General features: G+C 42.3%; 1 protein-coding gene across 5 annotated transcripts; it reads left to right on the top strand.

The window, feature by feature from the left end:
* Positions 1-6925: 6925 nt before the first annotated feature.
* On the top strand, positions 6926-39764 carry LOC129146354 (zinc finger protein 271-like). Of its 5 annotated transcripts, none has more exons than XR_008552925.1 (7): positions 6926-7316; positions 15839-16001; positions 16259-16351; positions 18696-18800; positions 36600-36680; positions 36843-37132; positions 38073-39764. XR_008552925.1 is itself a non-coding variant. In XM_054698217.1 (6 exons), exons 1-5 carry the CDS (start codon positions 7302-7304, stop codon positions 36671-36673), a joined length of 450 nt encoding a protein of 149 aa, XP_054554192.1. In that variant the 5' UTR covers positions 6926-7301; the 3' UTR covers positions 36674-36680; positions 36843-38066. The 5 variants fall into 5 exon arrangements, 3 of the variants coding, with proteins under 3 accessions (XP_054554192.1, XP_054554193.1, XP_054554191.1); XR_008552924.1 differs by having other exon boundaries at positions 36843-36909; XM_054698217.1 differs by lacking the exon at positions 38073-39764 and having other exon boundaries at positions 36843-38066.
* The last annotated feature ends 32325 nt before the right edge of the window (positions 39765-72089 follow it).

Raw genomic sequence — 72089 nt, forward strand, 5'->3', positions numbered from 1 at the left:
TGAGAATCTCCAGGACATCTCATATCATCTGTCCTAATAAACAGGTCTTGGTGTGTCTACGCCCGAGCTGGTCATCTTGCTGGAGCAAAAAAACGGAGCCCTGGGATGTGAAGAGAAGAGCAAATCCCGTCCTCCTCCCAGGTAGGTGGAATGAATCCGGCAGAGGATACAGCTGGTCCACAGGAGAGCATCCTAAATGTCTGGGAAGCTCTGTTTCCGGGGTTGCAGACATGCTCCTGTTTTGTCTTGGAGTCTTAGTCTTGCTCTCCCTGGGAGCGTCTCCTCTCTGACACTTGAGTCCTCTGCCTTTCCTTCTTACTGAATTGAACTTAGGTTTTATCCATTTTGTTCATCTTTCAAACTCCAGACTTTCTTTCATAGAGAAGCACCTGCTTTTTGGCCATAATGTTCTATTTATTTTTTTCTTATTTTTTTTAAAATATCTTCCTTTCTGCCAATACGGAGCTAAAATTGTTCTTTTACTAATTCCTAGAGGTATGAAGTTATGTTGCTCAACTGAGAACTCTCTTACTGCTAGTGTAATTGTTTAATGCTTTAAATTTACCTCTTAGTATTGTTTTCTGAATCACATGTTTTGGGGAGTTTGCTTTGTTGCAATGTTTTCTCAGTATTGCTTAGTTTTTTGGAATCAAGGAACCATGGGTTTACCTCACTCTTCGTGATTCAGGGAATAGATTCTCATATCCTCAGATGTCTGTCACCACCACACCCACCACCAGTGCATTGTGGGCTTCTCCATAAATCTTTGAATCCCCTGTCACTTTTGTACCCATACCCACTGTCCTTCCCTCTTTGTACCCTCATTCTGCAGTCCTGTTTCTAGAGTTTATTTTGGTTTGTATTGTCAGTTTCTTTGCCTTGTTTTTCCAAAGTCCAAATAGGAGTGTATTCAACCAGTAAGTCTTTCTCCTTCTGATTCTTTTCACTGAGCATATTCCTCCCCCAGCATTCCATTGTTGTTGTTGTACATGGCCAGGTGTATCCTTTTTCATAGCTCAGTAGTATTTCATCCTGTCTATATACCACATCTTTCTTTTTGAATTCTTTTTCACCCCTGCTTGTCAACTCTGATTCCTGAGTTTATAACATTATTTTCCTTCCAATTGCAATTGGGCCTTGAACCTCTTCTTGATTTTATTGTTTTCATCTTCTGCATTGAGTTCTGTCTTTGTTTGCCGCACACATTCAGGACCTCATCTTAGTGTATAGGTAACAGTACAATGAATTCTCAATACAGGTATTTTTCTGTTAATTTCTGGGGTCATTCTTTTCATTCTGTGATGCTTTAGACTCAGATCATATCATTAGGATGATCAACACGGCTCCATTTTCTTTTTTTGTATTTTTTTTTAATAGAGGCATGTTTTATTTATTTATTTATTTATTTATTTATTTTTTAATAGAGGCATGCTTTATTTATTTGTTTGTTTGTTTGTTTGTTTGCTTGTTTTGTTTATACATGCACTGGGTACAGTCAGAAGTGCGGGAGGGTGAGAGAATCCACCAGAGCCAGAGCGGGGAGCAGAGCAGGCAGAAGGACAGAAGTACACTGCTGAGGGGAGCAGCGGGCGGCAGGAGAGGTCTGCGCGCCATGTGGGACCCTCCTCCGGTGGCCGGGGAGCAGCCGGGGATCGAACCGGCGCTGCAGAGGCTGCGGGCAGCTTCGCAACCCAGTGCTCAACCGCTGCGCCACCAGGGAGGCCCCATGTTTTATTTATTTATTTGTTTGTTTGTGTTTTGTTTATACAAGCACTGGGTACAGTCAGAAGCGCAGGAGGGTGAGAGAATTCACCAAAGCCAGAGCAGGGAGCAGAGGAGGTAGAAGGACCGAAGTACACTGCTGAGGGGAGCAGCGGTCGGCAGGAGAGGTCTGCGCACCATGTGGGACCCTCCTTCGGTGGCCGGGGAGCAGCCGGGGATTGAACCGGGGAGCAACTGGGGATCGAACAGGTGCCGCAGAGGCCGCGGGCAGCTTCGCAACCCAGCGCTCAACTGCTGCACCACCGGGGACGCCCCTACACGGCTCCATTTTCATGATTAGTCTTCACAGAATGTAGTTCCATCCTTACATTCCACATGGTGCGCTGAAGGCTATGTTGAAGGTCATATAGGTAAGATTGAATTGGTGTTATTTTTAATTCATTCAGACACATTTGTCATTGTATTGTGGACTTTATTTACACCAAAGCATTACTGAAAGGGAGGCGTTAACCTTATTAAAGAGTGATTCCTCTATTTTCAGTCATTTTATTTTTTAAATTTTTTTAAGATTTATTTATTATTTATTCAAGCACGGGGTGCAGTCAGAAGCACGGGAGGGTGAGAGAATTCACCAGAACCGGAGCAGAGAACAGAAAAGCAGACTGACAAAGTACACTGCTGAGGGGAGCAGCGAGTGGCAGGAGAGGTCTGAGCGCCATGTGGGACCCTCGCTGGTGGCCTGAGATGTAACTGGCGCTGCAGAGGCTGCAGGCAGCTTTGCGACCCAGCGCTCAACCGCTGCGCCACTGCGGATGCAGTATTCTCAGCCATTTTATACCCCATCTCCAACCTACTGCATCACTGTATATTTTTTGACCTTTTTTATATGCTTTAATTCCTCGCTCTTGTTGGTGATTTCCCTCCACTTTCACACATTTTGATGGTAATGGAGGTATATTGGTTTGTAATATTATTTACAAACATTGTAAAGCATTGTCATCCAACCTATGTACACATCACATCAGTCTCTGTTTTCATTTCTTTTCATTGTATTTTACAATATCTTTTTTCTCATGGGGATTCCATAGCATGTTGAAAAGTTATGACAGTCTTTTCTAAAGTGAAAACCATGTAACTTCAGCTGCATACCAAAACTCCACTCTTTAACATTTCTACCCCTACTGACATCACAAATTATATCTCATGATATTTGTATTCTCTAACATGAATCTATGATTTTTTTTTTGGTGCCATATTTCCAAATTCTGAAGCAGAAACAATATTTTGACTATCGGGTTATATCTGTATTTGCTGTGTACTTACCTTTCCCTAAGGATGTTACCTCCGCATAAGCCTGTGTGTTGCTGTCTCGTGCTGATTTACCTATCCAAACATCATGTCGGGGGTCTTTATATGGTGTTTATTTTATGTCTTAAATATTTAAGTATTTTGTCTTGAGTGCTGTGCGTGGGGTAGTTATTCCTCGTTGTCTTCCTGACCTGTCTTCTCAAGACAACCAGGTCTCCATGCCACAGTCAGGCACAGAAGATTTGTTGCTAAATGTGGGACCGGGAGGAGATGGAATCGGCACCTGTGAGAATTTACAATTATTGATAGACCAGACATGTCAAGAGGCATGTGAAGGGCACAAGGGTTGTTGCAATGAAGATTCCCAATAAGGGACAATTATCCATAACACAGTTCCTCCTGTACAAAGTGATGCTGCGTGTAAACCATGTTGGGTGAAACTCCATTTTACGTCTGTTGCAGGTAGAGATAAATATGTTTCTGTTAGCAAAGATCCATGTGACATTTTTAACAAGACACAATCTCTGAGAAGAATGTGGGAACATATGGGAAGTCCCCTAGTCCATCATGCAAATGACTATTCAAAACATTGGCAATGTGGGGATAGATTTAAACTTTCAGTCATGTCATTGTCGACATCAGAGAATTAGAAAGGAAGATGAAAAATCTACACAGGGTCCTATTGAGGAGTCCTCAATACTTTTCCAGCATCATATACTTCATGAGAAACTCTACAATTGTAAAGTGTATGGCAAAACTACCAAGTGGTTCCCAAGACTTACTGAACATCACAGAGAGAAACCTCACAAGTGTGAAGAGCATGGTAAAGCCTTGTATTGCCATCCACAGCTGACAAGCCATCTAAGGATTCATGCTGGAGAAAAGCCTACACGCGTCCTGACTGTGGTAACACCTTCCTGTGCTGTGTCACTTTTCCTGACATCGGAGAGTTCATACTGGGGAGAAACATTACAGATGTGAGGAATGTGGGAAAGCCTTTAACCAACTGTCAGCCTTTAACTATCTTAGTCAGCATCACAGAATTCATACTGAAGATAAACCTTACAATTGTGAAGATTGTGGCAAAGCCTTTAACAATAAGTCATGTCTTACTCGGCATCATAGAATTCATACAGGGGAGAAACCTTCGAGATGTGAAGAATGTAGGCAAAGCCTTCTACCATCCATCACTTTTAATCAGCATCACAGAATTCATACTGGGGAGAAACTTTACAAATGTGAAGAACGTGGCAAAGCCTTTCACCGCAAGTCAAGTGTTACTCTACATTAGAGAATTCACATCAGAGAGAAATGTTAAAATTGTGAAGTCAATTTTATTACTTTATTCTCTTTTTTTCAAGATTTATTTTATTATGCATGCAAGAACTGGGGTATCTGCCAGAGGTGGGGGTGTGTGAGAGGATTCATCAGAGACAGAGTGGGGAACAGAACAGGCGGATTGACTGAAATACACTGCTGAGGGGAGCAGCAGGCGAGACAGGAGGGGTCTTCTGCACCATGTGGGTAGCTCCCTGACTGGGAATCCAACTCGTACTGCAGTGGATGCGTATAGCTACATAGGTTGTGTCTTATCCCCTTGTGCCACCAGTGAGGACCCAACTTTGGTGTCTTTAACCAGAAGTCCAGAAGTTTAACCAGAGTGTCAAAGTGATTAACCAGAAGTCAGATCATCGTAAACATCAGAGAGTGTAAACCAAGGGAAACTGTAAATGGAAAGTGATGAGTGGTTTGTCCAAATATGAATTTTGAAACCACCACATTTTCTTACTGGAAACTCGAAAGAAGTGAAAATATGATTAAGTAATTTATAATGCAATTTAGATTCATATTAAGATATTGCAATACAGTAGGAAGTGAGAAACACTTTACATTCCTTAAGTCAGAAAATTGTTATGGAGCATAAGCCAACATTAAAACACCAAATATTAGGATAATTGAAAAGTCTGAGGGCCTTATTGTTGGTGCAGAGGGTTAAGTCACAGCACTATGGAGCTGTCAGCAGCCGCTGCAGCATGATTTGGTCCCTGGCCAGGGAGCTGACACATGAAACAGCAGACCTCTCCTCACTTACCTGCTGCTCCCCTCAGCAGCATGTTTCAGTCAATCTGCTTGTTCTGCTCTGCACTCTGTCTTTGGGGAATCCTCTCACCCCCTACACTTGTGGCTTACCCCTCTGTTCTTGTATGCCTAAATGAATAAAATCAATCTTTAAAAAAAAAATAAGAGTTCAAGACGATGGTTTGGGGTCCTATATAGTTATTTTCTTTGTCCTTTTTTTATCAACCATACTTGAGATATTGTGAAGAGACCTGATGAATATAATTCAGCCCTAAATCACTTCATGCTATGGCTTTCTCCTGGTATGTACGTGGAGTCATGTATTTGACTTTCATGCATCAAACATCTAAGGGACCCTCTCCAGTTGATGAGTTTCTTTACATCTTAATTGCTTGGGTACATTTATGATGGTGTCATGTATCATGGATGAAGAAAATCTAAATGGATATGCTATTTGTGGCTGACTGAAAAGATTGATCTAAATCACCCAGAGGAGTCGTGGACTTCGTTGTGGGCATAAAAATTAGACACAGAAAAATGCTGAAGTTCAACTTATTTCATCATTTTCTCCTTTAGGGAATATACTAACAGTTTATTAATATCCTCATGTTTCTTCATGGTAGTAATGGAGACAATGAATATTATTGGACGTTGTTGCCAAAAGAAATCTTCACAAGCATGTGATGAAGGAGCAGGTGAGCTTTTCATAACAGCGTGGAATTCTTGTGCATTCACATTAGCTAAGCAAAGCATCTTTATGTTGAACACCGACTCTGTGATCCTGATATCAGAAGGTCAAGATGCTTCTTAAATACCTGAATCTTGATTTTGATGAAATGTGTCTTGGAATCTGAATGTCTTATTTAGACTATATGTGAACTTATGTATATTTTTTAAATTAATTCATACAAGAGCTGGGGTGCAGGCCAAAGGGGTATGTATGTGTGTGTGAGAGAGAGAGAGATGGGGCGGATTCACAAGAGAGAGAGAGGGGCGCAGAACAGGCAGACAGACAGAAATACACTGCTGAGGGGAGCAGCAGGCAGGACAGGAGAGGTCAGCCTTGCCCTGTGGGTAGCTCCCTGCTGTGGAGGGGCGGATAGCTTCTGAGTCAGCGCGGTGCTTAACCCCTTCAGGCCCAGGGCGGCCCTGTTGAGCTCTCTTCCCTCAGAGCCCTGAACCCGTTATGGGCCCCGCAGTATTCATGGGCCTCGCCCACCCGCCCGTTCTCCTCAACCTCCACTCCTCCCACTTGCAGGCCGAAACTCCACCCCAACGACGGCCAGACGGGCTGCGCAAGGGGTTGTGGGAAATGTAGTCTCCAGCCCCGTGGTTCCCGCGGAGGGTTGTGGGCGGGCCTTCCGCGATCTGCGCAGGCGCGGCCCCGCCCCCGCCCGTCCGGAAGTTCCGGCGCCTCCGCGAGCGCCGGGGCGCCCCGAGGTGAGTGCGGGTTTGTCCGGGGAGGCCGGGCTCGGGCGAGCGGAGGCGTTGGGGGGGTTGGGGGCGCGGGCGAGCGGGGGCCCCGGCCGCGTGGACTCGGGCGCTTTGGAGCCGATTCCCGCCGGCGCTCGCGGATGGGCGGAGGCCGTTGGGGAGAACGTCCCGGCCTTTCCGGGGTGTCCCCGGCGCGGCCGCCCGGCCCTGACCCCGGACGCTGCCGGGGTCTTCCCGAGGCGGGGGCCGGGGATGCGCGGGTCCGCATGTGCGCATGCGCGCTGACTCCTCTGGGCTCCCCAGAAGTCGGGCGGTGAGGGAGGGGAGAGCCAGGCTGCGTTTCTGAGGGGGCGGGTGGGGGGGTATTGCGCGGAGCCACGGCCGGGGTGTCCTGGCAGAACAGTGCGTTCGGGCGTCGTCTCGCTGGAAGTCGAGTCCACACTCTGCAGCGACTCCTCAGCTCTGAGACGGTTGCTCCTGCGTGACCGTGGCGCAGGCAGTGGGCAGTGTCACCTTTTACTAAGTTGTGGGGAACCGTCCGCCCAGGCTCTGCCGCGCGTGGACTCGGGGCCCTTCCTGCCCTGCTAGAAGTGCCACCCGCTGCCACACGCGGTGACTCTCTGGTGTCTCCAGGCAGCGTGTGGCGGGCTCTGGCCAGGAGACTCCGGACCCCGGCAGCCGCCTCCGTCCTCTGTGCTGGACCCCAGCGCCCCCCAGCGCCGCTCCCGAGCCCTCGCGCGTCTGTGAGAGCAGCGACCATGGACGAATCTCTGGTGAGTGGCGTGTTGGCTTCAGCTCGCGGTGCGTTGACTTTATGCGAGTTCATCCCCGGACATGCACATTAGAAACAGAGTTTTCTGCAGGGACACATTCCTCACCAGGGAAAGGTGTGGCGTAGGTCCAGGCCCTTCCCATGTCCAGCGTGCGTGGAGATGGGGCTCTGCCCTGGTGCTCCCGCAGCGCAGAGTCTGTACCTGGGTCTCCGTTGATGACGCTGAAGGTGTGGCCTGTGGCTCTTCACCCCGCTGGACAGAAACACTTCCCAGCTCTGCGCTGGTCAGGTGGGGGTGAGGGAGGAGGAGGAGGATGGGCCTGAGGACCCGAGTGCAGATGGGGGTGAAGGAGCCACGAGTCATTTGAAAAGGACAACTGAATTTTTAAGGCTTCTGTGCAGTTGCTGAAATCCTATCCTGTGTCCCAGGCCACTCTCAGAGACTTTCATGCAGGCGTCAGTCTTGGCACGTGTGACGTTGAGTCCAGTGGGGCGTCCTTACATCCCTGCCCCTGCTCTTCTCTCAGGGGGTCTGCAAACCCCAGGTGCACAGCAGGCTCTTCAGAGTCCTTTTTTCTGGCGGTTGTTTGCACTGCTCCTGCGCATTTCTCCTTGGTGTGGTCTGCATGCATTTGTAGTGACGCTTCCCAGCACCCTAAGTTGTTCCCCAGTCCAGTGACACTCTCCAGCCTTTGCCTTCCCCAAAGTTCCTGCCATGTTTGAGAACACTATGTATGACCTTGGGGAAATTCCATTTTTTATAATAGCTTCAAAGCTCCTTATGTTTTTTTCTCTTTCTTTTACTTATCTTCCCTCCTTGATCTGTCATTGATATGTGTAGCACTAAAACCTTCTGCTGAAAGAGTTGCCAGTTTTTTCCTAGACTCCTAATGGGTTTTGCCCTACCCCTTGTTTCACCCTCTACCAAACCACCCTGGCCCATCCCCCGTCTGCCTCCCTCCCTAACTTCTCCACCCGTTCCCCTGTTCTCTCTGGTGGTCATCTTTACCTTCACATGACCCTGTTTAAGTTTGATTCAAGTATTTTGGCTGTAAATATTTTGGGTATTTATTTTCCACAAATGAGTGAAGCCATCTCATATGTGTCTTTACTTTTTGGCTTATTTCACTCAAGAATAGCACCTCCCAGGGCCTCCCTGGTGGTGCAACCAATGGGGCTGTCTACAGTCTCTGCAGCACAAGTTCCATCCACCGGCCAGCCAGGGAGCTACCCACATGGCACAGCAGACCCGACTGTCTGCTACTCCCCTCAGCAATGTATATCGGTATATCTGCCTCCTCTGTTCCCTGCTCTGTCTCTGGTGAATCCTCTCACCTTCCTCCCCGCACCAATGGCCTGTACCCCAGCTCCAGTATGTATGAATAAATAAACCTTTTTAAAAAAAGGAAACAGACTGTCACCTTCTTGCCCACCCATTTTAGCCTCAGTGTGACCCTTTGCTCCTTCCTCACAGCCCTGCAATGCTCCCCTGCGTGTGCTCCACCCTTCCCGCCCCTGCTGAAGGGATGTAGATTGGGCCATGACTGGGCAGTTGGGAACAGAGCTGCTCTGCTCATGGGTGGGATAAATCTTTTTGTGTTTGAGTTTTCCTGTGAGGATAGTGTGTAGAAGTATTGCAGATGACATGGAATTTCCGTTTTTATTTCCTTAAGAAACCTCTGCACCCTCATCCACAGTGTCTGTTCTGACGGTCATGGCCACCAGCCGTGGGTGAGAGCTCCTCTTTCTCCGCGCCCTCTCCAGCGTTCTTCATTCCATATGTGGTTTTTTTTTTTCATCTCTTTCACTTTTTTTTTTTTTTTGAGACATGTATTTTTATTTATTTATTTGGTTTTTATTATTATTATTTTTTTTTTATACATGCACTGGGTATAGTCAGAAGCGCGGGAGGGTGAGAGAATTCCCCCTAGCCAGAGGCGAGAGCTGAACAGGCAGACTGACGCAGTACACTGCTGAGGGGAGCAGCGGGCGGCAGGAGAGGTCTGCGCGCCATGTGGGACCCTCCTCCGGTGGCCAGGGAGCAGCCGGGGATCGAACCGGCGCCGCAGAGGCCGCGGGCAGCTTCGCAACCCAGTGCTCAACCGCTGCGCCACCAGGGAGGCCCTCTTTCACTTTTTTTAATATTATTTTATGTATTTTTACGTCATTTTCATTTTTGTAGACAGGAATTATTTTCATCTTGGTTATAATCCCCATACAATTCTCACTCTCCCTTTTTTTGTATAAATCCATTCGTTTTTATTTGGGTTTCTCAGGGGGTGAAGTGGCATCTAAGTGTGCTTTCGGTTTACGTTTCTCTTCTAATAAGTTTCGGTGAACATTCCTATTGTCTGTAGGATGTCAGAATTCCCTCTCTAGAGTAGAGTTTATGTAGTTCCTTTGTCCATTTTTTTAATAACATTTATTCATTTATGCATACAAGAACCGGGATGCAAGGGGTGAGAGGATTCACCAGAGACAGAGCGGGGAGCAGAACAGGCAGACTGACTGAAACAGTGCTGAGGGGAGCAGCGGGCGAGTCAGGAGAGATGTGCTGTGTCATCTGTGTGCTCCCTGTCCGCCAGGGATCGAACTCGCATTGCAGAGGCTGTGGACAGCTTCACAGGCCGCCACATCCCAACCCCTCATGTCACCAGGGTGGCCCCCCTTTGTCCTTTTTTAATTGAGTCATTGGATTGTTTGGGGATGTTATAAATTTTGGAATGAATCCCTTGTCGCATGTGTGGCATGCAGATTCTTTTTCTGTTCTGTAGACTGCCTTTCAGTTTTTAGGCTGCTTTCTTTTGAGGTATGAAAGCTTTTAGGTTTGGTGGTGTCCCGCTTGTTAATTTTTACTTTTTTTTCCCCTTGGTGTTGGAGTTGTGTTCCCTAGTACATTTTGTGGCAACTGTCCTTAGTGTGTCCCTATATTTTCTGTCAGCTACATCACCCAGTATTTAATCCATTTAGAATTTTATAGATTGGTTTATTTATCCATATAACAGCTGGGGTACAGGCTAGAGATGCGGTGGGTGAGAGGATTCACCAGAAACAGAGTGGGAAGCAGAACAGGCAGATCTGGTGAAATACACTACTAAGGGGAGAGGCAATGAGACAGGAGTGAGTTCCCTGACTGGGAATCGAACTCATGCTTCAGGGGCTGTGGAAAGCGTCATAGAGCTTTGTCTTGACCCCTTGCTTCACCAGGGAGGCCCCATGTTGCTGTATTAACTCAGTTAGAATTTGGTGAGGATTTTCGCTTCTCTGTTCTATGGTGCTGTTGGTCTCTTTTTCCCTTTTATGCTGTCTTTTTTGGGGGGATCAGGGCAATGTTGACCTCGTCATATGTGTTGGTGAGTTTTCCTCCGTCTTCAGTGTTTTGGAAGATGAAATTTCTTTATGTTTGCTTCTGTCATGGTCTCTCTGATGATTTCTTTTCCATGTCCCTGAGTGCTTGAGTATCTTGTGCTCCTGAATGTAGCTAATCCCTGTGTTCCGATCTGGTCTCCCGTCTTCAGTCTGCACTTCTGAGTGAGTCAGTCAACTGTGTTTTGCCATTTCTGCCAGTTACACTTGAGCGTGGGCCTCTGCCCAGTCCTAATAGCACAGGTTCGGCTCCCACCTGACTGCGCCTGTAGCCGTCCCGATGGCACCTGCCACTCATGCAACATGCAAACCTCTTCCTGTGTTGTGCCCTCCCGTGTGGAATTAGATCCTTCTCAGCCCAGGTCTCCCGCCACCAGAAAGGGATTTCTCTATTCCAGAGTTTAGTCTCACCCAATGCACGTTACTCTTCAATATTACCTGATATCTTAATGGTTGCTAACAACAGCACTGCCGTGTGTGTGTGTGTGTGTGTGTGTGTGTTCACTTTCTTTCACATTACAGTTCTCATTCTTGGCCAAACCTGATGGATGCGTTTTCTCAGTGATGAGGTTGCTCCCTTTTCTGCCTCCGACTGGCCAGTGTGTGGTGACACCTCAGAGTTCAGGGGAGAAAGTACTCAGGGGTCAGTGGGACACGTTTGAACAAGGGTCATGACACAGACACTCGCTGAGTAAAACCAGGTAGCGCAGATGTTCATCATTTGACCTTTGGTTGTTGGGAGTTTATGTCAGTGATCCTAAATGCAGTTTTTAATAAAGAGCTTCACATTTCTTGCAAATGGCCAACAGGCATATGAAAAAATGTTCAACATCACTTGTCATCAGGGAAATGCAAATCAAAACTACCATGAGATACCATCTTACACCAGTGAGAATGGCACATATTAAAAAAACTAGCAACAACAAATGTTGGCGAGGGTGTGGAGAAAAAGGAACTCTTCTGCACTGTTGGTGGGAGTGCAAACTGGTCCAACCACTGTGGAAAGCTGTGTGGAGATTTCTGGACCTACTAAACATAGAGCTTCCATATGATCCAGCAATTCCACTCCTAGGTATTTACCCAAAGGACACAGAAACATCAATTCCAAAGAACACCTGCACCCCTATGTTTATAGCAGCACTGTTTACAATAGCTAAGCTTTGGAAACAACCCAAATGCCCAAAAATAGATGACTAGATCAAGAAGATGTGGCACATATATACCATGGAATATTACTCAGCATTCAAAAAAGATAAACACATGCAATTTGCAGCAACATGGATGGCGCTGGAAGAGATCATGCTCAGCGAAATAAGCCAAAAAGAAAAAGAAAAATACCGGATGGTCTCACTCACAGCAGGAATCTAGAAAACTTAAATAAGGGACCAGGAAAATGAATAACTATAAGAAAGTGAAAATCAAAATCAACAAAAAACTATGAACCAGAGACACTTTTAGGGGGGCGGGGGCGGGAGGGGAGGGATTGGGGTCAGAATGGGGGGGCTGCAATTGTATGGGGAATATAACAATAAAAAAAAAATGAAAAAAAAAATGAAAAAAAAAAAAGCTTCACATTTCTGTCATCGAGTCTGGAGTACAGTGGGTGTGTGTCATTAGTCATACGTATGATTCTTGCTGAAGTTATGGTTAAATGGTAGATTTTTTTAATTTTGGTGGAATGTTTATAGAATATTGATAGAATGAATATATTTTACAACCTAATTTTTGCACTCTCCTGTCACCTGTGACCATGCAAGTGTTTCATTTTATAAACTTTTGCACTGTGGGGAGCAGCAATGGCTGCTCTTCTGCCCAGCATGACTGTTGCTTCTTTTTCTCCTTTTCCTAGTAATCCTGGCCCTTTATTTATTTATTCATTCATTCATTCATTCATTCATTTTTTGAAAGGTGTACTTATTTATGCATACAAAACCTGGGGTACAGGCCAGAGATGTGTGGTGGGGAGAGGATTCACCAGAGTCAGAGTTGGGGGCAGAACAGGCAGACTGACTGAAAGACACTGCTGAGGGAAGCAGTGGGCAAGTCAGGAGAGGTCTGCCACGCCATGTGGGTAGCTCTCCGGCCGGGGATTGAACTTGTGCTACAGTGGCTGCGGACAGCTCCATAGGTTGTGTCTGAACCCTTGTGCAACCATGGAGGCCCCGACCCTTTATTTAAATTTAAAATAAAAAGTCTCCTTTTGCTGTTATTGCATGTGGTGGTCTTTGGCATTTTGTGTCTGACAGTGTTATTCAGCCGTCACCACCTTCCAGATTTTTTCATTTCCCAGTAATAAAATACTGTTCTCATGAAACTCTCGCTCCCAACTGCCCTGTCCCTCAGCCCCTGTGTCCACCATTTACTTTCTGTTTTCAAGAGTTTGACAACTCAGACCTGTATGATGGAGTCTTATTACATCTTTTTTTCTTGGTGAATCTCTTATTTTATTGCATTGTTAACTGTTTTGTTATTTCATAGGTATCGTACAGGAGTCCCTTCATATTGTAGTGTGTGTCATTGTTTAGTCCCATTGTGAGACTCATTAATATTCTCTTATGTGTATCTACCAGTCTTATTTATCCATTAATCCATCACCTGGGGCTTGGGTTGATTTTGCTTTGGGCTGTAATGACTGATGGTGCCGTGACCGTAGGTGAGCAAACGTCTCTCCCCGTCTCTGCTGTCCCTGCTATTGGGGAACACCCTGGGGTGGGGATGGGTCCTCCTGTCATTCTGAGTTCCCTTTTCCCAAGAATCACCTTCCTGTCTTCCCTCCTGGCTACATCATTTATGTTTGCCCCAGCAGTGCGCAAGGGAGCCAGGTCCCAATTTTTGCCAGTACTTGTTCTTTTCTTTCTTTTTAAATCATTGCGATCCCAGCGGATGTAAAATCTCATCTCTTGTACTTCTCATTCATTTTTCCTTCGTGCCTGGTCGTATTGAGCACGTTCATGTGTTAGGACCCACTTGGTGTGTGATTTGCAGAGCTGTGTGTTCCAGTCCTTTCCTCATGGCTGCGCATTTCCATTTTGAACAGGGTCAAAAGCGCGAGGGGATTGTATTGTCCCATTTCGTCATACGGTGCTTTTATGGCATCCTGAACGCACTCCTGCTGGGAGGTCCCGTGAGTTTCTGTGCACAGAAATGAGCCATCCACCTTCTCTCTGCTGTGGTTTTATTTCTCATATTAGTGTTCTAATCAATGAGCCTATAAATAAGAATGCATTTTTGTTTTCCTAGAACTGGGATGTGCCGGGTTACCTTGCGAGAGTTGCTGTCAGTGCAGCAGGCTCATCGTGTCCTGGATGCTGTTGTGTCTTTGCATTTGTTTACTTCATTGTTTAACCCTCCGGATTTCTTTCTTCCAGCGAGTCTTTGCCCTTGGTTCTGCTACATGCATTGCTTACTGTTTTGTCATTTCCCTGGCAGCGTACAGGAGCTCCTGTGTGTGTGAACATGGGTGTGTTTTATACTCACAGTCTGCTCACTGGGTTTTCCTTTCCAGAGTCGCTTTACTGTGGCTTTCATTGGTTTTCCAAGAATGAATTATAACTAGATATGACCATTTTTATGTATGTTGTCTTTTTGTTGTTGTTGTTGTCGTTGTTGTTACGTAGTGTCACCCGAACCCATTGTGAATAGGGGACAGTGAGCATCTTTGTTAGTCCTTCTCTCACTGTGAATGTTGATGTCGCCTGTGTGGCTGTGTCAGGGACTCGTTTTGTGTTGAGGAAAAATCCTCTGAATCCTTTTTTAGCTAATACAAATAGAAATTTATGTTTATGGGTTCCTATTCAATATGTATGTGGAGGTACATAGGATTTTTTTTCTACACAGGAAATGAGATGATGGAATAAATTTACAGATTTCTTAAGATGTTTGTTTTCTTATACCAAGTATCTTATTTTTCAAAACTCTTTCATTGCTATGATCTATTTTTTTCTTTCTCCAAAAGAAATATTTGTCTATTCTAGTTGTTTTTCCTCTCCTTTCAATACCTTTTGTTCTGGTCACCGTGTTCTCCCCTATGGTGATGAAAACTATCAGTAATATCCTGGAGATTCCCAAATTCTTTCTTTTCTTTAATATTTATTTTATTTATGCATATAAATGCTCAGGTGTAGGCCACAGGTGCAGGAGGTGAGAGGATTCACCAGAGTTAGAGTCAGGAGTAGAACAGGCAGACTGACTGAAATACACTGCTGAGGGGAGCAGTGGAGAGACAGGAGAGATCTGCTGTGCCATGTGGGTAGCTCCCTGGCCAGGGATTGAACTCATGCCGCAGTGGCTGTCGATAGCTTCATAGTGCTGAGACTTAAACTCTTGTGCCACCAGGGAGGCCCTGACTCCCAAATTTCTGTTCTCAGCTTAGAGTTCCTGATCTATTACACACGTCCAGTTGTGTGTGGAATACCAGAGTCTACCAGCCCGTCATGCGGACAGCATATTAGGAAAACATTCCTCGTACCTCAGCCACCAAGTTATTACCGAGTTCTCCTCCCCTTTGTCCTTCCATTTCAGAAGTGATGACCTGTTCTGTCTTCTCTGACTCTGTCAGCTGAACATCTTTTCTTAAAATTTTATTTTATAAATATTTTACATTATTTTTCATTTTTACATAAGGTATGCATTTTCATCTTGGTTATAGTCCCCATACAATTCCCACTCCCCTTATTTTGACCCTAATCCCTACCCCCTCCACCCCCCATCCCCCCGTAGTGTGTGTCTGGTTTATAGTTGCTTGTAGTTGAACATCTCTTAACTGTGCTTTTTCCCCCTTCATTGTTTGAACATTCTGGTTTCGGGTTCAGTTTTTGTTTACTGTGAGTTGGAGATCCCAGGCTTTGAGGTCACAGGAGTAAAATATTGGCACAAATTTGCACATGCTTTTCATTTGTTATGAAGCTCCTTTAGCACATGATTCCGGGTGTGTGTCTGTTACACCTGCCAGCCAGGCTATCAGCTCCTCAAGGAGCAAATTTTATTCATCCTTTTATTCTTAGAATCATAGACACTTCCAAATTTGTAAGGTAAGCTTTTAGTACCGAACGGGTGAATATAGAGGCAAGACTCTTTCAACTGAGAATTCTGTACATCCTATACAAGACCAAAGACCCACAAAATAAGGTGTGTTTGCACTTGCTCTGTCTGACCCAGGCTGCCGGCCCTGAGATGAGAAATGTTCCCTTAGAAGGGACGGTGTCATTTGAAGATGTGGCTGTGAACTTCACGTGGGAGGAGTGGCGGTGCCTGAGTGAAGCTCAGAGGACCTTGTACCGGGATGTGATGCTGGAGACCTGCAGTCACCTGGTGTCCCTAGGTGAGGAAGCGCTAGTGTAACACCCTAGTGCAATGCTGTCTTCTGCACCGATAAGTGTGCACTTGCTAATGAAACTGAGTGCTGGTGAGGTTGAACATGGCAGGCAGTGTGCATTGTGGGTGTTTCAGGTTTTTGTTTTTTTTTTTTAAGGAAAGATTCAGATTGGCCTCTTTTGCACAGCTCTTCACTTTGCTTTTGTTAGTTTTCAAAGACTGAAGTTGAACTTGATCAAAGACCAACGCTGTTTCTCATCACAGGGCATTGTGTTACCGATCCTGAGGAGAGCATCAAGTCGGGGCAGGAATTACAGCCGTGGTCTGTGGGCGATCCCCCAAGCCGGGACCTCTCAGGTCAGTCAGTGCTTGCCAGGCCGGGAGGCTGAGAGGAGCCTGGGAGAGAGGCCAGTGCTATTGGCCACACTGAGGTGCTTTTCCAGTGTCCAACCTTGGACAGTGTGTCTGCATATATCAAACTGATTCTTTATTCATTTCCCAAATATTGCTCTCTTGTGAGTTTCGTCCTGCTCTTTTAATGATGGTTGTCTATGTTCTTAAACCAGTATACAGTCCCTGATGCTGTGGGGATTATTCTGCAGTAATCACATTTCTCTGTTCTCTCTCTTAGTGTATTCTCACAGACTGTTTTCTTTAGGTACCTGTTCAGGATTTTTTTTATTCTTTCTGTATGTTCGTGGGAAGTTTAGCCAGTGGTAAATTTTCTATGAGAGGGGAGAGCAGCAGTACTCACAGAAATGATCTTTGCTTTCTGAAGTTATACACTCTGAGAAAAGAATATATAATAAATACATTTTTTAATAGAGAGGTAAAGCTGTGGAGGATGTTGTTTTTGTGTGTGTGCTCCATACGCATCATTATAGAGATTAATTCTTTTCTTTCAGAGCTTAGGTGAGGTGAATGGCTTGCACTGACATGTCATATCTTTAGTTCCCTCTGCAGTCTGGGCTAGAGGCTGTGTATTGCTATTAGAGATGTCACTGAGCAGGTGACTAACTCAAAAGGGATAGAGCAGCGTTGACTGGAGAGTTATTTAGAACATGAGCAGTGTTTCAGAGGCAAGCCTTGTGACCACCCACATAGTCATTGTGAGGCTGAGGAGGACCCAGAAATTGTTCAGCGTGGTATGGGATGTTCTGTGACATGGGAGGGGGAACCTGAAGTGGTGGTTTCTAAAGCCATGGAACCAAGAATTCCAGGTTGGGGGCTCATACCTTGGGGAGCAGTGCAACCTGTGCAGTTCCACCTTCTCGTGGGAATCGTTGTGAGGAGAGTAAAGGAATCGATGACAGTGTGATGTAGCTGAGAATCACACATGACATCAAAACTGGACCTGCTATGAATAAAGCAGAAACACAGGTGCCAGAGAGTGCGATGAGAACACCAGGGTGTTGCTCTCAGAAGGATGTGGGAAAAGCCTGTAACGCTGATAGCACAGGCTGGATGCAGAACTTTTTTCCTATCGCTCAGAGGGTAACGTGGGACACAATGATAAGGCGGAGTTTGCTGCATGTATTAGGATTCTGAGCCTTATGTGATATGATATTTAAATAAGAACTGACAGGTCTCTGCCGTGGAGGGAAGCGCATGCCTCTGAGAACCTCTGCAGGTGACTGTGGCCAGTGCCGAGGGGAAAGAAAAACTAAGGAAATGGAGAAGCAGAGTCCTTGTGTCTCAGCTAGGCCTCTTGCTTAAAGTGCCTGGGCAATGACTGGGTCACTCTCAGTCCACAGGTTTCCGGGAAAGCCATGGCCTCTGCAGCAAGAGCTGCACAGGGTCAGTCTAAGAAAGAACGTGTGTAGGTAGGGCCTCCCCCATGGTGCAGTGGTTGAGCGCTGGGTTGCGAAGCTGCCCATAGCCCGTGTGGCCCGGTTTGATCCCCGGCTGCACCCCTGCCACTGGAGGAGGGTCCCGCATGGCGCACAGACCTCTACTACCGCCCGCTGCTCCCCTCAGCAGTGCACTTTGGTCCTTCTGCCTGATCTCCCCGCTCTGGTGAATTCTCTCACCCTCCCGCGCTTTTGATTGTACCCAGTGCTTGTATAAATAAAAAAATCTTTAAAAAAAAAAAAAAGAAAGTGTGTAGGCTCTATGCTGGGTGAAATGCTACTGGTTGAAATCGACAACTCTAGTTAAAAGACTGTTTTTACCATATATTTATGATTTTATAAAAACATTATAAAATTAGCTTTACTGCTTTCTTATCCCAGTTTGGCATTAGAAAACCTATTAATTGGGGCCTCCCTGGCAGCCTAGGGATTAAGTCTGTGAGCTCTCACTGCTATGGCCTGAGTTTGATCCACAGTCAGGGAGCTCACCGTCTTGGTCACAGCAGACCTATCCTGTCTCACCCGCTGCTCCCCTCAGCAGTTTATTTCAGTCAGTCCACCTGTTCTGTTCCACACACTGTCTCCACGCTCCCCCACAGCACCCCCACTCCTGCACCTCTGTCCTTCACCACCCAGTGGTGGTGAAGCCTGTAACGTGGGAAAAGCCTGTATGCCAAAATAAAAAAGACCAAAAAATCTATTCTAACCATAATTTGCTGTGGGCAAAAAGCATGAATCAGAAAATCAATATCTGTAAATTGTGTTGTAATATAGAAGCTTTTGTGCCGCTTAATAGTATTCACTCAAAATGCTTCCTTTTTAGAAACATGGTCATTTTTATCTCCTTTTAGATGTCCATACTGTGGATCACCTGACTCAGGACAGCCCTGCAAAACAGGGCGGACATTTGTGGCAAGTTCTTACCACCAGCTGCAAAATACCATCCAACGTGAGAAGTGAGTTATGGGAAAAAAGCAATTTGGACTCAATTTGTTGTTTGACCCAGAGTATCAAAAATGGAAACAATTCAGCAATGATGCCTGAGAACTTTTCTATACATAGGACCATGATGATCCCTGGTGAGCCTCATGAAGAGCATGCTGGAGAGAACGAGGAGGTCTTTAGTAGAATGAGGGAACCCATCAAGTATCCTGAGCACCAGAACTTTCAACAGCCTTTTGAGTTTTGTGAACAAGGAAAAGTCTTGAGTGAAGAAACAATATTTACACCTAGACGGGCCCTTCCGGAAGGGACTGCCCGTAAATACAATGAGTGCAGGGACACCCGTGATGAGGCACCTTTAGTTGTCCAAGATAGAACCCCAGGGGGACAGACTCCCTGTAGTTCTAATGAGAAGGGAAGACCTGCAGAGATGACTCCAGTGCATTTGAATCCTCCTAGGTATGTTGAACATGAGCAGCAGGAATGTTATGAAAGTGGGGCCAGTCTCAGCAACACGTTTCACACCTATCCCTGTGAGAGTACCCAGTTAGGACAGAATAATTTTGGATATAAGAGATATGGTGAAGCGGCCTCTAAAACCTCTGTTCTGACTGAACATCAGAAATCACAAGCAGACGATCAACCTGATGAGTGTGGGGACACCTCTGAGATTTCCTTACAGAGGGGACACCAGAGAAATCTCACTGCAGTGAAGTTGTTTGTCTCTAACGATTATGTGAAAACTTTCTCATGGAAGACTGCCCTCACCTTACATCCACAATCTCAAACAGGAGTGAAGCGCTACCCGTGTCTGGTATGTAAGAAAACTTTCAGGTGGAAATCTGCTTTTAGTGTCCATCAGAGAACTCATACAAGGGAGAAACCCTATGAATGTCAGGCGTGTAGGAAAGTGTTCTCCTGTAAATCAGTTCTTGTTCTACATGAGAGGACTCACACTGGAGAGAAACCCTATGAATGTGAAGGGTGTGGGAAAGCTTTTTCCAGTAAGTCTTACCTCAGGGAGCATCAGAGAATTCACACTGGAGAGAAGCCTTATGAATGTCAAGAGTGTAGGAAGATTTTCCCCTGGAAATCATCCCTCAGTTACCATCAGAGAAGTCACACTGGAGAGAAACCCTATGAATGTGAAGAGTGTGGGAAAGCTTTTTCCAGTAAGTCTTACCTCAGTGAGCATCAGAGAATTCACACTAGAGAAAAGCCTTATGAATGTCAAGAGTGTAGGAAGATTTTCTCCTGGAGATCATCCCTCAGTGACCATCAGAGAAGTCACACTGGAGAGAAACGCTATGAGTGTCAAGAGTGTAGGAAGACTTTCCCCTGGAGATCATCCCTCAGTCACCATCAGAGAAGTCACACTGGAGAGAAACCCTATGATTGTGAAGGGTGTGGAAAAACTTTTTCCAGTGTGTCATCCCTCGGTCGCCATCAGAGAAGTCACACTGGAGAGAAACCCTATGAATGTCAAGCATGTAGGAAAGTGTTCTCCTGTAAGTTAGTTCTTGTTTTACATGAGAGGACTCACACTGGAGAGAAATCCTATGAATGTGAAGGGTGTGGGAAAGCTTTTTCCAGTAAGTCTTACCTCAGTGGGCATCAGAGAATTCACACTGGAGAGAAGCCTTATGAATGTCAAGAGTGTAGAAAGACTTTCCACTGGAAATCATCCCTCGTTATCCATCAGAGAAGTCACACTGGAGAGAAGCCTTATGAATGTCAAGAGTGTAGGAAGACTTTCCCCTGGAGATCATCCTTCAGGTACCATCAGAGAAGTCACACTGGAGACAAACCCTATGATTGTGAAGAGTGTGGGAAAGCTTTTTCCAGTAAGTCATCCCTCAGTCACCATCAGAGAAGTCACACTGGAGAGAAACCCTATGAATGTGAAGGGTGTGGGAAAGCTTTTTCCAGTAAGAAATCCCTCAGATACCATCAGAGAAGTCACTCTGGAGAGAAGCCTTATGAATGTCAAGAGTGTAGTAAGACTTTCCAATGGAAATCATCCCTCAGTCAACATCAGAGAAGTCATTCTGGTGAGAAATGCTTTGACTGTGAAGGGTGTGGGAAAGTTTTTTATAGTAAGACACACTTCATTACACATCAGAGAATTCACACTGGAGAGAAGCCTTATGATTGTGAAAGGTGTGGGAAAGCTTTTTCCCGTAAGTCAAGCCTCATTATACATCAGAGAAGTCACACTGGAGAGAAACCCTATGATTGTGAAGCGTGTGGGAAAGCTTTTTCTAGTAAGCCACACCTCATTAGACATCAGAAAATTCACACTGGAGAGAAACCCTATGAGTGTTAAGAGTGTGGGAAAAGTTTTCAAAGTAAGTCATCCCTAAGTGACCATCAGAGAAATCACACTGGAGAGAAACCCTATGAATGTCAAGCATGTAGGAAAGTGTTCTCCTGTAAGTCATTTCTTGTTCTGCATGAGAGGACTCACACTGGAGAGAAACCCTATGAATGTGAAGGGTGTGGGAAAGCTTTTTCCTGTAAGTCTTACCTCAGTGAGCATCAGAGAGTTCACACTGGGGAGAACCTGTCTTGTCCTGGATTCGGGGAGAAAATGTTGTGAACTGGAATTTTTTCATCTCCAAAAATCCTGACATTCTTAATTAAAGCAGGTTTGGGCAGGTTCCATAGACAATTTATGACATTTGCTCTGAGTTTCATGACAAATCCATCATAAAAAATAAGCAGCGTTATCAAAATGTATTTTTCTAGAATAAACAATTGTCCTGACACTTTATGTTGAATGGTTCCTTCTTGACTGAGATTTTCTACAGATGCTGGTTATTCAGTTAGGAAAATTTCTTTTTAATGTTAGTGTGGGACAAAATCTAATTACAGGTGGGTGTTAATGTCAGATTCTTTCCTGAATCTGTGTGTTTTCTCCTTTAATCTTTTAAGAGAGTGTTAGATTTCTAGATTTTCCAGTGCCAAAACCCCTTGCATTCTTTGGAAAAAGTCCACTTATGCAGGATTTAGCCTGACAATGGACTTTTTGTTGGTCCTGTGCAATATACTTTATTTTTGGTTTTGATATCAAGATTACAAAAGCCTTGCAGAATTATTCAGTATTTGGACGTATCTCCACATTTCCCATGCTCTGTGTGACTTCATACAGGATTACTCTTGAGTGTCAATTTTCCGGTCTCTTTCCCATCAGAGAGACTTCTTCAGTGTCCTAGAAGACTGAAATTCAGAATTTTCTTACATTGTCCACTTTTAAGAAATTTCCATTTATAATATAAATTTCAGCCACTACTGTATGTCTGGTGTAATTCTACTTTATTTGAGGAGTTATCCTCAGCTCCTGGACAATGAATAAGTAGAAATAAAGAGATAAATATACATTTGGCAGGATGTCCAGTCATTTATAATCACATAGAGTTTTATTGCATTGATTTACTACTTCAGAATATATACATTGATCTGTGTCCTTGTGAATGTTAACTGTCAGCTTTCTTAAACATACCATAGAAACAGTCACAGATACCAAACCATTGTTATCTCAAAGGATTGGGAAAGTGAGTTGCTAAAGGGATAAACACCCCAGGAGTCTGAACCTTCTACAACATTCATATTTGCCATTATTTTTTAATTGGGTCACATGCAGACTTTATGATCATTAACAATCTTATTTAATCCTCACCATCATCCTGGCAGATACTATCTTCATTCTCATTTCACATAAGCCTAAACTTCTGAAGAGTCAGAAGTTCCTACAATCAGAGAATATGAATGAGGATCAAGATTTCATCGCAGGTCTGGCTGACTCTAAAATCCCGATAGATTTCATTGCAGTGACCTCTTTTTTTTTAAGATTTATTCATTTATGCATATAAGAACTGGGGTACAGGTCATGGGTGTGTGAGGTACAGTGGCTGCCGATATTTTCATAGGTTACGTCTTAACTGCTTGTACCACCAGGGAGGCCCCCGTGTCCTCTTCCTTATAATTGCAGTTCCCAAGTCTAGACAGTATCTTACTGTTCTCCCAGAAGCTCAGGAACCTGTCTTGTCCTGGATTCGGGGAGAAAATGTTGTGAACTGGAATTTTTCATTAGGCCTCTGCATTCTTTATCTTCATTGTTCAGTCTCCTGTTCATGTTTTAATTGTTGTGTCTACATCACTGTAAACCCACAAACAAATATGTGAACAGATTGTTTATAATCAGTACAATCAATTATGGATACAAGCACTTGGTGTTCAGGTAACAAACATATCTACCTGACAAATTCTTCATGTTTAAATCCTAAAGTCTGCCCTCCTTTATCATACTTAAAACATTGAAAGCTGGAAAGTACATTTCTCTGAAATAAATAATAACTGCATATAAAATGACAAAGGACGCAGCACTAGAGAACTAAAATAATTTCAACATGTAAAACTCATTTAGTATATAATCTTGATCAAAATGAACAAAGGTATTGTTTCTCCCAAGAAAAATGACTTTGAACACCACAAATATTTAACCTGCCTCCTCAGTAATGTGTTTTCTAATTTCAAACGCCATTGGATTTGTATTCCAGCCAATTTCCATACTATAAATGTCAGTCAACCGAGGCTGATTATGGCTAAGAATGATTTTAAAAGAACCTTAACAACAGTAAAAGTCATGTCCATATTTTCATTATGCATCTGAGCTTTTGGATTGTAAATATTCCCTCAGAGCTAATATTTTAGAATTCAAGGTCAGATACAGGGGATTTTTTTCCTTGCTAATTAGAAAACAGATTACTCCACTTGAAATTATGTAGGTAGAAATTCTTCCCTAAGGAATTGATCTCTTTCAGATGTGTTTGATCATGTTCAATATTTTCAGCAACATTATGTTTGCTTTCCCCCCACTCACCTACCAAATATGATGCACAGAATGCTTAAGGATTTGACTTATTATTCTGACATTAGTAATAAAGTTATATTAAAAATAATGTACTAGAAGTCTTTCAGCTGCATACAATTTTAATTAGATTTGCTTGATATTTCACTTGTCAAATTTCACAATGTCTAATGTTTCCTCTGTATATTTATAAAATTACTTTATTGCAGATGAGTCTAATCACTATGTAAATTAGGTAATTTGGTGAATATTAACATTCTTCCCCATACAAAATAATACATATATTTTGAAATTTCTTTCCTTGCTTTTGGGAGAATATAGCAATTAAAATAGCTGTTCAACCATTATTTGCATGCAAATGAGGCAAGAGAAGTAGCATATCAGAATATGCAAAAGTATATTTAATTTTCAATTTCAAATGTATTTCTTATTATTTAGACTACATCATTTTCTCTTTTTTAAATAAATTTTATTTTTATATTCCCCATACTATTGCAATACCCTTATTTTGACCCCAGTCCCTCCCCTCCCCGCCCCCCTCCCCCCATAGAGTGTCTCTGGTTCATAGTTGTTTGTTGATTTTGATTTTCACTTTCTTATAGTTATTCATTTTCCTGGTCCCTTATTTAAGTTTTCTAGATTCCTGCTATGAGGGAGACTATCCGGTATTTTCTTTTTCTTTCTGGCTTATTTCGCTGAGCATGATCCCTTCCAGCGCCATCCATGTTTCTGCAAATTGCATGTGTTTATCTTTTTTGAAAGCTGAGTAATATTCCATGGTGTATATGTCTCACATCTTCTTGATCCAGTCATCTGTTTTTGGGCATTTGGGTTGTTTCCAAAGCTTAGCTATTGTAAACAGTGCTGCTATAAACACAGGGGTGCAGGTGCCCTTTGGAATTGATTTTTCTGTGTCCTTTGGGTAAATACCTAGGAGGGGAATTGCTGGATCCTATGGAAGCTCTATGTTTAGTAGGTCCAGAAATCTCCACACAGCTCTCCATAGTGGTTGGACCAGTTTGCACTCCCACCAACAGTGCAAGAGAGTTCCTTTTTCTCCACACCCTCACCAACATTTGTTGTTGCTAGTTTTTTTAATATGTGCCATTCTCACTGGTGTAAGATGGTATCGCATGGTAGCTTTGATTTGCATTTCCCTGATGACAAGTGACGCTGAACATTTTTTCATATGCCTGTTGGCCATTTGCATTTCCTCTTCAGAGAAGTTTCTTTTTAGCTCTTTTGCCCATTTTTTGACTGGATTATTTTCTTAGTTTTTGTTGAGTCTCATCAGCTTTTTGCAGATTTTTGTGATCAGTCCTTTATCATTAGTGTTGTGTGCAAAAATGTTCTCCCAGTTGGTGGGGTTTCTCTTTGTTTTTGTTATTGTCTCTTTTGCTGTGCAGAAGCTCTTTAATTTGATGTAGTCCCAGCTGTTTATCTTTGCCTTCACTATCACTGCTTTGGGTGATAGACTACATCATTTTCAATGCAATTTTCTTCTGGCATGTTAGAATCATGTATCATAAAAAGCTTTTCTGGTAACTGTTTGCTTGTGTGCATAGGCTTTTAATCTTTCTTGATTCTCATTGCAGCAAGACAAAATAAATTTCCTTTGAAAAAGGAAAAATCAACATGTTGCTGAATTATATGGTTAATAAATAGATGACATAGGGTAGGTATTAAATATTGTATTGAATGGATGATTTGTAAAAGGAGGAGTTTATTACAAAGAAATATGCTGATGATTCCTCTACCAATCATTAAAATATTATTGAACATAGAACCATAAGTGAAACAAAATACTAGCAATGGCTTGGGACAATTGTGAGAAGATCAGATAAACTCAGACTTTTCTTATAAAGATATAAAAAATATGCTGCTGATGTTTTGATGAATATAAATGATAGAGACAATAAATATTTAGATCCAAGTGCTGCACCTGAGTAGAATGAAGATAACTTTTGATTTTTAAACAATTATAAAAGTAACAAAAAGTCAAATATTAAAGGTGATGAATTAAAGAATGTTATACCTTAAAGTATAAAGAGTAGACATATATTCAAGATGGTGAAATCTAGTGTTTGTGATTAGGTACTGAAGGAAAGTTTAGGGAGTTTCTTGTACTCTTTGGGGCTGATGGTATGAAGAATACACGCTGACATGTACTTTCCATGCCTTTGATAGCAGACACCAACATGTAGCTCTGGAATTTATTGTCCTTACTGGATTTGGGAAGCTTGTTCCTACAGTCTTAGGTTGACATGGAAAAGTAATAGTCAAAAATTAAAATGCGTTTCAAGCCATGAATAGTTTTTTGGAAACTGGGTGCATGGTATGATTCAGTTCCCACGGTAGTGGCACTTAATGGTGAACAGCATAAATTATTTCCAAAAAATGTCAGTCATTATAGTAGCTTCTCTCTTAAACTAAATGCTTTTTTTTAAATTATTTTATTAAGATAATAATTTACAACATTGTAACTGATTTGGGGTATATAGGTTCATGCTTTTCAGCTGTATGTAGTACATATACACAATGGAATATTATTCAGCAATCAAAAAAGATAAACTCATGCCATTTATAGCAACATGGGTGGAGCTAGAGGGGATCTTGCTCAGTGAAATAAGCCAGAAAGAAAAAAATACCAGATAGTTTCACTCATAGCAGGAACCTAGAAAACCTAAATAAAGGATCAGGAAAAAGACTAATTATAATAAAGTAAAAAATCAAAATCAACAGGCAATTAAAAACCTTAAACTAAATGCTATTTAAAAAAAGACTTCTTGCATCAAGGCCTCCCTGGTGGTGCAAGGGGTTAAGATGCAACCTATGAAGCAGTCCTCAGCCACAGCAGAACAAGTTTGATCCCTGGCCAGGGAGCTAAGCCACATGGCACAACACACCTTTCCTGCCTTGCCCGCTGCTCCCCTCAGCAGTATATTTCAGTCTGCCTGTCCTGCTCCCCACTATGTTTCTGGTGAATCCTCTCATCCCCCACACCTCTGGCCTGTACCCCAGCTCTGGTATGCATAAAAAAAAACCTTGTATCAGTCTCTAGCCCATCCCTATGAAGGAGATGCCCCCTCTTTGACTTAACTACTTTGTCCCTCCCATGGCTGAAATTCTGAATCTTCCTTTGATTTTCTTGGCCAATCACAGCCTTATAGGTTACCCTACTTTTCACCATAAATGTTTCTGTCTTCTCACCAGAGTCTAGAGGGGTTTCTAAGCTATGTCTGTCTGAAATACACATTTTCTGATAAAAGCAGGAATTTTGTCATTTAGTTGTATGCATTTTTGTTATTTATTTCACTGTTAATTGAAAAGAAAGGCAATGTAGTCATATTAAGTATGGATTGGATTTATGGAATATTAAACACTATGAACAGGTGAATTGGATGGCAAGTGAAATTTCATACACGAAAAAGCCTAAATTAATAGAAACAAATAATTCTCAGGTTTGCAATCCTACAGTCTATTTTTATTGTCATATTAATTAATGTCTGTCTCCATTTGGCAAGCAGTCAATGTTGAATGAGTTAATTATTGAATTTCAATAGAAATCAATTAGGTTTAAGTTAGGTTTAATCATTTAATAGCTGCATGATCCTAGCCAAGTCGTATAACTACCTATGTCTGTTTCTCACTTTGTAAAAATTATTATGAGAAGGAATTTTTGTTTTTGTTTTTGTTTTTATACATGCACTGGGTACAGTCAGAAACGCGGGAGGGTGAGAGAATTCACCTGAGCCAGAACGGGGAACAGAGCAGGCAGAAGGACCGAAGTACACTGCTGAGGGTAGCAGCGGGCGGCAGGAGAGGTCTGCGTGCCATGTGGGGCCATCCTCCTGTGGCCGGGAAGCAGCCAGGGATCGAACCGGCGCCGCAGAGGCTGCGGACAGCTTTGCAACCCAGCACTCAACCGCTGCGCCACCGGGGAGGCCCCAAGAGAAGGAATTTTTTAAAAAGCATAACTGGAAAACCACATAAAGATGTCAGTTGTCATTTTAATCACACAGCCATGATGCCTAATGTAATGGTTGTCTTTAAAGTTATCAAATGCAGCCCCCCCCCAGGTGGTGTAGGCGTTAAATCTCAGTGCTATCACCTCTAGACCTGAGTTCAATCCCCAGCCAGGGAACTAACCCACATGGCGCAGCAGACCTCTCCTGTCTCAACCACTGCTCCCCTCAGCAGTGTATTTCATTCAGTTTGCCTGTTCTGCTCCCCATTCTGTGTCTGGTCAATCCTCTTAACCCCCTCACCTCTAGCCTACATCCCAGTTCTTCTATGCATAAATAAATATATCTTTCAAAAATAAATAAAAATAAAATAAAGTTATTGAATGCAACTTACTCCTTTTGCATTGGTCCGATTTACTTTAACCACTGAATCTGAAGCAGAATTGACATTCACTGAACACATACCTTACCATAACTCTGCCTTATTGCTGAATGTCAGATGAACTGGTCAAGTTAGCAACAATATAATTATGCTTATTTCCTTGCTAATGTATATCTACTATTTTCAATTTTTTATTTAATGTTTTTGAATTAACATTGTTTTACAACTTTATATAGTTTTCGGATCAGATGACAGCACTAGAGTTGAATATCTGTATTATGTACTACATCACAATCTCCACCAAATTTGCTTTCCATCCTCCACCTTGGCCCTTCATTTTTTTAAATCATTTATTTATTAAGAACTGGGGTGCAGGCCAGAGGTACTGTATCCTGGTGGGTGAGAGGATTCACCAGAGACAGAGTGGGGAATAGAACATGCAGACTGACTACTTTTTAAAGAAAGATTGAACAAGTTGATAAGGCTAGCAGGCTGACACCAGTGGAAAGGTTCACCTCCTAGATGGGATCCTGATCCAGAAACCACTCTATAAAATGACTAGGGATCTAATCAGAGAAGCAGTGGCCATTTTTGGGCAGTTGATTGTTGGAAATATTCAAGGACAGTAGCATATTGCTTGAGACATGTTTCCAAAACTGAGAGCTTGGAGACAGACTGGTCTTTGCAGGAATATAAGTTCTAAAACGCTGAAGGCAATGAAAATCAAGACTGAAGTTGGGTCTATTCACCAAGCTTCACATTTTTTTTTCAGTTTTACTTCTCAGCAAAATATGTAGGAAAAGTATAAGGACAAGAATGTGCTAACCTGGGATGCCCTGAGAGGTCAGAGATGAAACAAAACTGTTTTGCCAAAAGAACAAATGATAGACAAAAGTAACAGATATGATTGGAAATGTTTTGGGCTGAATTGTATCCCCCTTAAAATTCATATGCTAAAACCCTGTCCCCAGGGTGACTGTAATTGGTGGTAATAACTTTGCAGGGGTAAGTAAGTTATTAAAAGTCATAGAGTATGGCCGAATCCAGTAGGACTGGTGTCACTATCGAAAATGAATAAATGCCAAGTATTTACCCAAATAAAGGACATACCCTGTGAGGACACAGTGGTAAGGCAAACCATCTCCAAGCCAAGGAGAAAGGTTCTGTCAGAGACCAACACTAACAGTATTTTAATCTGAACTTCCAGCCGCCAGAGCAGAGAAAACAAATATCTGTTATTTAAGCCACCCAGTGTGAGTTACTTTGTCATGGTCACTGGAACAGACAAATACAGGAATATACAATTTAAATTTCCCAACTTTAAAGAAGAATGATCCATGTTTTTGGCTAATTCCTTATGTAGAATGCCTTATTACAAGACAAAGGTAAATAAATAAAGTAGTATGTTTTGAGCCATTTCATATAGCAATAAAAAGAAATAATAGATGCGGGGCCTCTCCCTCATGGTGCAAGGGGTTAAGTCGCAACACCATGGAGGTATCCGCAGCCAGTGCAGCACAAGTTCAATCCCCACCTAGGGAGGTGACCCACATGGCACAGCAGACCTCTCCTGTCTTGCCTGTTACTTCCCAGTACTGTATTTCAGTCAACCTGCCTGTTCTGCTTCCCACTCTGACTGGTGAATCCTCTCACCTCCTGCACCTCTTGCCTGCACCCCAGCTATTATATGCATAAATAAATAGATCTAAGAAAAATAACATATTGGGGCAAATGAGATTTTTAAAATATTTGAGCAAAGACATTTTTCTTCTTTATTTTTCCCTGATATTAACTATATCTCAAACTTTTCACAAAGGTTTCAGTAGAACACCCCAAGGTGCCATGAGTTTGTCAGCCACAAATCCAAAGTCTAGTTGAAGCTTTGATACAATCTGGGATATCATGGCTAAATCACTTACATTTTGGTGTCTCAATTTCCACATTTTAAGAAAATTTGGATTAGACTAGCACTACTAATGGGTGAATGAGGTTTACTGCAATCACAACATCAAAAATCCGTGCAGAAACAGACTGTGCAAGCTTGAATAGACCTCTCTGTCACAGAATTTCTTGGAGCATTTTAAAGTCAATGTGCTCTACAAAGCCGCAAGGAAAGGATACCACACACAATGTCCCTCACGTGTTGTTTTGGCACACAGCACTGGAGACAGGTTACATTAGGAAGAGGCTACTATTCGCTATAATTCCCCCTGGATCCCAAATGGTCAGATCCCTTGGATCATAATGTATTATAGTCACATCCAGAGCCTCCTAGTTCTTTGACTGTTTATTCACTAAGAAAGAGTAATAATGAAGTGAAGGGTGTTTTAGGAGGTCTACATCCCAGAAAAAAAAATCCTTAAGAAACCACAACTATGCTCTATACTCCAGGAAACAAGAATCTTTAAAGGGATAATTAGTGGAGGATTTGAAACTCCACACACTCACTGCACTTTCCATTTTTAAGGAAGTTTCCTTAAAATGTACCTGTTTTCCTATTTCAATCTGTTTCAGCATTCTTTTTTTTTTTTAAGATTTATTTATTTATGAATACAAGAGCTTGGGCACAGGCCAGAGATGCGGGGGTGGTGGTGGTGAAAGGATTCACCAGAGACAGAGTGGGGAACAGAACAGGCAGACTGACTGAAATACACTGCTGAGGGGAGCAGCGGGCGAAACAGGAGAGGTCTGCTACACCATATGGGTAGCCCCCTGGCTGGCCAGGGGATCGAACTCATGCTGCAGAGGCTGCCGATTGCTTCATAGTGTGGTGCTTAACTGCCACCAGGGAGGCCCTGTTTTAACATTCTTTTGTTATAAAGACATGTGTGATATTTGGGTTTTGCTGTTTGTATCCCATAGCATAGAATAATATATTCATGCAAACAAAGAAATGGACTTGAAAATTAATTGGAGGAAAATGCAGGAGATAAATGGACAAGTAGTTATTTATAAATGGGAACTCAGCAAAATTATTAGGAGACAAGTGTGCCATGCTGACCATTGCCAATCATCTTGACCAAGGTTCTTTTGGAGGAATAAGTAATTGCTTGCTTTTGGCATCATTCTCACCATGGACATATGTTTTGCATTGTCAGATGGTCCCTTAGGATTGACGTGATATAGTATAATGCAGCTCAGTTCATTTAATTTGCATTAAACAATGCACAATGTACTAGTTTTTCTGTACTTTTTTTCTTGACCTTATAGAAATGGCCTCAGATAGACTCATTGACCTTCAATCATAAATCAGCCCTTTACTGGTCAAGAGGTGAAGTGGGTTAACAATGGATTTACTTGTAAATTGAGAAGAGATAAATCTTTGTTCCCTCCAGGGTAGTGCTGTATTTATAGATTGGAAGGCAGAACCACGTTTCAAAAAGCATTTTACAGGAAGGTAAAGTCTTCAAGACCTTGGGTGTTTATGATCTCTGAAACTTGTATATCTGCACAATGCCGCGGACCAGCACAGCAGTGAACGATGAGGCCGTCTCAGGGTTGAGAGACTGCGCAGGGTGGTCAGGGATTCGGTGAATAAATGACACACAGACACACCTCAAGAAAGTGGAAATCTGAGTGTAATTTTATTTAAGTTAGTGGCCAGTATATATATGTTTTTCTAAAGGCATAGGATCTGTTATCAGTGAACTAAACCAGTTGGCTCATAGGTTTAACTTACCATTGACAAGGCAGTGATTTATGTCCAGAGTTACATTTGGATCTAGGCACATTCCTAAGCAGTCAGACCATTAGTTTTGTCTTTTGTTTTATATAATTACATTTTCTCCTAGCTAACCACTAAATTCCTTAATCATTATTAATTATAACAGGTGCACTTATTATTATTTTTATGTAATAACATTTTTTCATTAGGGATCAAAGCTAAGGAATTTTAACATATAACAGAGCAATTATTGAACTAACAATTTTGTTGTTACACAAGGTTTAGTGGTGTTTCATTTGAGTCATCCTTGTTACTAGATTTCATATGTTTCTTTAATTTAGCAATCAATGACCTTTACAGAGGAGAAGGAAGAAATTTTAGAAAGAGAGTGAAGGGATAAAGTTTGTAAGTCTGAGGAGACGAGATAAGGCTCCTTTTGGTCAGCATTCTTGTGGTGGCTCCTGGTGGTCGTTATTTTTTGATAGGCGTCTGTCTTATCTATGTCTTCAGGGAACTTTGCTGTACTCCCCTGCGCGCTGGTTCCTTGCCCAGCCGGACCTAGGGACCGTGGCAAAAGCCATTAGCCCTAAAGGTCACTGCAGGGGGAGGTGCAGCAGCACAATTGTTGTAAAATACACTAATAAAATAAAATAGGATGTTGCTTTATATTTGCCTGTGTTACGACTTGAGGTGTTGTACAGGTAGAATGAAGGCTACATAAAATAAACTCATAAGCTGAATCTTAATTCCGTTGGGAAACCCACCACTTTTATTTATAGGTCTATAAGCCTAACAGATAAAAATAACTAAGAAAATATATTATAAGTGTATTCCATACCACTCTCCAATCTGTAAGCATTGGATGATCTGTAAGCATTTCCATCCCATAAACCTGCCTGATAAATATCTGTTAACTTGACTATGTGGAATTAATCTCTTCATTAGAAGTAACCTAAATCTACATACAGAATAATAGGACGACATGATGGGCTTGGTCTTTAGCTAGTTTGTGATTATATTACACTACACAGATATATCCTTGACTGCAAAATGACAGAACAATTTTAGAAATTTGCAATATGAAAAGCAAGCACATTTGGCATATAAAATAGTGTCAGAGATTTCAAAGCAATATTGAAATCTGCATTTTATTTTTAAAACACGGAAATCTGCTTCTAGCAAGAGTCAAGCACTTTAACCAGTATGAAAAAATCAATCAGTTTTTAGATATTGTAATCTATTTCTAGGTTATCCAAGTCAGCCCTTTGGATATTTTTAGCTATATCTGTCCACCACAAAGCATTAAGCAAATGACAACATGGGTCAAACATTAAGAATTTAAACATCGGGGACCTCCTTGGTGGTGCAAGGGGTTAAGTTGCACCACTATGAAGCTATTCTCAGCCACTGCAGCACTGCATTCATTCAATCCCCAGCCAGGATGCTACCCGCATGGCATAGCAGACCTCTCCTGTCTCACCTGCTGCTCCCCTCAGCAGTGTATTTCAGTCAGTCCACCTGTTCTGCTCCCCACTCTGTCTCTGGTGACTCCTCTCAGCCCCCATGCCTCTGGCCTGTACCCAAGTTCTTGTATGCATAATAAATAAGCCTTAAAAAAAGAATTTAAATATTAACCAATACTGAATGGGGACTACTGTCTGCACAAATACACTGCTCTGTGTCATTCTTCATGGGCTCATATGATAAAGTGTTATATGAGATGGAAGAATGACAACACGATCTTCCCACTCTCTCAAATGTGTACTTGACATCTTCAACCTAAATAATCATGAGGGAAAATTGACTTCAGGAAACTCAACTCTGCTACCACTTAGTAACACCTAAAAATATGACCCAAAAGGATCAACATGTTAATAGATAACTTCAACATGTTTCTGAACAAAACTCAATAATGTTTGTAAAAACAAAAATCTATACCGTACCCAACAATGTGAAAATCTAAAATGCCTGCCATCCAATTAAAAATTATGAGACCTTTAAAAAAAAGAGGAAAACACAAACATCGATCGATTGAAATATACCCAGAAATGACATTAGTGGCAGAATTAGTAGACTAGGACATGAAAGCAAATATTATCGCTGAATTCTGTGTGTTCAAGAAGCCGAAGAATAGATTGACCACATTAAAAGGAGATAAAGACTATATAAAAGAGGCACACATTAAAATCAAGAGATGAAAATTGCTATGTCTGAGATTGAAAAGTTCACTGCATAAAATCAATGAGAATCAAGCACATTGAAAGAACTGCAAGGAGAAATAAATGAATCTACTGACAGAGTTGGATATTTCTACACCCATCACACCCATTCTGGACAAATCCAGAGGAAAAACTCTGTGAAGACATAGTGGAACTCAACAGTAGTGTCAATTAATTGGATAGCTATAGAATTTATCATCTTACAACAGCAGGTGGGCCCATTGTGGTGGCCTAGGGGTTAATCTCGGCCCTATCACCCCTATGGGCGTGAGTACCATCCCTGCCAGGGAGTTAACTCACATAAGGTACAGCAGACCTCTCCAGTGGTGCCCCACTGCTTCCCTCAGCAGTGTATTTTGGTCCTTCTGCCTGTTCTGCTCTCCATTCTGTCTCTGGTGAATCCTCTCACCCCCTCATCTCTGACCTACACCCCAGTTACTTATTTAATTATTTACTTATTGTTGTGTATTAAATCTCAAAAGAAAGTAAAAATAGTTTTTATTGGGCAAAAATGAAAACACAGCTTATCAAAATATGTGGAATATAGAGAATCCAGTGTACCAAGGGCTATTCATAGCCTTGAATTGATATAAAAAGAAGAAAGATGTAAAACGCATAATATAAGTTTCCACATTAGGAAACTAGAAAAAGATGACAAAAGTAAGGCCATAGCAAGTAGAAGAAAATAAATAATAATGCCTAGAGCAGACATTTGTGAGACTGGAAACAGGAAATTAATGGAAAAAATAAATGGAGACAAAAATTATTTCTTTAAAAAGATCGGTAAAATGTATAAGGCTCTAACAAGATTCAGTAAGACAAGAGTAGGGCACAGTCTGCTAACTTGAGAAAATAAAGTGTCACAAGTTCCATATAATTGTAAAGGATTACAGAAGAAGAAAGAGAAGGAGAAGAAACTATAAACAAGTCTGTCCACAAATTGGATAATCCTGAAATGAACCAATTCCTTGAAAAATACAATATGTTCAATCTCACCAACAATTCCTCTTCTGGGTACATATTCAGATGGATGAAATCACTGTGTCTGTTCCCCATGTTCACTGCATCATTATTTACAACAGTCAATACATGGAATCAACCTAAGTGTTCATTTATGGATAGTTGGATAAATACTGTATGATTTCACTTAATGTGGAATGCCAAAAAACCCAAACTCGTAAACAGAGAAAATATTGGTGGTTGCCAGGGGTATTGACTAGGGTATTGATTAGGGTCTTTAGGAAAAGGTGGACAGTTGCTAATCTTCTGTTTCCTTTTTTTTTTTTTTCCTTGTGGCAAAGGGTGGAGTGATGTGTGAATATGTGTTTTTCTGAGGTTTCTGGCATGTATCACACCTCTGACCATGATCTCAACTGGAAAACTCGAGCCAATTATATTCCCATAGGTGTTAGCAGACCTTAAATCATGGTTTGGTAATGTGTTTAAAGCTATAATTTTATTTTTTTTCCAGATAGCCCCATTGCCTTTTATTTTTTTTATTTTTTTTAAATAATAAATTTTATTTTTATATTCCCCATACAATTGCAACCCCCCCATTCTGATCCCAATCCCTCCCCTCCCGCCCCCCACCCCCCAAAAGTGTCTCTGTTTCATAGTTTTTTGTTGATTCTGATTTTCACTTTCTTATAGTTACTCATTTTCCTGGTCCCTTATTTAAGTTTTCTAGATTCCTGCTATGAGTGAGACCATCCGGTATTTCTCTTTTTCTTTTTGGCTTATTTCGCTGAGCATGATCCCTTCCAGCGCCATCCATGTTGCTGCAAATTGCATGTGTTTATCTTTTTTGAATGCTGAGTAATATTTCATGGTGTATATGTACCACATCTTCTTGATCCAGTCATCTATTTTTGGGCATTTGGGCTGTTTCCAAATAAAGCTATAATTTTAATAGTCCTGAAATACTCAGGTTTTTTGCTAGGAAGATAATGATATAAAGCTAAGAGCTATGGATTCTTCAAAACAGATGTTGGTAGATGACTTTTCTCGTTACACAATTACAGACAGAAAAGTCACATAGGTTACAACCTGGAGGATGGTCTTGGAGTCGTACAATCATTCTGTTCTCAATGGTTAGAGAAAAACATAAGATGTCAGAAATCAGTGTGTAATCCTTTATGTTCATTCCAGAATTTTTTTATAGGGGTAAATTGTTGGTTATTCAAGAGATCACTATATAACTTTTCCAACTGTATGAGTCTTTATTTTTTTTTTTTTTATTTTATTTATTTATTTGTTTGTTTGTTTTTGTTTATACATGCACTGGGTACAGTCAGAAGCACGGGAGGGTGAGAGAACTCACCAGAGCCAGAGCGGGGAGCAGAGCAGGCAGAGGGACCGAAGCACACTGCTGAGGGGAGCAGCGGGCGGCAGGAGAGGTCTGCGCACCATGTGGGACCCTCCTCCGGTGGCTGGGGAGCAGCCGGGGATCGAACCGGCGCCGCAGAGGCCGCAGGCAGCTTCGCAACCCAGCGCTCAACCGCTGCGCCACTGGGGAGGCCCCTGTATGAGTCTTTATAGTTGAAATGTTTAGTAAAATAATTTCCTAACAAGTTTTGAACAGATACAAATAGTTTACTGTTCACAACTTTGAAAATGCCAAAAATATAAGAAAACATAGAAACAATTTTCATTTTGTACCCATCCATATTGCCATGTCTCATAGTTTTGCAAATTCTCTGTGCTTGTGTCACAGGTCACAACCTCAGGAGATTTTTTAAGCGTGATATGAAACCACTGCCATCCATGGAGGGCCTGGAAAGATCTTAGACTATTGGTAGGTGGCATTTTTAATAACGAATGGTACGTACTTAGAAAACTTTGTCTTGGTCAGCTACAAGACAAGGAGTTTTCTGAAAAGTTAATGTAATCACCAAAACTGAAAAGTTTATGTCATCACCTGTATTGTCTAAATTATCTAAACATTTTTCTTTTTCAGTCATATGTCCTTGGGCAGCTTCTAGGAGCAAGGAAGGCAAACAGAATGTATACTGATGGGAGAAGAGGTACAGCGCCTTTAATATCCCAGGTCCAACTTTGAATCAACAAGTGCTCACATTCTCGTGGTTGCCTTCCTCAACACAAGAGACATCCTACGTTTTCTAATTACCAAACAAGCGAACACACACAAAAACAACCTCCCCCAAACCCAGCAGCTGAAACAGAGCTAAGAGGCGGGGACATGATGTTTTCAACATAGAACAACACTGCTCGCTCCCTTGTCATGCCGTGCGTATTAAATCAGATGACCGTCATAGTTGTACAGTGCCTCGATCACCACAAAGGTCGCTGCAGAAGAGTGTCAGCGGAGCAGACACAGCCCCCTCTGCTCCAGTTGAAACTTTGCCATAATTGACATCATTTTTCTCCGTTCCCACTCATTCTACTTTGTACCGCTGTGCTTCAGCCAGTCTTCCACCGGTCTTCATTGATTGCCTCTTGGGAAGACTTAGTTGGGATATACCCATCGGGTTACGGTTGTGACAAATACCAGTGTTGAGTTATTTCAGGCATATAAGTATCAGGCGTCCCTCAGGTCGTAAAATAGCTCTTCCTACTCACAATGTGAGTTCCCCCACCTGTCACAGTGAGCAGGATCATTACTAATCAAACAATTATGGCAACTAGATCATCATCAATAGATAAAATATTTTATTTGCCTATTAGCATGCCAGCATTAATGCACAAAATATGTAGCCCTTTGTATCTTTAATTTTAGTGGTATTCTCATTGTAATGTCTTGTAAAATCATTTTCCCACCCCCACCCCATGGAGGCAAGATTTTTATTCCAGTGAAATTAACTTTTACAGATGAGAAGTGTAAATTACATTAAGTAGTCAGTATGAATGATGGTGACTAGAGCTCATCATACTTCTATTCCTTAACTCTCAGACCCATCTAGTCTAGCTGCTGGGGATACAGCACCATAAATAGCCCAATAGTTTAGTTTTATATACTGTGCTCAGCTCCTCAGGGTACTGTCTCAAGCCAGCCCCTTTGCTGGTTTAATTGATCATTCTGTATTCTTATTATTCTGGACTTTCTTGATGGTCTTGCATATGTCACACCAATGATTGCTATATGCCTATTAGTCCAAATTATTCTTTTTAGTCTAAGGCAATGCAATGTGAATTCCCATGTTGTTAACCAAGCTTCTGTAATTTTCAGACGGTGGTACTAGAAGACACTTACGAGCTAAGAAATATATGGAGGATATGGAGAGATAAATCACTGCACCTTCCAAGATGTAAGCCTTCTGATAAAATCACCTGCCACTAAATGACTCCCTGGTTTTCAAGATATAAGTTACTTCATCATATACACATATCTTTCATCCAAGCTTACTTATCCTCAGTATTTCGATCTTTTCTAGGATTCTGAACAACCACTCAAACTATTCTTTAATGCCCAGAAATGTATGGCTTCTTCTACTTAATCCATTTCTTCTATACAACGTGAAGAAAACAAGTGCAAAGGATAGACTAAGGTCATGAACTACAGGTCTTTTGCTGGTAGGTTAACTATGGTGACCACACTTGAGGGGAGAAATCCTACACTAACAAAGAACTAACAAGGATGTACAACAATGTACTTTATTTTTAAAATATAGAAATACAGAGAAAAAATAAGTGCACAATTGCAGACGTGTTTATTGAAAGATTGCAGAGCAGCAGCAATGGCGCCACATTGTGGCAGTGGGTCATTTTTCTGCTAGCAAAGTTATCTCTCAGAATTGAGTTCTTTTCATTCATTGGTTTTGCGTAGCCCCTCATGAGGCCCATAGATGTGAATTAAGAGATGAGAGTCAGTACAACAAGGAAAGTCAACATCTGTTCGTGTACCTTACTTGTGCCTTACAGATTTGTTTTTAGATTTTTTTTTTTTATAGTTTTTTTTTTTAATAGAGGCATGTTTTTTTATTTATTTGTTTATTTTATTTGTTTGTTTGTTTTGTTTATACATGCACTGGGTACAGTCAGAAGCGCGGGAGGGTGAGAGAATTCACCAGAGCCAGAGCAGAGAGCAGAACAGGCAGACTGACGAAGTACACTGCTGAGGGAAGCAGCGGGCAGCAGGAGAGGTCTGCGCGCCATGTGGGACCCTCCTCCGGTGGCCGGGGAGCAGCCGGGGATCGAACCGGCGCCGCAGAGGCCGCGGGCAGCTTCGCAACCCAGCGCTCAACCGCTGCGCCACCGGGGAGGCCCCCTTACAGATTTGTTTTTACTTGATTCCAAATATCTCACTTTTATCACACCATCAAAGATTGCTGTGTCTGTCCAATCTATTGACTTAATAGATAATCATGTTCAGCTTATGCTGAGAATCCCTTCAGAAAGGAGAATTATATAGTCATAAATTATATACTGTATAGTCATAAACTAAAATAAATGTAGGTAAATAAAGGAAAAATAAACATCAGTAAATAAAATATTTTTTATGCATATTTGATCTAATAGGTATGTTTTTGTCAAAGGTACACAATACCAGTGTAAAAGGGAGAGATCAGTACGTATTTCCTGTGAGGGGGCGAGGATGTAGCTGAGATCATCATCAAGGGCCAGTGATTTCATCAATCACGCCCATGTTAGGAAGCCGCCACAGAACCCCAAAAGGACAGCCTGTAAGAGCTTCTAGCTTGATGCTCCAGGCCCTCAAGGTGCTGATTGAAAACGCAGATGTTGTGTATGAAAGATTGTCCATTGTCAGAAGGCGGCGGGAATTCTTGTCACTAAGCAGCAATAGTGACATAGTCAAGGACCTACTTCTCCTCCGGTGTCTGCTCACTCTCAGGCTACCATGCAGTGCGTGTAACACAGCTGCTAAGAGCATTATTTTTTGTTTTTTTTAAATTTTATATAATTTTTACATCGTTTTTCATTTTTGTACAATGTATACATTTTCATCTTGGTTATAGTCCCCATACAATTCCCACCCCCCTCATTTTGACCCTAATCCCTCCTCACCTCCCTCCCTCCATAGTGTGTCTCTGGTTTGTAGTTGCTTGTTGATTTTGATTTCTATTTTATTATAATTAGTCTTTTTCCTGGTCCTTTATTTAGGTTTCTAAATACCTGCTATGAGTGAGACCATCCAGTGTTTTTTGTCTTCTTTCTGGCTTATTTCGCTGAGCAGGATCCCTTCCAGCGCCATCCATGTTGCTGCAAATTGCATGTGTTTATCTTTTTTGAATGCTGAGTGATATTCCGTGGTGTATATGCACCACATCTTCTTGATTAGCTGTTGTAAACAGTGCTGCTATAAACATAGGGGTGCAGGTGCTCTTTGGAATTGATGTTTCTGTGTCCTTTGGGTAAATACCTAGGAGGGGAATTGCTGGATCCTATGGAAGCTCTATGTTTAGTAGATCCAGAAATCTCCACACAGCTCTCCATAGTGGTTGGACCAGTTTGCACTCCCACCAGCAGTGCAGGAGAGTTCCTTTTTCTCCACACCCTCGCCAACATTTGTTGTTGCTAGCTTTTTAATATGTGCCATTCTCACTGGTGTAAGATGGTATCTCATGGTCGTTTTGATTTGCATTTCCCTGATTGCAAGTGATGTTGAACGTTTTTTCATATGCCTGGTGGCCATTTGCATTTCCTCTTTGGAGAAGTTTCTTTTTAGCTCTTCTGCCCATTTTGTGACTGGATTATTTACTTTGTTTTTTTGAGTCTCTTCAGCTCGCTAAGAGCATTCATTATTCTATGAGGACATCAGAAGTCTGCATACTTAAATCTCTAGAAACTTCTAAATATTGATTTTACACATGATCATCACCAAAGAAATCTTTCAGGATCAGTACAATCCTGATTACTTTCTGAACTGTGTAGGTTTTTCTTCTGATTCATCAATGAAAAATACTTGTTTTAGAATTGAAAAATCCTCATACTTTGCCCCCTCTTGTCACCGATGAAGACATGGAGGTGCCGCTGAAAGCCATCTTCCCTCAGCGCCCATGGGCCCGAGGAGGAGACAGTGATGATCACTGAGGGAAGGGAAGGGCAGCCACAGTCTCTTCTGACTTGCTGGAGGAGCAGCTGTCAGTAGTTCTCCTGAAGCCTCCTAATAAAGGTTAAAGGCTCCATTTAACTACGCGTCCGGCGGGGCTTCCAGGATGGCCTAGGGGTTAGTCTCAGCGATCTCACCGCTGCGGCCTGAGTTCAAGCCCCGGCCAGGGAGCTACCAGCAAGGAGCGTGGGAGTTAGACCCCGTAAGGGGGCATGGAGCCAGAGCGCTATGTGGTGCAGCAGAAGGTCTCTTCTCTCTGTGCCTGCTGCTCCACTAAGCTCTATGCTTCAGATCTCCCCTTGCCCCGCCCTCCTCCCTTGCCCCGCCCCTCCTCCCTTGCCCCGCCCCGCTCTTCCTAGTAAAAATCTAACACCTAGATACTCCCGAGTGCAATGCGAATATCAGTTGAAACAACTACCATGCCACTAAACACCCTCCGTATGTAAAGCATCTATTACCCCGTAGTACCTTGAGTTTTTGGCATAAATCAACTACACCATTTGTTCTTTCCCTATACTGACTGTTTTGTTCTTTAACTCAGCCTTAATATTCCCATGCAAATCATAAACATACTGAGTTCTCAATGAAGTGATGAGTTCCATCACGCTCCCCCTTTTGTGTCCTCCCTGTGATTCATGTTACAGGGTAACGCTGATATAAAATGGGTTGCCTGACTGTGGGTCCTCACCGGACAACTTAAGACTGAACTGCAGACAGACACACACAGAAAGGTTCATAAATGGTTTATTTACAAAAGAAGGGGGAATGAAGAACTCAAGGAGAGGGAGATAAATTGGTGAATGCATCCTACTAGCTCCATCGAGCTGGAATCCCTCATGGCACACGGGGCCCACACGGCATACAGAGAGCTGGTGAAATGCCAAGAGAACCCCCAAGGTCCACCTATCAGGTTATATACTGGGCCTGACTGTTTAACTCCACCCTCAGTCCCCTCCAATCCTTCCTTCCATGAAGATGGCATGATGGGATTTGTAGTTCCCAGTGTTTAGTCTGGAGTGGGGGGGAGGAGTCCACATAAACCTGTGTAGTGGAGTTTGTTCAGGGCGTCCTTTCTTCCCAACAATTCCCCCCCTTTCATTTTTTGACCCCATTTCTATGTTGCTGAAGGTCAGATGTGTATATGCTGGGGTTCCGGCTCAGATGATAATTTCTCAGGGTTCCAGTTTTAGAACAAAAACCAGTCTCCAGGTTTCGTCAAGTGTGGCAAACAAAAGTCCTCTATTCCTGGAAGAGAATTAAGTCCACGCCAAAAGAAAATCATCGGGAGGCACTAGCCAAAACAAAACAGCAAAAATATCAAAATCACAAGAAGAAGGAAAAAAAAATCTTAAAAACTGATTAACTGATCTTAAAGTTCTAGCCCACCTTGATCCCAACTTTATCCAACAATATAGTAAAAATTTGCAAACTAAATCTACTTTTTTTCTTAACTACTTGGTTGTGAACAAAGGAACCTGATTAGGGATTTATGGGAAATAAAAAGTCATTATGTGGTGTGCATTTTCTTCCACGTGGGCAAGTTCTCTGGAAAACATTGAAAGATGAGTCAGGAAAGGCCACACACTTAAAAGAAGTTATGATGGAGAAACACAGATGGCTGTTTAGCAAGAACAAAAAAAAAAAAAAAAACTACATCTACTTTTAAACCATTTAACCTATTTTTGCGTAAAACATCGGACAGCATAACCAACAGCAGTTTTAGCGGGCTGTGCTGGAATACCCCACATAGGATCAGAGTGAACTCTTGGCATCTGGTCTGCGCAGGAACGAAGTTGGTCTCTCCAGAGTCCACCTGGTGTGTCTTCGTCTCAAGGTTTACCAGGTCTTTTGCTTTTTCCCGGGCGTCCAGTCCTGCCAATGGAGGCAGCTTCCTCACCATCTTTGGAGGTCTCTGGAACCCTACAAACAAAAGAGCAGGTTCTCTTCCTGGTTCAGCTCAAATTCAACTGCCTGGAAGAATTCCAATCAAAGCCTCCCAATGGAACATGTTTCCAATTTTCTAGTTTAAGCAAACAAAATTCCCCATTGAAGTTATGCAAAAATACTCTGCCATGAGCACTGAAAATTACTACCACTATTTTTCATACTGTGTTGGTATCAAGGGGAGAGAAAACGCAAACACTAGTTACTCTGCTGGGAAACACAATGCAATATTGCTGCCTATCCTGGTTGGTCAAAATGAGAAAATTTCCTTTGAATCAAAACAAAATGTAAACAAAATTACCAGTATTATTTCAACCAAAACTTAGTAAAAATCATGTTTATCTTCACCGGTCTATTCAGTCCTTTGTATGAAATTCTCACTGTCAAAGTTCCATTAATTGGAATCATTTGGGGTCTTTTTCTCCAGAAACAATTTCTGCAGATACCAAACCATTGACATACACAGTATTGTGGGACAACAATCAACACAGGCAATTGACATACATAGGTAATGAAAGGTTTTACACAAGTTTCAGAAAACAGTGTTAACATTTCTGTACATGCCGAAGTTTTATCATTTTGCCAAGTGATGATGCTTCCCTTCCAGTTTTCTTTACTGAGGAAACCAAATAGGACAAATTCTCCCCAGAAGAAAAAGAGAAATTTTGTGGAGTGTCTCAGGTGCTCTACTGAGGTTCCACAAAATTTCCTTTTATCAACCAAATGACAGACTACCAAATTTTACTTCAATTTACATTTCTGGGAACGTTTTTTTTTTAAGACAGTTTTTTTTTTAAAGATTTATTTATACAAGCACTGGGTACAGTCAGAAGCGCGGGAGGGTGAGAGAATTCACCAGAGTCAGAGCAGGGAGCAGAACAGGCAGACTGATGAAATACACTGCTGAGGGGAGCAGCGGGCGCACCAGGAGAGGTCTATGCACCATGTGGGACCCTCACTGGTGGCCGGGGATCGAACTGTGCCCGCAGAGGCTGCGGACAGCTTCGCAGCCCAGCACTCAACCACTGAGCCACCAGGGGAGGCCTGAATTTCTAGGAAGCTTTTGTCATAGATATCAGAAAAACAGCAGGAACAACAATATTTAATCTTTATGAAAGCTCCAGCCCAGGTCAGACCATAACCTTTAGTTCTTCCTCATAACTGGAGACTTTTTTTTCCCAATGTCTATAGGCACCATCTATACCAATTTTAAAACCACTAGAGGCCAAAACAAGGACACAAGACATACAACATATAGACTGTAGATAACTAAAGAGAGCTCTTTAGTTTCACTCACAGACCAAGATGACAAAAACAAGCAAAAAAAAAAAACAAAAAAAACCTCAAAGATTAAAAAAAAGGCAAAGGTTAAAAGGAAATACCAAAATCAAGATTGAAGGCCTTTCTATGTAATAAAAATTAAATTATTAAAGAGAAAGTACTGCCAGCAAAACTGCATGATTTCAGATGTTATTTCCTATGTCCTAAACTTTGAAAGGAAGATTGGTTAGAGCGTATTTGTCATCTCCGAGTTTTTTCAGAAAGTGAGTCCTGGAGTATCCTGCCACAGTAGCTGGAAAAGAAGACAAGAGAGTAACATACAAGTTTTCTCTTTTTTTAAAATATTTTGGGTCCCCAATGGGTTTACAAGACCAGTGGGTTTTTGTCTTTGGGTCAGTTCCTCCCGGGGCTCTTTTAGATCTAGTGGAACCCCTGGGCCCCCTATTCTTCATCCGAACCTTCTCCATGTACTACCATCTGTCTCCTCTCCTCTGTAATTGCCTCTTGATTCCTTCTACTCTGTCCATATACCCTCCTGTCTTCGTCTGAGCCTCTACTCTGTGCTATCCTTTGTCTCCTTTCCTCTATCCTGGTTCCAGAACCTTGCACTCCATCAGTATTCTCTCCTGGAACCCTTGTATGAATCATCATGTTGTGGTGTCATCAGCCATCTTTCCTGCCTTCTGTCATTATTTTGTCTCCTATTTACCTGTAATTTGGGACAACTGTACTTCCAATGTCCCTCTTTCCTGCAGTAAGTACACTGATCTCGCCCTAGGGGTTCACTTCTCCTGGGATGCTCTCTCCATTCTGTCACTGTTTCTCTGAACCTTTGTCCTGTGCTCCCTCTGTATAAAAAGCATCCAGGTTTCGGTCTCCTGTCCTCTCTGTTACTATAAACCCGAAATGCCAAGTCTGCCGATTGGGATGGATTCACCTCTGTGACACCATCCACCTTTGCTAACTTTCTCCTCATATCTAGGGCACAATGTGTCATGAACGCCATAGTGATCAGATGAGCATTTGCTGGGGCATCGGATTTATATCCAGGTGGGTGGTACATCTCTGGATAATTCATTCAAGGAACTCTGATGGATCCTTGTTATCTCTATGTTCAAGCTGTAGAATTTTACTGAAATTTCTTTGCTTGGGAGTTCCCTGCTGCAGTCCTACCAATAAACACTCTTTATAGACCAACATTTCATTCTCCCATTGTTGCGGTCCCAGCTGGGATCTACCACTGGGACAACCATCTCTGGTTCTGGGGATTCTACATCCTGTTGGTGGAGGCAATCAACCCCCTCCCTGGTTTACCTGAAAACCAGTAATACAGAAGTGGGAGACGGAAATAATTAGGCATAATTTAACAAAATGTGAGCAGTGAAGATCCTGTACACACTTGAGAAAATCTACAGCACTCTGATGAAATAAAAACTTGAAAAATAGAAAAACATACTTCCTGTTCACAAATAGAAAAAAATGCAATATTTTAAAGATGTCACTTTCATCCAAATTGATCTACATATTCAACTTAGTCCCCATCACATTTTCAGCCAGTTATTTTGTGGATGTCAACAAACTAACCCTAAAGTTCAAATGAAAAGACAAAGACCCTACAACAGTTATACAATATTGAAGAAGAATAATGTCAAAGGAGTGATTCCCTACCTTTAAGATTCAGTAGAAAGCTACAGTAATCAAGACAGTGTGGTATTGGCAAAGCAACTGATAAGTAAACCAGTGAATAAAAACAGGGAGCCTAGAAATAGAGGCACACAAATATATTCAGTTGTTCTTATTCAAAAATGCAAAGGCAATTCAGTGGAGAAAATCGAACCCTTTCAATAAATGGTGGTGGAATATTTTTACATAAAAATATAAATCTAGACATGGACATAAATTTCATAAAAGTTAACACAAATCTGGCCATAAATCTATATGTAAAACACAAAATCACAAAATAATTAGAATTTAACATAGCAAAAAGAAATTTTGTGGCCTTGGGCTTGTTGATGATTTTTAAGATATGAAACTTTATATATCCTCTGCTTAATTATTCTGCAAATCTATAACTGCACTAAACAATAAGTCTTTATTTTATTTTATTTTTTTTATAGAGGCATGCTTTATTTATTTGTTTGCTGGTTTGTTTGTTTTGTTTATACATGCACTGGGTACAGTCAGAAGCGCGGGAGGGTGAGAGAATTCACCAGAGCCAGAGCGGGAGCAGAGCAGGCAGAAGGACCGAAGTACACTGCTGAGGGGAGCAGCGGGCAGCAGAAGAGGTCTGCGCGCCATGTGGGACCCTCCTCCGGTGGCCGGGGAGCAGCCGGGGATCGAACCGGCGCCGCAGAGGCCACGGGCAGCTTCGCAACCCAGCGCTCAACCGCTGCGCCACCGGGGAGGCCCAAAAGTCTTTATTTTAATGGCTACTTTTCCTTACTCAAAAATGTTAATTTTAGAACTTATAGATTAGCCAGAAATAATTCTAATTATTCTTAGAAAATATAGTTTAGCCAAATAAGAAAACATTTAAAATCACATATAATTTTTATGGGGAGTTAAACAATGTCAGCCTGTTATATATAGTTCATTTTAATATTCATACATTACGAATTAGATTAATATTTTTTAAAGATTTATTTATTTATTTATACAAGCACTGGGTACAGTCAGAAACACGGGAGGGTGAGAGGATTCACCAGAGCCAGAGCAGGGAACAGAACAGGCAGACTGATGAAATACCCAGTGCTGGGGGAGCAACAGGCACCGCAGGAGAGGTCTGTGCACCATGTGAGACCTTCGCCAGCAGCCGGGGATCGAACCGGCGCTGCAGAGGCTGCAGGCAGCTTCACAGCCCAGCGCTCAACTGCTGCGCCACGAGGGGAGGCCCACAAATTGGATTAATATTATATCTACTGATTTGTATTCTATTCAATTTAGCAACATCTTGTGATTATCTTATGTGTTATTAAATATTTTTTCTAAAACGTAACTTTGAGCATTTATTGTTTCTAATTTTTATCCATACTAAATACCAATATAGTGATTATATATCTAATGTCTCATCATATTTCAAATTAGTTCTTTAAACAAGGGAATGCTTAATTTCCATTGTAATTTATAATTTGAATGGCATTTGCTTTTATTGCTCACAAAATTACATATGAGGAATCAGTCATCTTCAACTCTAACCATCACTGAGCTTTTTGTCATATTTGACTTATAGAAAACAAAATGAAAAGAATGAGGATATCAAGTAGCTTGGACAAGTATCTTTCTAATTCCAGTTTTCATGAAACTTCTCCAACTAATTAGCCTTTAAATTTAAAGCTGATGGGACTCCCTCGTGGCGAAGGGGTTAAGCACCACACTATGAAGCAATCCACAGCCTCTTCAGCCCAAGTTCAATCCCTGGCAGGACAGAGAGATACCCACATGGCATGGCAGACCTCTCCTGTCACCCACTGCTCCCCTCAGCAGTGTATTTCAGTCAGTCTGCCTGTTGTGTTCCCAACTCTGTGTCTGGTGAATTCTCTCATGCCCCGCACCTCTGGCCTGTACCCCCGTTCTTATATGCATAAATCTTAAAAAACAAAACAAAACAAAATAGAAGATTGAGCCCACACGAAAGGAAACAACTATCAAGCCACCCTGGTGGCCAAAGGGTTAAGCACAGCACCGTGAAGCTATCTGCAGCAGCCTCTGCAGCACAAGTTTGATCCCCAGTCGGCCAGGGAGATACCCACATGGCACAGCAGACCTCTCTTGTCTCGCCCGCTGCTCCCCTCAGCAGTGTTTTCAGTTAATCTGCCTGTTCTGCTCCTCACTCTGTCTCTGGTGAATCCTCTCACCCACCCACCACCCCTCGCATCTCTGGCCTGTACCCCAGCTCTTGTATGCACAAATAAATAAATCTTTAAAATAATAAATTTAAAGCTGATATTGATATACCAAAGGTTAATAGTCTTATTTACCCAGAATGTTCTAGCCAACACTTAATTCAAGATCTAGGAGAGCAAGAAATCAGCACCATTCTATCAACTTGAGATCACATATCCTTTAACTTAAAAACTTCACTTTTTTTAGATATATTTTTATTTATATAAAAACTGGGGAACATGCCAGAGGTGCGGGAGGGAGCGAGGATTCACCAGAGACAGAGTGGGGAGCAGAACAGGCAGAATGACTGAAATCCACTGCTGAGGGGAGCAGTAGGGGAGATAGGAGAGGTCTGCCACGCCAAGTGGGTAGCTCCCTAAACAGCCAGGAATCGAACCCATGCTGCAGAGGCTGCAGACAGTCCCACAGCACTGTTTTCAACCCACTGTGCCACCGGCGAGGCACAAAATTTCACTTTTTTTTACAAAATAATTTTCAGCACTAACTTATATTGTGTAAGTGAATATGCATTATTTATAGAAGTCTAATAATAAACCTGTGCTCTACCTACTAATCTGGTAGCAATACATAGTACCCCACAGTGACAGAAACTCATTTAGGAAATTGCAGAGAAATCAATGCTAAAATTCAGCAAGTCTAATAAAAATTCATATTGGGTTAAACAATAAAAATGAAAATCATATTCAGTAAAACACTAAACCTTCATTTTTAAGTTTCTCAGCAGGACTGATAAGTTAGAATGACAAGGATAAAGTCAGAAACATAGACATTAGTTAGACTCACTTTTTAATAGAATTCTTTCTTAAAAATATTCAATGACAATCTACACAAAAGTGTGTGTGCATATGCATTTCCCCAAAAAGTCCAAATAATGTCTGCATAAACTTTGTATCTTTTGTTTAACAAGACACAAGTCTGTCTTCAGTCCAGTACTGTGTCTTGGAGAGCTTATATACTTATAATGGTTTGGATTAGGATAGCTTAAACATCCTCCTTGTGTTTAATAAGAACTTATTTTTGGAAATAATTCCTTTTGCTCAGGCTATCCTTTTTGTTTTCTGTGACTGTATACAAAACCTTTACTTTTAGAAATTCATTCTGCAAATTCCATTTTCAGTGAAATTGATAAGGTGCTGTGGATGATTGGTTTAGAAGCATCAGTGCTATCAGAAAACACGGCTCTAATTACATTCCTATTGACAGTCCGATTTTTATGTAAGAAAGACCTGTACCATAACTTCTATGACACAGGACCTTTAAATATATACTCAACATCTTGTGACTGGGGAGAGAGGATTTTAATTCAAAAATACCCTCAAGAAGATATTTTCATCTACATTTGCTCATATTTCTATAGGGTTCTTTATTGTAATTAAAGCAAGAGCATATATCAAAATTGTTCTGAATCTCTGAATATTTAAATGTGGTTGTAGGTTCCTACTGCCCTTGTGGGGTTTTATTTCTCAGGCTCTGATTACTGAAAGATATTGGGAGAAAATGAAATAGGTAATTTATAATCATTTATACAACTAGGTAAGCAGCACAAAAACAAGACTAGGTTGGAGGACTGTGGGTGCTTTGATGGTAGGAAAACTATGGTGCCACACCTGTGGCGAGAAATCCTATATCGTGTAAAAACAAATAAGGAAGTAAAATAATTATACATCATCAATAAATTTCCAGTATTCGTGGGTAGTTAGAACAGCTTATGTTTAAAAAAAAAATAAAGATTAGTGCCGTAATCCATTGTAATCAAATAATCTCCCAGAGGACATAATGCAATTGTATCTAAGAACTATAAACTAGGAACTATTACTTTAAAACAAATACATTAGGGCCTCCCTGGTGGCGCAGCGGTTGAGCGCTGGGTTGCGAGGCTGCCCACAGCCTCTGCGGCTCTGGTTTGATCCCCGGCTGCTCCCCGACCACCAGAGGAGGGTCCCACATGGCGCGCAGACCTCTCCTGCCGCCCGCTGCTCCCCTCAGCAGTGTGCTTCGGTCCTTCTGCCTGCTCTGCTCCCCGCTCTGGCTCTGGTGAATTCTCTCACCCTCCCGCGCTTCTGACTGTACCCAGTGCTTGTATAAATATAAACAAATAAATTAAAAATATTTAAAAAAATAAAATAAAAAATAAAATAAAACAAATACATTAAAGTGCACTATAGCAGAAAGATTGTTTTGGGAGTAAAAATATGTTGAAACAAGATGTTTGGATGCCTTTTGATTTCTAAGTTTTAAGTAAAAGTTAGCCGTAGAGTAGCTAACATTTTGCTAGACCACGTAAGGCTTGTGACTTAAAGCAGATGATAGAATTTGAGATAACTAAAAGCATCTTGAAAGTGAGGGTACATCCAATAAATGCAAAGCCTAGCAAAATAAGTGCCCCAATTTTGTGTATAAACTCTGCGCAAATGTTTCATTCCTGAACCATACAATCTGAGAGCTTTCAGCAAAGGACTAACAGACTAAACTGAATTTGAAAAAAATGTAACTTAGAACTGAATTCCTAAAAACAAGTTCATTTCCAGTCTAAAACAACATCTATAACAACAAAATTGTAAACGCTTTAAAATGAATAAAATAGTCCTAAACGTCTATAGCAGAACAATGTTCAAAATATAATACAAAATAACCTACATATGAAAACCAAAATATTTGATCCATTTTGAAGAGGAAAGATAATCCTGAGATAATTCACAAGTTACAATTAGTAGCAAAGTATTTTTACTAGCAATTATAATATTTAAAGATGTAAGGAAAAGTATATAATCAATGAAAAAAGAAAAAATAGACATCTAGAAAGAGAAAGAAATAAATACTTATTCTATAGGTGAAAATACAAAATGCAAAAATATTTAAAACTTAAGAAATTTAACTAATTGAATGAGAGAAAGTCAGAAAAGTTAGAGAGAAAAAAGTTGAAAAATAAAAGCCTCATAGGTAGACCTATGTCAAAATATTTAGCAAAATATTTAACTGGAGTTCCAGAAGAAAACATGAGTGAATTGGGCCGACAATATATTTGAAGAAATAATGATCAATATTTTTCTAATATGGTGAAATATACAAATGCAAATATTCATGAAGTTTGCAAAAATAAAGCAGGATAAATATGAAGGAATCCATGCCTGTCACTTCATAGTCAAAGCAGCAAACACTAAATAGAAAAAAAAATATATTGAAAGCAAGCAAAGGAAAACAGCAATTCCCGATGGAGAAATAATAATTTATTTAACACTGATTCTCATCAGAAATCAGTAAACCAAATTCCTGAAAGCAATTAAAGAAAAAAACCTGAAATTCTATATTCAGAAAAATTATCCTTTAGGAATAAATGTGAAATGAATCCACATCTAAATAGAGGAAAAACTAAGATAATTCATTTCCAACAGACCAGTACTACAAGAAATTCTAAAGGACAATGTTCAGAACAAGTTAAACAAATGTACATTGACTGTGGGGCTTATAAGGTAATGTGTGAGTGGTAAATATTTCTACTATGGCATAAGAGATGTATACCTCCTTTCTACAGTTTGTATGAAATGTTATAAACAAGTTGAATGGGAAAAAAAAGAATAGCTATTGTAAAAGATTAAGCTAAAAAAGCTAGTAGTCACATGAAAATAAAATTCTTATAACACTTAAACAGTGCAAAAAAAATCAGAAAAGAGTAAAACACTACAGAAGTAACAACCATAAAACAAATGGTAAAGCAATAGAACTAAATCACAATGTTGCCAATAATTGCATTAAATGTTACATCACCAAGCATTCCAATTTAAAGTCAGTGATTATCAGAATAGACTGATAATAGGCAGATCGACCTCCTCAGCCCACAGTCAGCTCAGGGGCCCGCCAGCAGGTCGACCTCCTCAGCCTGTAGGCTGGACTGGTGTTGGGCAGCAGGGCGATCTCCTCAGACCCCCGCAGGGCTGGGGCTGACCGGCAGGGAGCCCTGTACAACCCCCAGGCTTGGGCGGGGCCGGCCGACAGGTCGACCTCATCAGCCCCTTGGCTGGACGGGGGCCGGCCAGCAGGTCGACCTCATCAGCCCCATGGCTGGACTGGGGCCGGCCAGCAGGGAAACCTCTTCAGCCCCCATGCTTGGGAAGGGCCGGCCAGAAGGTCGACCTCCTCAGACACCAGGGTGTGCTGGGGCCGGCTAGCAGGGAGATATCTGAAGCCCCCAGGCTAGGGAGGGGCCGGCCACCCGGTTGACCTCCTCAGACCTCAGAGTGGGCTGGGCCCGGCCAGCAGGTCGACCTACTCAACTCCAGGCTCTGGAGGGGCCGGCCAGCAGGTCAACATCCATAGACTCAAGGCTGGGGTGGGGCCGCCCAGCAGGTCGACCTCCCCAGCACACAGGCTTGGGGGGGCCGACTAGCAGGTCAACATCCGCAGACTGCAGGCTGGGGTGGGGCCGGCCAGCAGGTCGACCTCATTAGCACCCAGGCTGGGAGGGGGCCGGGCAGCAGGTCCATATCCAGAGTCTACGGACAGCTGGAGCCGGCCAGCAGGTCCACGGCCTCAGCCCCTCGGCTGGGCTGTGGCCGGGAGAAAGGTGGACTTGCACAGCCCCGAAGCTGAAATAATGAAGTAATGAAAAGATCATTGAATTATAAAAAAAGAACATTGAATGAGAATGAAATATTAATTATAAAACAAGAAAATGCTTTCTAAATAATTAAATAATAAATAAAAAGCAATTTAGTGATTATTTAAGAATGAAATGATTAAATCATTAGGGCATAGCAACTATAAAATAATTAAAAGATATTAAGATATTCAATGCTGATCGATAATTAAATAATGAGAAAGTAATTAAACTACAATTAATTAAGTAGATAATATAGAGTATTTAAATTTTCATCAGACAACTAAATAACAATCATAAAGTCATTAAATTATAATTAAATAATTCAAAACTAATTATACCGTAAATAAATGATTATTAGGTAATTAAATGATGATTAAGCAATCCTTCAATAACTATTATAAAATAATGAATATATTACTTTATAATCCAATGTGTATCACATAATTATTAAAGAATAATTACCAAATAATTGAATGCATGAGGAAATTCTCAGCCCAAAGGATAGGCTGGGACATGCCAGCTGCTCGACTTCCTCAGCCCCCAGGCTCAGCTGGGGCTGGCCGGCACATCCACCTCCTCAGCCCACAGTCTGCTCAGGGGCCCCCAGCAGGTCCACCTCCTCAGCCTGTAGGCTGGACTGGTGTTGGGCAGCAGGTCGAACTCCTCAGACCCCCCCAGGGCTGGGGCTGGCTGGCAGGGAGCCCTCTACAGTCCCCAGGCTTGGGAGGGCCCGGCCGACAGGTCGATCTCATCAGCCCCTTGGCTGGACTGGGGCCGGCCAGCAGGGAAACCTCTTCAGCCCCCATGCTTGGGAAGGGCCGGCCAGAAGGTCGACCTCCTCAGACACCAGGGTGTGCTGGGGCCGGCTAGCAGGGAGATATCTAAAGCCCCCAGCCTAGGGAGGGGCCGGCCACCTGGTCGACCTCCTCAGCCTCCCAGGCTCGGGAGGTTCCAACCAGCAGGTTGACTTACTCAGACCCCACCATGGTTGGGCTGGGCCTAGCCTGCAGATAGATCTCCTCTGCCCCCATGCTAGCCTGGGGCGGGACAGCAAGTGGACCCCAGGCTGGGTGGGGCCAGTAGGCAGTTGGACCTGCTCCGCCCCAAGCTGAAATAATTAAATAATTAAATGAATATTAAATTATAATTATTAAACATTAAAATGATAATTAAGTAATAATAATAATACAATAAAATCATTAAGGTCTGAATTGGAAAAAAATGTGTGTGTGTGTGTGACCAGGAAAAGAGTCATTTCACATATTAGAAATAAAGCATCTGAATGTTCGTGTATGTAAACTTGTGGAAGACTGAAGAAACTGGTCGTGTTGTGTGTTTGTGACCAGGTGAGCAGTCTGGTCACTGGTGTGTAGGAGAACAGATGGGGAATGAAGTCAGGATTCTGTATCCTTGTGGCCAGTTAGGAATTAAGAAGCAGCTTATTCCTTTTTTTTTAAGAATTATTCCGGGCCTCCCCAGTGGCACAGTGGGTTGAGCGCAGCGCTGTGAAGCTGGCCTCATCCTCTGCAGCACTGAGTCGGTTCCCAGCCAGTCAGGGAGATACCCACAAGGGGCGGCAGACCTCTCCTGTCTCACATGCTGCTCCCCTCAGCAGTGCTTTTGGTCCTTCTGCCTGTTCTGCACCCCACTCTGTCTCTGGTGAAACCTCTCACCCTCCCCCACCACTGGCCTGTACCTCAGCTTTTGTATGAATAAATAAATCTTTAAACATAAGTCAGTGGAAAAAAAAGGATGATTCCTTTATTGTAAGATTTTATTTTACTTATTATTGCATAGAATAACTGGGGTGTAGACCAGAGGTATGGAGGGGATGAGAGGATTCACTAGAGACAGAGTGGGGAACAGAACAGGACGATCCATTCAAAGACACTGCTAAAGGGAACAGCCAGCGAGACAGTAGAGTTCTATGGTGTCATGTAGGTTAGCTCCCTGTCAGGGGATCAAACTCTGTCTCAGGAGACCGCCTCAACGGCAGTGCTGAGACTTAACCCCTAGGTCACCAAGGATGCCCTGCAGGTTACTGCTACGTGTCTCTCTGTAAGACTGGGCGAGAAATAGAAACTGATAGTGATGCATGTGTGTGAGAGAGACTGCATGAGAAAAGGAAGATACTGTGTATGTGTGACCAGGTGAGAAGACAAGTAATTGATTGTGTGTGTGTTTCTGTGCATGTGTCTGTATTGACTAGGTGAGGAATGAAGTGATTGTAAATGTGGAGAGCCCAGGTGTGGAGAGAAGTAACTATGAAACTATGCATGTGACAGAGAAAGTAGATTAGAAATGAAGACCTGTCTGTGAAGGCGCGTGCCTTGATGTGGAATGCAGAGCTGATGTGTCTGCAAGATTAAGTGAGGAAACATTAAGTGATCGTGGGCTTTGCTTGTGATCAAGGGTGGGAAAAATTAATGGATTGTGTGTTGTGCACCCAGGTGATTTATGAATCATGTGTGTGAGCCTACATGAATAAGGAAGGAACTATATTGTATATAAAATGAGGTGATCTATAAAATACTGATTGTGTGTTTGTGATTAGGTAAGAACTGATTTGACATGTACATGTGTGAGAGAGGTAAGGACTGAAGTAAATTCTTTGTGTGTACACTTAAGAAATGAAGTATCAGACTGCACATGGTTGTACTAAGGAAGAATGAAGAATGTTTCTGTTGCACAGATGATGGAACCAAATAGAGAGCCCAGAAAGAAAGCCACACTTATATGGACAACTGATCTTTACAAAGGCGCAAAGGATATGGAGTGGAACATGGACAGTTTGTTCAATAAATGGTGCTGGGAAAACTGGATCTCCACATGCAAAAAAGGAAACTAGACCACTACCTCTCACTGTGCGCAAAAATCAACTCCAAATGGAAAAAAGAACAAGACATAAGGCCTGAAACCATAAAATACATAGAAGAAAATATAGGTGAAACACTGCCTGACATACAGCTCATTAACATCCTTACAGACACATCTCCCAAAGCAAAGAAAGTCAAGGAAAAGATAAACACCTGGGATCACATCAAACTGAAAAGCTCCTTACATCCAAAGAGATTTTAACTGAAACAGAGAGACACCCCACTGATTGGCAAAAAAGTTTTGCACTCCATATAACTGATAAGAGAGTGATCACAAACATATACAAAGAACTCACCTGACTCAACAAAAACAAAGTAAACAATCCAGTCACAAAATGGGCAGAAGAAATTAGAAACATTTCTCCAAAGAGGAAATGCAAACGGCCAACTGGCATATGAAAAACTGTCCAACATCCCTGATAATCAGGGAAATGCAGATCAAAACCACACTGAGATACCACCTAATGCCAGTAAGAACGACACATATCAAAAAAAAACTAGCAACAACAAATGTTGGCAAGGATGTGGTGATAAAGGAACTCTCCTGCACTGCTGGTGGGAGTGCAAACTGGTCCACACTGTGGAAAGCTGCCTGGAGGTTCTTTGGTCTACTGAAAATGGAGCTACCATATGACCCGGCAGTTCTACTCCTAGGGATCTACCCAAGGGACACAAAAACATTGATCCAAAAGAACACCTGCACCACTATGTTTACTGCAGCACTGTTTACAATAGGCAAAACCTGGAAACAACCCAAATGCCCAAAAATAGATGACTGGATCAGGAAGATGTGATACATATACACAATGGAATATTACTCAGCAATCAAAAAAGATAAACTCATGCAATTTGCAGCAATGTGGATGGAGCTGGAAGGAATTATGCTCAGTGAAATAAGCCAGGAGAACAAAGGAAAATAGTGGATGGTTTCACTCATAGAAGGAATATAGGGGAACGAATATGACATCAGTGTCAAAAAATAAGAGTACAAAACACAACAAAGCAAAAACAGACAATTATTAATCAGAGACTACTGCAGGGAAGGAGGAGGGAGGAGATCAGAGGGAGGGAGGGAGGAGCACAGGGGACTGAGGTGAGGGTGCACGGGTGCACTGGGGAAGGAAATTCTATGGGGACTACACCTGAGGAGGTGGGAGAAGCAAATATTGTTTAAAAATGAACAATGATGTAAAAATTTTTAAAAAGAGAATGTGTGTGTTGGAGAAACTATGTAAGGAGATAATTTTTTAAAGGTTTGTGTATTTATGCAGACAAGAACCGGGGTACAGGCCAGATGTGCGGGAGGGTGAGAGGATTCGTCAGAGACAGAGCAGGGAACAGAACAGGCAGACTGATGAAACACACTGTTGAGGGGAGCAGCGGGGAGACAGGAAAGGTCTGCCACGCCGTGTGGGTATCCCTGGAGAGCTAGGATTGAACCTGCAGAGGTGGCAGATGGCTTTACAGCACTGTGCTCAACTGCCTGTGCCACCAGGGAGGACTGTAGGGAGCTAATTGTGAGTATATCTGTGTAGTGCTGGGTGATGAAGTAATCCTGCAGGAGACAGACAGACAGGCTAGGTCAAAATGAATTAATGGGGTGTAGAAGTGAATTCAGTAAGCAATGAAGCTATCCGTGTGTATGTGTGACTTGCAGGGAATGAGATTCATTGTGTGACTGTGGACTAGTGAAGAAGTTGTTCTGTCAAAGAGCAGATGAGGGAAGAAGTAACTATAAACGCCTGTGTGACAGTCTCACATGAGGAATCGTGCAAATGTACTTGGGACTGGTGAAAACTGATAGAACTGCAGCATTTTACCAGGGAGGAGGAAAATAATTTCTCGTGGGTGAATTGATCAAACAAAGTGAGGAAAGACGTGAAGGACGGTGCAATCCACCTGTTCTGCTCCCTACTCTGTTCTCTGATGAATCCTCTCACCCCTCCCATACCTCTGGCCTGCACCCCAGCTCTTGCATGCATAATGAAATCAATAAAAAGCAAAGGACTGTATTTGTGTACATGTGGTTCTGATGACTTGCAGTAATTGTGAAGCATATGTGTGTAACTCCCTAAAGAAAGAAGTAACTGTGAAAGACTAGGTAAGAAATAAATTATGTGTGTTTGTGAGAACAAGTAAGGAAAAAAGAAACTGTGTGTTCATGTGACGCTAGGTAGCAAACATAGTACCCACATATGCGTGTGACCCCTTGGGGAATGAAGCACCTGTGTAAGTGTGTGTATGTCTATGTGAATACTAAGGGAGGAATGAAGGAACTGTGTGTCTCTGTGTGAGGAATGAACAAACATACTCGATGTGTGCATCTGCTAAGTGAGGAATAAAACATCATGCGGCTAGGCAAAAAATCAAGAAATTGACTGTGTGACTAGGTGAGGAGTGATTCTGAATGTGTGTTTGTGGTGAGATGAGGTAACAAATGAGGTTACTGTGTGTTATTGTGCTTAACTTCAAAGGTAAGGGATGAAGTGATTTTGCGTGTGCATGTGCCTGTGACTGTGTGTGATTGTTGGGTGAGAAATGGTGATTATGTTTATGTGTGTAAAAATAGGTGAGAAAGGGCCTCCCTGGTGGCGCAGCGGTTGAGCGCTGGGTTGCGAAGCTGCCCGCGGCCTCTGAGGCGCCAGTTCGATCCCCGGCTGCTCCCCGGCCACCAGAGGAGGGTCCCACATGGCGCGCAGACCTCTCCTGCCGCCCGCTGCTCCCCTCAGCAGTGTGCTTCGGTCCTTCTGCCTGTTCTGCTCTCCGCTCTGGCTCTGGTGAATTCTCTCACCCTCCCGTGCTTCTGACTGTACCCAGTGCTTGTATGCATATATGTATAAATCAATCAATCAATAAATAAATCTTAAAAAAATAAAAAAAATTAAAAAAAAATAGGTGAGAAAAAAGTGGCCATGTGTATGTGTGAGAGACAAGGTGAGCAATGAGAAACTGTCTATATGTGTGAGTAGGTAAGGAATGAAGTAATGGATGGGGTATGTGTTCACAGATGAGGAACATAACTGACTGGTGTGTGGAAGGTGACACAGAATGAGGTGACTGAGTGCGTGTGGGTGGACCAAGAACAGGAGTGGAGTAAAGGATGATACATCTGTGTGTGTCCAGGTGAGAAATCAAGTCATGGCAAGTGTGTGTGAACGAGTAGGTGAGAAAAAGTCAGGATATATTGACACGTGTGGGCACGACAAGGTGAGAAATAAATACTTGTGTGTCAGCGTGTGAGAAGTTATGTGTGTGTGAATGTGTATCTGTTGAGACCAGGTGAGATGGGAACTGCTGCACCTCCCCCTGCAGTGACCTTTAGGGCTAACCGGCCCTAGGTCCGGCTGGGCAACCAGCGCGCAGGGGGAGAACAGCAAAACCCTACCTGCTGCACCTCCCCCCGCAGTGATCTTTAGGAATGGCTTTCGCCAGGTCCCTAGGTCCGGCTGGGCAACCAGCGCGCGCGGCAGGAGAACAGCCTGAAGCAGAGGAAGTGCAGTGGAAGTTCCCTGAAAAGGCAGAAGCTTATCAATAGATAACGACCACCAAGAACCACTACAAGAATGCTAAAAATCTTATCCCGTCTTTCTAGAACTACAAACTTTAATCCCTTATCTGTCTTTCTAAACTTCCTCCTTTCTTCTATAATGGTCATTGCTTGTTATGTAGATCACCTCCCTGATGGTGATAGACTGAGCCCAGGAGCAAGCTAATTTCTTTGATATTCATTCCTGTGCTTTTGGAAAACATATATAGACTGGTCACAAACTCAAAGAAAATGACACTCAGATTTTCACTCTTGAAGTGTGTCTGTGTGTCATTTCTTTCACCGACGCCCTGACCACCCTGCACGCTTCTCTCAACCCTGAGGTGGCCTCATCGTCTACTGCTGTGCTGGTCCGTGGCAGGGAACAAAACAACTGTGTGTGGGAGCGAGGTCACTGATGAAGACTGACTGAGTGTGTCACTAGGTTCACTTCTCCTTCCCCTCTTCCTCCTCTTTACCTCTGTACTTGCCTCCCCTCACCTTTCCTCACTGCTCCTTACCTTTTGTCCACAGGGTCCGATGTAGTCTCAACAGCGAAGTGTTGACTGCGCCTCACCTCTTTTCACGGAGTCCAGGGTAGTCCCAACACCAAAGTGCTGCGGTGCCTCTGGTGGGGCCTCAGGAAACCAGCTCCTCTGTGTGGGCAGAGCCAGGGCCCCTGGAAGATCTTAGATGAGATCATGCATGGCAGGGATCAAAGTGGCTCCGGGTGCTCCGTGGGGGGTGGGTACAGTAGTATGCACAGCATTCACAGTCCCCACCCAAGACTTTCTACTTCAATGCCATGAAAGGATGGACATTCAAAAAAGGGAAGCAACTTGATACATCCAATAAGAATGATGGAGTGACGAATTGTAAAACAGTGGGAATGAAATGAATGTGAACACAAGTTTACAACTTACACCAAGTATCACCAAAATTATACATAAGCAAATAAAAATGGTCAGCCATAATTATTAATCATAGCAGAAAACAGAATAAATGAATAGTGTGGACTTCAGAATATCAAATATTTTCTGTGAATATTTTTTGTGAAAGTGTAACAGGGTGGTCCCCAGGAAAGGGGGAGGTTCCCTGCCCCACCCAAGGGAGGGTGGAGCTGAGCAGGAAGAGGAGAAGCTGCAAGAAGAGACTGAGGAAGGAAGGAAGCAGGATGGAGCCAGGAGACCTGGAGGAGGCGCATGGAGCCTAGAGACACGTGAAGAAACTGCGCTTGTCTTTTGGTCGTGGACTGGGTGACACAGATGTGGGTGAGACCTGTGGGGAGGTGACCATGGCAGCTTTTATCTTGATGTTGATTTTGCTCTTTTCCTTCCGGGCTTGTCCGGTTGTTTGTGACCCTTTTCTGTGGGTCCCCACTGGAAGATGCTTTAGACTTGTGGCAGGCTTTGGGGCCTTGTTCTGGACCGATCCCATATGGATGGACTTTTACCCACGAGGGGACGGGTAACTTTGGGTGCTTCATTTAGAAACTAGACTCTTTGCCTTACCTGTATTGTTTCCTAGTTTTAATTAAAGTTCCTTCCCATTAAAGTCTCCTATGTTTTGTGTTGATGCGGCGGATGGCAGAACCCATGTAGAATAGGCAGGTTTGCGGGGTTTGGGCTGCCCCTCTCCCTGTCCTATAACAAAAGGACATGTTCAGAGAACCACAAGCCAAGAAGAAAAGTGGAGCAAATTTGCAAACCACAAATCTGAACAGACATCTCACCAAAAATATACAAATAAATGGGCACACAAAATATATTCATTGTCATGTATAACTAGGGGGTTGTTAATTGAAACAAGGAAACATCACTACAGAGAACTGTTAAGCTTCCAACATCACTTTACCAGTTGACACACTGCTGGAGGGTGAGAACAGCAGGAAGACCCCTTCATTGCCGGTGGAATGCATGGGCAGATGCTTTGGAGGGCAGTTGGGCAGTGCTTCCCAAAGACAAAAAAAATTCTCACCTTCAGATTCAACAATCAGGCCTCCAGTATTTAGACAACCACCTTGAAAAACTATGTTCAAACAAAATCTAGCATGTTATTATGTGCAGATGCTCCATTCATAATGGCTAAAATCCTTTCTAAAATCAAGATGTCCTTTAATGAAGAGTGCCAAAGCAAACTGTCATTCCTTCAGGGAAAGGGAGCAGAACGTGACCCCACAGAAGCCTCTTTGGCATAAGACCACTTGACAACCATAATATGAATGCAGAGCCTGTCTCATTGGTGTCAGGATTATTTGGGGTCTATTTTTAAAAACAGCAGATTGGGACAATCTCTCAAAAACAAGAAGTTGCCCCTCTGTGAGAGTTGCACACTCATAAGGGAAATCACCAGTCCTAATAACAAATTCAAACCAAGCCACCAACCTCATCCATGGTTAGCTCTGGGCATTCATCTAAAGAACAATGACTCCCTGGCTGATTTTTCTTTGCCTGATCACCTTCCATGGCTCTCCCCCTCTCCTGACATTTTCCTGTTTTGTTTTTACCTGAGGATGGCACTGAGGCTAATCGCTTGGGCCCTTCTATGGAGTTATTAGGTTTCCCCTGCTATCCCTCATGTATATGAGAAATATAAATGTTATTAAAGTTCAGTTTGCTTTTCTCCTGTAATCTGTCTTGTATGATAGAGGATCTCATCTAAGATCTTAGAATAGTACAGGAAAAAATATTTGGTCATTCAAACATGCATGAATAAAATTCAGCAACAGGAACGAATGAACCATCAACCACTGTTGGAGGGAGGATGGGAAATTTCTCCCTAGCCCTCCAGCTGAAAAGCCATCCGATCAACAGCAGACGGATTAGTTGGAAAAACAAAAAAATTTAAAGACACAACCACGCACTCATTCATGCTCACCTCATACCAGGCCCCAAATCCATGCTCGCAAAGCAATGCAAATCAGAAACAGAACATATGCTCTCACCATAACCCTAGATCATGACTATCATCTTAGTTATCATAAAGCCTAAACATCATGCACAACAACCCTCACCCTTACTCAAATTATTACCTGAATTCCTAACCAAAGAAATTGACCCTATGTTTCTAAACCAGTAACACCCAACTATAATCAGTCGAATCAAAAAAAATCATCACAAGAACAGAAAACTAAAGACCTGGACCTTTCAGGCCTAGGAATCCTCCACAAAATAACAACAGGAAACCAACCGCCCATCAAAAGGTGGATACACTACAAACGAGTGTCTATCCCAGAAAGTCCAGTTGTTAACATACTAAAACCAAGACATGCAACAAACCCACGGATTGTATGAGGAACAAACATGGATCATGTCAAGTGATTCAGAAAACTCTGAAAAATCCAGTACCCTTCCATGATACAATCACTCAAAAAGCAGGAATAAAGGAAAGTTTATCAATAGAATATAGAGTATTATTAAAAAAAATTATGAGCATCATGTTCAGTTTTGAAACCTGGGTGCTTTACTCCAGGTGTAAAGAATGAGGCCAGGATACTGATTCTCACCACTGTCATTCCAAATTTTACTGGAAATTCTTTCCAGAGCAATGAAGAAAGAAATAAAAGGCATCCAGTGTATGAAAGGAGAACATAAAACTCTGTCTATTCACAAACAGCAGCTGACATCATCTTATATATAACGAAAAATATTAAAACTGTAAACTAATTTTCTAAATATAACCCACCATTTACTTCATGTATATACACTACTAGTAAAAAGGGAAGAGAATTTTTGAAAACATTACATACATTTGACACAATGTCTACATTAATAACATATGTAAGAAGCCATTTATGCCTCCAGTGGAGTACTTGTACACTGAAAACTAGAAAACACTGATGAAAGAAACCCTCAATAAATGGGAAAACCACCCACAGTTGTGAACTGAAAGAATCGATACTGTTTAGATGACAATCATCATGGCACGTGCAGATTGAACGGGATTCCTATGAAAATGCACAAAGGGCTTTGAAGGGAACATGTGCAAGATGATCCTAACTTTAATATATGGATTTTCAAGGGCCCACAAACAGCCAAGAAAATAGTTAAAAAAAAAACAATGTCAGAGGCTCATACTTCCCAATGTCAAATGTCACTTCAAAGCAAAGTGGCAGTGCACGAACCCTTCAGTACATAAACAGTGTCATGCCCCTTCACATACATCCCATTGCCAATAATTGTAAAATAACAGATATTGTTTTGTTTTGTTTTTTGTGGGACCCTCGCCAGCGGCCGGGGAACGAACCGGCGCTGCAGAAGCTGCGGGCAGCCTCGCAGCCCAGCGCTCAACCGCTGTGCCACCAGGGGAGGCCCCCAGATATTGTTATTTTATGTATGCTTGAGGAAATCAAATATGTTTTAGGAAATCAAAAGCTTGGCAATCTATACATGACATAGCTGGACATTTTCCACTAAAGACAGAGTAACTGTATGGTTGAACATTTCCACTCCTAGATATATAGCCCAAATAACTGGAAGTGGGTGTTAAAGCCAAAGCCTGTACAGGAATGTTCGTAGCACCACTGTTCACAATAGCCAAAATGTAGACGGAGAGTAAACCCACGACTTACTTTAATTCTGTAAGATCAAATCACTCCATTTGACAAGAAGTCCTTCCTATTAAAACACCAGTCCTTTCGGAGGACTTGATATTCACATTACAATTGCAGCCCAGTAGACACTACGGGTAGGGCATTGGTAGATGGGGCATTTCAGCAACCCTGAGCATGAGCCAATCACTGCATACTGATTGGCTTGGCAATCTTTTGTTCCTCAGGCTAGGAGTTGTGTTGTGTGTGTGTGTGTATGTATGTATGCATGTATGTATATATATATATATATATATATATATATATATATGAAATGTTTGCTTTTTGATATTTGTGTAACCTTTCGTAAAAGTGTTTTTTGTTGAACTGGATAAAAATATTTTGTTCTAAACAAAAATCACATCAGTCATAAAAAGCATGTCAAAAGAAAATGTCAGTTAAACAAGAAACTATATAAAACATGCTTATAGTATAAACATCAATAAATTGGTACAAGAGAATTAGATTTTTCCCACCTGCACCATGAGTGAACTCGAAGTGATTTTGAATGAACACTTTTAAATTTGTTACTTCGCTAGTTTTTAGTTTCACCTTGGGAATATAAATAGTCTCTCGCTTTCTTTGTTGCTGCATTGTAAAAAATCACCATTTTCTATAAGCTTAGTTGTGTACCCAGTTTTTCAAATGATGCCGTGTTGTCCATGACCCACATACGATTGGACTTCCGTGACACTATTTTCACCAAACGATGGCATCTGTAGAAGGATTTAATATTGTCAAGTGGGAAAATACTGTTAATGTCCATCGAATGGTGAATAAGCAAAAGCTCTATTAACTTCAGTTTGATTCTGTCATTTGAGGAACAATATGAAATGGCACAGGTGCCATGGGAAAGCACTCTGGCTGATTCTTTGAAAATGAAGCATGAACTGAATGGATGACAGAGCAATTCCACTTTAGGGAAAATCAAAAGAATTCAAAACAGCGACTCAAACAGACATCTGTATGCCCACAGTCATATCAGCATTACTCACAACCTGTCAAAATCTAGAAAGAACTCGAGTGTTGATGGAGGAATAAATGAAAAAACAAAATGTGGCATGCCGGTCCTGCCTGCAGGCCGACGGGGTTCAGTAACACGGCGGAGGGGCTGGGGATGAAAAGATGCTTCTACTCACATGGATGGCTGCAGGAACTCTCTTTATTTTAGGGGAGGGGCTATATCTCGGAAAGCCTGCGCATGCACTTTACGTGGATTTGCAACATCCGGTTACTGTTGCATCAGCCTCCGCTTTGGGCGGAAGTGACTCATCTTTGGGCGGAAGCGACCACCACCCCAGGACCCCCTGCTGGTGTAAGCCTGGTACTGACATCTCCCCCGTTTTTACTTTATTGATGGGGGGGGACACACACTGGGCCTGTCTTAGGTTGTGGCAGTCGTACTCACGTGCTTACCCGTCATAGCCACCCACTACCAGGATCCTAGGTAAGGTAGTGGAGCTGTCTTAGGTTGCTACGGGTACACCACCATCTTACCCGTCATTGGCCTACAGGTGGTCAAGGGCAGTGTTTATGCACACCCTGGGATTTTCAGTGGGCTGTAATGGAGAATAGCGCACGTTTTGGAGAGCTACTTGCAGATTTTTCGTCTATTCCACTGGCACCACAGGATGTAGAAAATGATTTCCAGGCAGAAGAGGATTGTACCTAGGAGTGATATTGCTTCCCCCAAGGATTTTGTACTGAAGCACGGATGTTGTTAATGGTTAGAATTTGATTAGCCAATTGTGCAGTAAATTGAGTAAGTTTGGTTCCACGGGCCGTGCAGGTAGGCATTAAGGGTATGAACTTGAAAGGAATAGTTGAAAAGGATGGCAGTTGTAACACACATGAAGGCATAGGTAGGAATACAAGGAACATGAGCAGTTAAAGTCAGTAAGTCAATTTCTTCCTGTATTAAGGAAACTTGTGGATTCAACTGGAGTAGTCCGACTGCGAGATGGTTGTTGATGGAATTTTGTGTGAGAAAGGTGCTGGAGACTCTGGAGTAGTCCAACTGCGAGATGGTTGTTGGTATCTGCATTGAGTACGAAGTTGGATAGATCTAGGCCACTGACCAACGTGGCCGCAGCTGCCAGCGTCGAGAAGACGGAGATCAAGGTGCCAACAACCAATGCCGGACCTGCTTATCGATTTCAGATGATTACCTGAGAAGTAGACTCAGACACATTGACAGGCATAATAATGACCTTAGGGAAACGCATGACAACAAAGGAATTGCTGAGGGTTCTGGACCAACAAGAGGAAAGGTGACAGGTACAATTGAGGGAGGATTGATTGTTGAACGATAGATTGAAAAACACTATAGAAGGGAGTCCAGTGGTGGAATTGGTAGACAAGAGTGACAGGAGAATACCCCCCTTTCTGGAAACTGGCAGAAGGAAAGGGGGATTATTAACTATTGTCCAATGAATCATGTTGCAAAGGAGGGGGGGTGCTGGGCTGATGGCTGCAGAGCCGCCGCCATGATGGTGCCTGTAACGGTAGCCCTGTCAATATCCTTACACAAGCGTATGTACCCAGAAATATCCTGTTTATCCTTCCATGGGCGAATGGCCTCCTGGCACCATTTGTTAGCATTTTCAAACGCCAATTGTTTGACTAGTATAGAGGTAGGCTCGCCCTCACCCATAATTTTAGAGGCTGCTGTTAGAAGGCGAGCTACAAAGTCAGCAAATGGCTCTGAGGGGCCCTGAAGGATTTTTGTAAGGGATTGGTGAGGCTGTCCCCTGGATCCCAGTGCCTTCCAAGCTGATTTTGCAGCCAAGGCTACTTGTGCAAAAACAGCAGGATTATATAAACATTGTTGCTGATTGGTACTATAATTGGGACCCTCCCCGGTTAACATTTCTTTAGTTTGTTGGGGAAAACCTCTTTGAATATTGGTTTGAGCATACTGGTCACAGAGTTCTGTAAACTGACCCTTCCACAAAAGATAATCCCCCGGGCTCAAAACCGCGCGGAAAGTGTCCTTCCAGTCATTAGGTGTCATAATAAAGGTTTCAAAGGTGTCTAACATTTGGTGAACAAAAGGGCTCTGAAGTCCATAGTCTCTGATAGATTCTTTCAAGAGCTTGAGGTCTTGGAAAGGCAGTGCCGAATGTTGCCGGACCTGCCGTCCCTGATCATTTTGAACAACTGAGACCGGGCAGGCCAGAAGGGATTCCCGAGAATTTTCAGAGTTGGAGGGTAAAAATCTTGAAAGAACAGAAGTTAGGGACTGTATAAGCCCAGGAAGGTCTGGGTCAGAGCCATGGGAGTTAAGTGGAGGGGCAGAGGGGAGAGTGGTGGGGGAGGGATGCCGCCGATTTTTGGTTGATGGGGGTGGTCTATCATAGGGAGGTGGATAGTCTGTATTGTCCTCCACATTCCCCTCGTCTGAAGAGGAATCTACCCCCGGATTTGAGGATTGAGAAGGGAGGGTTTCTGTGGCTGAGCTTGCTGCAGCCGAGTATGTGGCAGGCTTTTTGCTTTCGGACTGAGCTGCAGAGTGCAATACCTCAGCCACTAGTTCATAAGCAGCTGCTCCCCCATCACTAAGGGCATCATGGACTAGCTGCCACACAGAAATAATATGGGGGGGAATAGTTTGGGGTCCATAAAGGTCCCTGTAAAGAAGGAAGTCTGCTTTGACCTTTTCCCAGTTTCTTACAGAGACGGTGTCCTGCTGAAAGAACCATTTGCTGGTATTTGCGAGGACTGAGACTAGATCATTAAGGGTTTGGACCTTAATGGGAGTTCCATAATGTTTAAGCAGAAGTTGTAGGGCTCTAACAAGTTGGCCCTTGGACATGGTATTGCCCATGATGCCGATCACTTACCTAATCCTTACCTTACTGATTGATCGGTCCCTCAGAGGATCCCTCGTACTCGTGTCCCACGTTCGGGCACCACTTGCCAGTCCTGCCTGCAGGCCGACGGGGTTCAGGAACACGGCGGAGGGGCTGGGGATGAAAAGATGCTTCTACTCACATGGATGGCTGCAGGAACTCTCTTTATTTTAGGGGAGGGGCTATATCTCGGAAAGCCTGCGCATGCACTTTACGTGGATTTGCAACATCCGGTTACTGTTGCATCAGCCTCCGCTTTGGGCGGAAGTGACTCATCTTTGGGCGGAAGCGACCACCACCCCAGGTCCCCCTGCTGGTGTAAGCCTGGTACTGACAGTGGCATATAAGCGATGGACTATTATTCAGCCTTAAAAATGAAGAAAATTCTGAGACCACACAAGCAGGAAAGTGCATCTCTGACTCGCCATTTTAGAACAGGGATCTTCCTTCAATAAAGACTGCTTGAAACCAGCAGAAGGCTCACTGCAGAGCCAAGGGTGAGCTGGGAAGCACCCCAACACCAGGCCCCTTCTGGTCAGCAGTCTGAGCCCAGAGGGGGAGCGGGCATCCAACCCCGGGGGCAGACCGCATATGCAGGTGCGTCTCTGACTCACCATTTTAGAATAGGGACCTTTCTTCAATAAAGACTGCTTGAAACAGGGAGAAGGATCCCTGTGCAGCCAGAGGAGAGCTGAAGGCCACAACAAGACTGGTCCCGCATGGCAGGAAGTTGGAGCCCAGAGGCGGATCCAGTGAGTTGGAGCCCAGAGTGCAATCCAGCCACCCCACCTCCAGGGCAGTCTGTGGGACTTCAAGACACATCTTTGGAATTAAACGCAGAAGGAGGCGATATTCTGTGACAGCGACCATTAACATACTCAAAGTACCACTGCCTCACTGGACTTCTGGCATAATAGTATTTGACTCATTTGGACCACCAGTTTCTGAAATCCCAGAAAGAGCACACCAAAAATATGCTGGCCAGTACCAGTGACACAGTGTCCCAACGCATAGGGCAAATTAGAAAACAGGCAGCAGGGAGAAGAAAAACTACATGCAAACTAGCCACTCCTCAGGAAAAAGACACCACAAAAAGAAAACCACCCACCAGATTGCAACAACAGTGACTTGGAAGAACTTCTGAGCCTTCCAGAAAGAGAATTTAAAATTGCCATGATAAAAAAAACTGACAGAACTCATTAAGGAAAACAACACTCAGAAGAATGAAATTGAGTCCCTAAAAAGGGAAGTGAAGGAAATGCAGGCGATCAAAGGATTAACAGAGGAGCTACAGAACGCTGGGGAAAGCAGTGATAACAGAGTAGATGAAAGGAAAGAATGAATAAGCACTGTGGAAGACAAAGAAATAAAAAGAACCAAAACAGAAAAGGAAAGAGAAGTACGAAAGAAAAAGAATGAAGAGAGACTTTGGGAACTATCTGACTCCATGAGGAAAGGAAATAGAAGAGTTACAGGAATCCCAGAAGGAGAGGAGAGAGACCTAGGATCAGAGAAAATATTCTAGGAAATAATTGAAGAGAACTTCCCAAATGTGAAGAAGGAGCTGAAAATAGATATACAAGAAGCAAGAAGAACACCAAACTTCCATGATGAAAGGAAAAATACAGCAAGACACATAATAGTAAAGCTCCCTAGAATCCAAGACAAGGAAAAAATAATGAAGCTGACAAGAGGGAAGACACAGATAACATACAAAGGAAAACCAATCAGACTGACATCAGACTTCTCTGAAGAAACACCACGGGCAAGGAGAGAGTGGAGGGACATAGTCAACGGTCTCCAAGACAACAAATGCCAACCAAGAATACTCTATCCTGCAAAGCTTTCCTTCCTCTATGAAGAAAGAATAAGGACCTTCCCAGACAAACAGAAACTCTGGAATTTCATTATGACTAAACCCCCACTCCAAAAAATACTACAAGGAGTCCTAAAGCCAGAACCAACATAGGGATGAATAACAATGAAAGAAGGCAAAAAAAAGGTATTAAAAGAATAAATAAATAAAATCAGAGGAAAGACAAACACAATGGCAAATACAGATGCTAACATATCCATAGTAACTCTAAATGTAAATGGACTAAACTCTCCGATAAAAAGACACAGAGTCGCCGGCTGGATTAAGAAACAAAACCCAACCTTTTGCTGTCTCCAGGAAACACACTCTACGAAAGATAAAAATAGACTCAAAGTTAAAGGATAGAAAGCCATCGTAGAAGCAAATACACCAAAAAAGAAGGCAGGAACAGCTATACTTATGTCAGATAAAACAGATTTCAAACTCAAAAAGAGACCCCAACGGTCACTACATTATGATCAAGGGGACAATACTTCAAGAAGAACTGGGCCTCCCCGGTGGTGCAGCGGTTGAGCGCTGGGTTGCAAAAGCTGCCAGCAGCCTCTGCAGCGCTGGTTCAATCCCCAGCTGCTCCCCGGCCACCGGAGGAGGGTCCCACATGGTGCGCAGACCTCTCCTGCCTCCCGCTGCTCCCCTCAGCAGTGTACTTCGGTCCTTCTGCCTGCTCTGCTCCCTGCTCTGGCTCTGGTGAATTCTCTCACCCTCCCGCGCTTCTCACTGTACCCAGTGCTTGTATAAATAAATAAAAATAAATCTAAAAAAAAAAAGAAGAACTAACACTCATTAACATATACTCACCAAATGAAGGAACACCAAAATACATCAGACAACTATTATCATCTCTGAAAACAGACATCATAGAAAACACATATGTAGTAGGAGACTTCAACACACCACTATCAACAATGGCTAGATCAACGAGACAAAAAATAAGTAAGGACACTAAAGCTCTAAATAAGGATCTAGAGCTCACAGGCTTAACAGACAACTACAGAACACTAAACCCAAAAAAATCTGAGTGCACATTTTTCTCAAGCACACAGGGATCATTCTCCAGCATCAACCACATACTGGGACACAAGACAAACATCGACAGATACACCAAGATTGAAAATCATACCAACCATCTTCTCTGACTGTGAAGGCACCAAACTAGAACTAAACCATAAAAAGAAGGCAAGGAACTCTCCTACCTTAAGGAGATTGAAACCCATATTACTGGAAGACCACTGGACTAACGAGGACATCAAAGGAAAAATTTAAAAATACTTGGAGTTGAATGACAAAAAGGACACCAATTTCCTAAATGTATGGGACGCAGCAAAAGCAGTAATAAGAGGAAAATAAATAGCAATAGAGGCTCACATCAAGAAACAAGAAAGAACTCAAAGAAACAACCTAATCTCAAAGCTCAAAGAACTAGAAAAAAAAAAAGCCAGTAGAAGAAAAGAAATAATAAAAAGCAAAGCAGAAATAAAAGAAGTCGAAACTAAAAAAAAAAAGAAAAAAATCCAAAAGACCAATGAAACCAAAGGCTGGTTCTTTGAAAAAATAAATAAAATAGACAAACCGCTAGCCAGGCTCACAAAGGAAAAATGGGAGAAAGCACAAATAAATAGGACCACAAATGAGAGAGGAGAAATCACAGCAGACACAGCAGAAATCAAAAGAATAATCAGAAACTACTATGAACAGTTATATGCAAACAAGTTCAACAATCTAGAAGATATGGACAAATTCCTACAACTCTACAATCACCCAAAGCTAGATAAAGAAGAAACAGAACACCTCAACAGACCAATTACAAGCAACAAAATTGAAAGGGTCATCAAAAACCTCCCCAAAAACAAATGCCCAGGACCTGATGGATTTACAAATAAATTCTACCAAACATTCAGAGACAAATTAGTGCCTATCTTTCACAAACTCTTTCAAAACATTGAGAAGGAAGGGATAATACCAAACACGTTCTATGAAGCCAACATTTCACTAATACCAAAACCGAACAAGGACAACACACAAAAAAGAAAACTATAGGCCAATCGCTCTAATGAACATGGATGCAAAAATCCTCAACAAAATTTTAGCTATCAGAATCCAAAAATGTATCCATAATATAATACACCATGACCAAGTAGGATTTATTCCAGGGACACAAGGATGGTTCAACATCCGAAAATCAATCAACATTATCCAACACATCAACAAAAAGAAATACAAAAACCATATGATAATATCAATAGATGCCGAGAAAGCTTTCGACAAAGTACAACACCCATTCATGATAAAAGCCCTTGAAATTCTTGGGATACAAGGAACATACCTCAACATCATAAAGGCCATATATGACAAGCCCAGAGCCAGTATCATTCTCAATGGCAAAAAGCTGAAAGCATTTCCATTAAGATTTGGAACAAGACAAGGATGTCCACTCTCACCACTGCTTTTCAATATAATACTAGGAGTCCCAGCCAGAGCAATAAGACAAGAGAAAGACATACAAGGAATCCAAATAGGAAAAGAAGTTAAACTATCACTATTCACAGATGATATGATAATATACATAGAGAACCCCAAAAACTCCACAGGAAAACTAATTCAACTAATCAATCAGTTTAGTAAAGTGGCAGGATACAAAATCAACACGCAAAAATCAGTAGCCTTCCTATACACAAACAATAAATCTGAAAATCCCTTTTATTACTGAAACAAAAAAAAATCAAAACTTGGGAGT

This window comes from Talpa occidentalis, unplaced genomic scaffold (genome assembly GCF_014898055.3).
Source record: "Talpa occidentalis isolate TD23 unplaced genomic scaffold, MPIMG_talOcc4v2.1 talOcc4.2, whole genome shotgun sequence".
Taxonomy (NCBI): Eukaryota; Metazoa; Chordata; class Mammalia; order Eulipotyphla; family Talpidae; genus Talpa; species Talpa occidentalis.

Excerpts from the sequence above, each read along its gene's own strand:
- LOC129146354 (XM_054698216.1), top strand. Across the intron at positions 16,002-16,258 it reads CAGTCACCTGGTGTCCCTAG|GGCATTGTGTTACCGATCCT; the intron begins GTGAGGAAGCGC and ends TTCTCATCACAG. Across the intron at positions 16,352-18,695 it reads CCCAAGCCGGGACCTCTCAG|ATGTCCATACTGTGGATCAC; the intron begins GTCAGTCAGTGC and ends ATCTCCTTTTAG.